Here is a 65129-nt window from a genome sequence, read left to right as displayed (position 1 = left end):
GATTAGTGCTGGACCCAAGGCATAGTGTTGCAATCAGGGGCGGCTCTATGTTTTTTGCTACCCCAAGCACAGTAGTCAGGCAGCCTTTGGCGGCATACCTTTGGGCGGTCCGCAGTCACGCGGCTTCAGCGGCGTTTCTGCTGGTGATCTGCCCGGTTCCGCAGCTTCGGCGTACCTGCCGGCGAAACAGCGGGACCGACGGACCTCCCGCAGCCACGCCGCTGAAGGCCGCCTAACTGCCGCCCCCTGCGGCTTGCCACCCCAGGCATGCGCTTGCTGTGCTGGTGCCTGGAGCCGTCCCTGGCTGCAATGAAACACGAGGGCCATGAAAGCAATGAGAGCTGGTTACATTCGTACCCTTGGCAAGGATAGCACGCAATGCATTGAGCCATGGTATTTGCTCCTTTCTCTCAGCACCCCACCTGTGCATCTGTACTCTCCGCCTTTCCTTCAAAAAGGTGCCGTCTTCTCTACTCAGTCCTGTTGGGTGGGTAGCACCTTCCAGTCTCTCACATATATCACAGACCAGTGGTTCTTAACCTGGGGTTCCTCCCCCCGGGGTGTGAGACATGCCAGATTTGTTTAGAAGGTAAATCATCGAAAACACAAATTTAGCACAGACACGCAAGTACAGTTACTTTGTTTAATCAAACCTATGTATTTATTAACATTATACTTTTTTTAAACAATTACTGTAGTATACAAACAAAAAATATATCTAGGTTTAAGGGGTGCAAGAACATATTTTGAGAACCAAAGGGATGCAGGCTGCAGTAAAGGTTAAGAACCACTGCCATAGAACTACTGCAGAGACTAGCCCTAAGGGTCGTGGAGCATCCACTGCTCACAACTGAGCAGAGACAGAACAAGCTTGAGCCCCACTCTTTGGGAGAGGGATTCCAGGACAAGGCACCCATGCCCCTGTAAGAAACAATACCCCAAGCTGCCTAACCTCTCCCCCCTCTTACTCCCTCTTGAAGGCATGAGGGCTGCACCATGAGAAGGTTGGCCCCCTCCCCCTCAGCACTGAAGATGGAGAGACTAATTTAAGTTTTCCTCACATCTCTCAGCAAAGTTAACTTTTCATAGGTTTGTTAGACACAGACTAATAATACCAAGAACACTAAGTTCATCTGCCATGTTGCTAGGTGACTGTTAAAGCAGTTTTTAGAAGTAAGCAGAAGATGTATTTAAAGATGAGCCGATTACGCTCCCATCAAATGCTCTGTGGCAACCTCTTTTAGCTTAAGTAGTTGAATCCTCTATGTGTGGTCAGTGGAGGAGGATCCAGTTCCATCCTCTCCTTTTAAACTTACGGTCATGTTAACTAGCATGGATTTAATCTCCCATCTCTTCCCTTTTACCGATTCCTCAGCTAGGAGGAAGATGGTAGGTAGAAGTTTGGGAGGTCAAGGCCACGGTATCCATAGGGGCAACACCAGATCATCACTCACAATGCCACGGTTAGATGGAAGAGAGCTCTCGCTCCCTTAGACCAGGCCCTGATTCTTCATATCTATGCGTCTTGTACAGCCATTTCCACCCACGCAAAATGGATGTTACATGCCATCGTATCGATTTGGCAGCACTTTTCAATTACTTTGGGCAGGTGTCAAGGAACGTCCAGGGAGCCAGGCCCTGGAGCATAGGACTGTACAGCAGCGACTCCCAAACTTTATTGCTTGACGATACTTTATGGTACATTGCGAAGTGAATGGATGGAACATGGAGCTCACATATACAGTTGGCAAAGCCCTGCTCTAGAGATCTTTGGCCATTGTGGCAGAAACAGCACTACACCTATTTCTTCAGGAGCAGAGCCGCTAGATCTGTTTTCATCGGAACTGTTTTTGTCCATGGCATTTTGATTAAACTGAAATTGTTCACAAATTTGTATCAATCAACAATATTTTGTTCATTAAAAAAAAACAAAATTTCAAAATTTTCAAAGTGTCCCATGTTGGTGTTTCAGAACAAAAAGTTCTGATTGAGTAAAAAAAAAAAAAAATTAATTAAAAAGATCAAAATCAAAACCAAAAAAATTGGATTGACCCAAAATGAAGATTTTGCACTTTCTATTGGGATGAAAAAAATTGCAAGCCTCAACATTTTTTGTGGGATGGAAAACATCACTCCAGACACCGTCCTACCCACTTTTACTCCGACATTGAGGGCAGCCTTGTGCATCCGAGGTGGTTAATGTGGCAGAAATGTTATGCAGCGAACCCAAGTCACCATCAGAGCCACATTTTGGCCATCATTAATTAGGCCAGAATTGCTTGAAGCGTGGGGCGTCAGATCAGAGGCTCAGGAGATGCCATGCGGTGAAGCTGAAGTGAAGGGGGCACAATCGGGGCTTGTCTACACGTGGAAGTTTACTGAAATAGCTATTCTGGAATTGTTTTGGTATAAGCCCTGTGTGAACACTGAACGGAGTTTTCCCTGAGACTTGTTAAGACAGGAATTAACTCAGGGAAGTCCTGGGGCTTGTGTAACACAGGTCAGGCTAGATGACAATAGTCCCTTTTTGGTTGTAATCTATGAATACCAAAACTAGAGGGTTCATGCTACAAATAACTACTCCAGATAATTTATATTATCGTAGCACCTAGCAGCCCTACTCACGGACCAGAAACCCCTTGTGCTAGGGGCTGTATACATACAGAACATTCATTCTGGAGTAGTTATTCTGATAATTTTCCAAGTGTAGACAAGCCCTTGGTTTTATTGTCCTGACAGTGGACTTGGCTTCCCTAAACATGGTAAACTCTGAAGCAGAGACAGTCTCAAGATTGCACATGTGGGCAGAGTGGGAGGAGGGCTTCATTCGCAATGGATCCCAGACACCACGGTGCTCTCTGCAAGCCAGCTCAGTGAAAATAACATTTCCACTTCAATTCTCACCACCTGACCAGTGTGCCAAAGAGTTGCGCACCCAAAATGCACAGCACTAACAGCAACATGCTTCAGATGAATCTTCATATGGCTCTCCTCTGAGCTAGCCTCGGACTTCTGTGGCTAACGTATGGAATGGACATGTGCAATCACTTCTAGTTGAAGCATAAGAACAGCCATATTGGGTCAGACCAAAGATCCATCTAGCCCAGTATCCTGTCTTCTGACAGTGGCCAACGGCAGGAGCCCCAAAGGGAATGAACAGAACAGATATCATCAAGTGATTCATCCCATCGCCCAGTCCCAGCTTCTGTCAGAGGCTAGGGACACCATCCCTGTCCATCCTGGCTAATAGCCATTGATGGACCTATTCTCCATGAACTTATCTAGTTCTTTTTTGAATCGTTATAGTCTTGGCCTTCACAACATCCTCTGGCAGAGTTCCACAGGTTGACTGTGCGTCGTGTGAAGAAATACTTCCTTTTGTTTGTTTTAAACCTGCTGCCTATTAAGTTCATTTGGTGACCCCTAGTTCTTGTGTTATGAGTAAATAACACTTCCTTATTTACTTTCTCCATACTAGTCATGATGTTATAGACCTCTATCATATCCCTCTTAGTTGTCTCTTTTCCAGGTTGAAAAGTCCCAGTCTTATTAATCTCTCCTCAGAGGAGCCATTCCAAACCAGCAGAGATTCCCAGAAAGGCTGGGGGGTTAGGTTTATTTTGTTTTTTATTTAAGCACAAAAGTGACTTGACATATACATTTTTACACAAAAAGATTAAAGGGGGAAATACATCAGAAATGGGGGATTTTAAAGTCTAATTTTTCCATCATCATGTACATTCAAAAGAGTGAGAGGCTAGAGGAAACCTCACCAGGTGCACTGGATCAGCTCAAACAGACCTGGTCTGCCATTACGCTGGAAGGGGGGTGGTTAACGACAACCCAGTCACTTTTTCCATATAACACATACTGTGGTAACTAACCCCTCCTTTGTTCACATGAAGGTATCAAGCACTTTGCTCCTCCCAGTTTTTCCCCTGCCCTTCATCTTCCTCAGAGCCCACAAACCAAACAGACTGGGCCCTAATCGGATAGGGATTAACTATGTTTTGATTGGTTAACCAGATCAAATATGGATGTAAGCAAACCCCCAAGGGTCCCAATTCCACAGTAGAATCCCCCCCTCTGCCCCAACTCCACTCAATCCCTCTGCAGAAAGGGCAAAATTCTCAACAGACCGGGTGTCACGGACACCAATGACAGCGACAGAAGGGAGCAAACATTTCAGGGTGCTGGAGGCTGGCGTTTTTCTCCTTTCTAGACCGACTGAATAATTACTTTGAACACACTTCAGACTAGGAGCTGCCAGATGCACTCAGCAAGCCCTGAAGAGTTTCTGTAGCCTCTAAAGAGAGCGGCATCAAGGCTGAGTCTGGGGGAGGAGTTTCCGCATTGCACAGCCACACCAATGCTGCCATCATCAATTATAAGCATTTTGCAAATAATCACACCATTATTTTCAGGGCGTGTCCCCCGTCCTTCCCAGAGATCCTGGATTTCTTCAGTGCACAGGAGCGCTCCTGCTTTCCCCCTCCTAATCCCTTTTCAGCCTGCTGGTGAAGTGACTCTCCCCACTTTTTCCTGTTAGAAAACGGGCTTGTGAGACCGGGATACTAAAGATTCAACACCCAACAAGAGGGGGGAGAGAAAGCAGCTGGTGAAGAGCGGGTACTTTCTTCACTGTGAAAGTCACAAATCTAAAGAAAGTGCAGACACCGCCCCGCGGGCCCCCTCCCCCCCCCCCAGGCTCTCAGGAGTGCCCCTCAGGAACCTACCAGTTGCTCAAGGTCAAACACAGCAAACTGTCACCAAAAAACCAGACAAATGGACTCAAAATCCAGCCACACACGATCCCCAGCAAAACAGATGTGTGATCTTAAGTGAGGCAGAGTAGGGGGGTGGTTATCTCCTGAGCAGAGGCATGCAGTCCAGATAAAGTGGCACGTGCTTCCAGCAACACCCCCGAGAGGGCTTTGCGCAGGCACTGCTTTCAAAAAAGGAACATGCTGCAACCAAGACTCCTCTCTCTCGAGAAACCTATGAATTCCCCCTGGAGACAGTCCACGCACCCCCTGGAATCGCAAGCTCCGTAGGATGATCCTCTCAAATGTGGAGAGCAAGCTGGCAGGGAACAGGAAGGGCCAGCTGCAGGCATATGTAGTGTTCTGAACCCGGCACCCCACTCACCAGGGGCTGAGCAAGCTGTATAAAGTCTAGAGCACTTCCTCTCAAAACTGGTTTGCTGGCTCAATTCCACCCCCCCCCCCATCCTAAACCTATGGGACACATACCCAACTCTGCGGAGTCCCCCATGAAGCCGCTGGTCTCTCAAATGCTGCTACAGTGGCTGGTGAGGTACAGAGATGATCCCCTCCCCCCCCCCCCCCCCCCAAGATTTAAGGCTATGGTGAAGGCTGCACTCCATTAATTAACCCTCCATGCAGCTCCTGGGGGCTACAGGAGTAAGACTCCATAATACAATCTTGGGTAGGACCCTCACCCCAAGGTGAGAAAAAACAAGCAGGAGAGAGATTTGCACCATGATGGGATGGCAAAGAGCAGTTTCCCAACAGCCCCCTTTATGCCACATGTTAACCCGACCCCACGGGAGCCAGGCAGTAAGAGGTCAAGAACTAATTAGAATAAATGTTGCAAACAAAGGGCAGCTTCCGCCCTTATTATTAACACCCACCTCATGTAAGTTACAAAATAAATCCTTCAGAGCAAAGCCCAGTGGAAGAGTTGCTAAAAAGTGACGAGATTCCTCTCTCTATCACAGGAGCACGGGCAAGCAGGAGAGGTAGTAAAAGAAACGTCAAACCTGTCCTGGATAAGGAGAGCTATATTTGATTTAAGAGAATATTTCCCTACCTAGCCCCCCACCCCAAAGCAAGGAAAGAAGAACTAGTCGCCAGAAATGCAGATGAGCTGAAGCTACGGAGACCTCTTCTCATCTCCGCAGCCGGCGTCGTGGAGTTAGCATGGTGCCGTGGAAAGTGCATCTTAAGATCAGGTTGTGATGAAAAAGGAAGGGGAAGGGAGCACGGTGGTGGCGCCCATGGGAAGGGCTAGTTTCCCCGGAAAGCGCCCTGTGCAGCTGAAGAAGCGGCCCCGGCAGCTGCGTTCTGGAAGTTCCTGTTGGTGAGGATGCCATGGGAGAACTCTTCCTGGGCCCTTTGGAAACTGGCTCCTGTCCGGCGATACAAAGAGTGCACCTGAGAAAGGAGAGAGAATCAGTCAGCCAAAGGACTCTCCCTTTCGCCCCAACACCACCTCTCTACGGGATTCTCCAGGACCTTCGGCCAGCACACAGGAAGCTAGCAAATCCCTCTCCCCCTAGTTCCATAGCTAGCTAGCCTCGCAGGCATGAAGGGATGCCAGCAGCAAAAAAAGGGGCTGGCAGCCAAATCACATCCAGCACGAGCTGTGGAAGATTGAGGAGGAGGAGATCCTCACACGTTACATGTTAGAGCACTCAACTCAGCGGAGGATGAATAACCAGGGACCTCCATGCAACTGAAGGATGGTGTGTAAGCCTGACCCCTGAACACTGCGTCACACAAGAGACCTGGGTATGCTGGTACTTGGTGTCACAGAGGCAGACATCATCCCAGGAGTCATTTAGGACTCAAGGAGGAGGCGACTACGGAATTCACTCGCACCCCACCCCCCCACCCCAGCTCCAAGATGCCCCAGTTGCCTTTGATATCTGGCAAACTTTCATCCAGACACTGCAGGAGGAAGGCAGGTGGGACATGTTTGGAACAAAGTTGGGACAGCAGGAGGGAACTGGTTCGTGGCTGCAGGGGACAGACCATGGTATAGTTTAAATGGGCACCATGTGGTAGTGATGGTTTTGAAGTATTTGGCAGAAGAAAGTAAGAATTACTTTCCCAGGTCAGCCCAGTGTCCCATTTCCAAAACTGGCCAGGACCAGATGCTTCAGGGGAAGGTCCAAGAAGCTTCTTGATGGGTAGTTATAGAATAACATGCCCATAACTGATGAGCTAGGAAGAAGCTAACAAGTGGCGCATTCCCCGAAGTGGGAACATTCACAGCCCTTATATATTTTAGCCTATCTAGTGTAACTGTGGCTGTTCTCATGATCCATGTAAGCGTTTGATCTTTTCTGAAATTCTACTTAGCTCTTGGCCTCATTGAGATCTTGGGACAGTGAACAGGTCAATTATGCACTGGATAAAAGTGTGATCAGAGAGAGATGAGATTTCTGTTCTCTAGCCCATTCATTGTTTTGTCTACCTCTACCACATCCCCTCTTTAGACTAACCAGTCTGTCTTTTCACTGACTCTTGGTATGGAAGTCTCTTGAACAGCTGTAATCTTTTCCACCCCCTGCTGTACCAAGCCAAGCACAGTACTGCAGGCCAGGCTGGACCATTTACCTCATTCACAGAGTGGAAGGATCCTGCCGATGTTCTTTTCTTTCTTATGCTTTATGCATCAGGGCATTGTTTGCTTTTTTGACTGAGTAAAGGCCTTCAGTGACCCATCCCCAATGAAGCCCAAGCTTTCCCAAGCGGTTACAATTAATCTAGAACCCAACAATGTCTAAGACCAGTTCATGCGATTCCTGGCAGTTTCACTTCCCTGCATTTGTCAATGCTGAATTTCATCTGTCCTCATGGTACCCAGTCTCCTACTGTGTCTGGGTCCCTTTGGACTTCCTGACAATCTGTTCTAGTCTCAATTCACCTAAATGGCATCTGCAAATCTTGCCACCTCACTGCTTTCCCCTGCTTTTCTAGATATTATATGCTGGTCTTGTGGGGGCCTCCCCTCCCTGATAACCTTTTGCCATATAGAAAACAGACCACCTATTCTGTTTTCAGTCTCTTATCTAGTTTCCCATCCACATGATTACTTATGTTTCCATCACAGCTTCTTGCGAGGGACTTTGTACAAATCCAGGAGGAGGAACAGGAAAACATGCTTTCCAAAAGCTCTTGACAAACTTGCTACTTTCATCCTTCCTTCGATACTAAGCTGGTTACGAACCACAAAACTCTAGAAGAGACTATGATTCAATACCTGGAAATACTTTGCTACTGGTGGTGAACTGCCCTAGGATGCAGGATCTAAGTTGGAGCTGCTCTTGTCTTTCAGTAACTTACCCGCTTTAGGAGGAAGAGTGAGAGGACAGCACACAGCGTGAAGAATGCGGCCACCACCATCATGACTATAGACACAGCCCAGTTATTTCGTGTCTCGTCCAGAGCTGCAATCCAACCACTGCAAGAAAGAGGGCTCATCACATGAAGAGTACCAGGTATACACAGGGACAAGAGAATAGACAAGACTCTGGGAGAGCCCTAGGTTACTCGGGTTATTTGATGACAAGAGGACTGAAGGACCATAGAGGACATGCAGCCAAGTGGAGCTGCTGCAGGAATATCAGATCACAGGAAAAATTCCTTACTGAATTTAGTCTCATGCAGGAAGTTACCCATTCCAGATGCTAGACTAGCTTTGAAAAGGATCACTGAGGTGCCTTCCCATTCCCTTGTGCGGTTCCCTTCTCACAGTGCAGTATGGGTATGTCTATACAGTAATGTAAGCCTAGGGTTAGTGGGACTCGAGTCAGCTGACCTGTGTCAGGGAACCATGGGCTTCGGTGTCTACACTGCATTTTCACCCTAGGTTAAGGATTTTCAGACCCATGCTCAAACCTAGGGCTCTGGCATCCACACTGCAGTGTACGGACCCGAGTCAAAGTAACCCTACCCCAGGGTGCCTAGCTCCCACCCCCTATGTCGACATTCTAGCCCTAGAAAGGTGGTGCATTGTGGGAACTCTACTGCCCACCCTGTTTCCTAATTGTGGTGTTGCTATTGATGGGACTCAGTTGCCCATAAGGAGCACAAGCACATCAGCTCATAATTAGCTCCTCTCAGTAGAATGACTGCAGTGTGAGAAGGCTTTATACTGAACTACCATCGAATCTGAGAAGTGGGCTCTAGGCTGAGTCACAGTGGCAGAAAAATCCCCAGGTGCCACTGTTCTGAGGATAATTAGGACATCAGGTTCCAGGGCTGTCAAACTATTAAACTGAAACTTTGCAATTCTTAACTTTTAAAATGGGCTGTTCAATGAAGGTGTCTTTGACTGGTTGGTTTTATTTGTTTTGAAGTTTGACATAAAGTGTAGGTTTCAGAGGAAAAACATGCCCTGCTCCCGGCTGCTGCTGGCTGCGGAGCAGTGAAGTGCATCCCTCGGGCTTGGAGTGCAATGTGCCAGTTCAGGGCTGCACTGCACACACAGTAAGTCATGCTTACCTGTCCCCCCAGCCAGGAATGCCGACTGCCTGGACGATGTAGATTGCAATTTGGCAGAAAAAGACGAAGAAGAACACAAAGAAGCTGAAGGAGCTGTCAGACCTGCAAGGTGAGAGATGGGGTGAGTGAAACCCAGGACAGACGCATGATACAAATCACAAAAGCATTTTGTAAATAAATGGGCAACAATTGCAACGAACCCTTCTCCAGCTGAAGATTGCATGAGGGGTAGGGATTGCGGCACCAAGAGGAAGCCGTGCAGCAAGAGAATGATCAACCACAGTGGCTGCAATATGCACTCACTCATTCCGTATGGTATGTAGGATGGTAAAGCCCACTTCCTCAATACTTGTTATATAACCAGTCTGCTTTACTGGGCTACTACTGTCAAGAATTTTCTGAACATGAATAGTAACTAGGACCAAATAATCAGCTGGGGTTTGGACACTGGATCTATGTTAATGTCTCATTGACAGGCATTTCCCAGTTACGTTAGGTTTCTACTGTATCTAATATGGTACATTTAGCCGCAGTCAGATGATCTTTCACTACATCCATCTCGATAGGTTGTAGATTTTAAGGTGAGAAGGGACCATTAAGATTATCCAGTCTAAGTTCATCAGAGTGAGTAAAAGATCAATCTCTTTTCCACACCACCAGCACATACCCCCAACATCCAGTCTGTAAGGGAGATTTTGGTCTATCTAGTGTACTGAAGACTTGAAAAATCCCCCAGGCAAACACATTATGATCAGATTAAACAGCATGTCCTCCCAGTAACAGCTGTATCCCTGTTAAACTGAAAAATGGTACTTGCCTGAAAGCCTTGTAGATGGGTCGATACCAACAGAGGAAAGCACAAGGGGTGAACAAAATAAACCACAGAATTGAGAGACCAAAGTCTACTCCTCTCTGTGGTCTGTCGGTGAACCATGCCAGGCAAGCAAGCAGGTTTAGAAGCAGGGTAACTGAGTGAACTGTTCAGGATGGGAGAAAGAAAGGAAACAGATTAGCAATCTCTCAGAAAATCCACAAAGTGCCAAAGCATCACTGCCCTCTCATGGACCACAATGCACAACATTGTCTATAGAAACTAGGTAGCACGTGAGCCATAGTTTCAGCATTTCCCTTCCCTGTTGAGGGCCATCTGCATGGAAAGGTGGATCTTACTGTAAGGGTCCCATCTGATACTGCTCCTTATTGCTCCAGCCTAAAGTCTTAATTCTTCTTAACTGGCTGCTGGGGATGTGATTACAACATCCCACATGATTACTACTTTAGGTGGACAGACTGATAAACACCAAGAGGGGAGCATAGCTTGGGTTACCTGATGCATTATAGTTAAACACATCCACCATCCTTTCAGATTCATAGATTTTATAGTCCAGAAGGGACCATTATGATTATTTAGTCCTACATAACACAGGCCATAGAATTTCATCTAGAAATATCTGCATTAAGCCCAATAATTTGGGGTTAAACTAGAGTCTTTTTTTAGATAGGTCTTTAAAAAACAGAGGACCAGGATTTTACAGCCACAAAGGACACCTACAGATGACTTCAGCATCAATAGCTACTATGGAAAAGTCAGCATTTGATAGAAAGCCTCCTGAGAAAGAACCATTCCAAATTTTCCTTCCAGCCCAACACTATTTCCCCAATTGTGCCAGTTATAGGTGCTTACTCACACATCCACAAGTAATACAGCATCTTGCATATTCGCTGGTAATCAGCTGGGATGTCTGCAGAGAAGTCCTGATAGAAACACGGTTTGATTGGACACTTCTTAGGAAAGGGTGGCCAATTGTTCTGTCTCGCTATAAAAGAGGAAACAAGGAGAGATCTTTCAAGAGATTTCCCTGGTTCAACAGACTCACTAAAGCACGATAATTCACAAGCAAACAGACTAATAATCAGTATATATTAAGACTGGACCCTTGGAAGATGATGTAGCAACCAGATCATGGCAACAAATTTCATTTGAATAGTCATCCTTAGAAGTGAACCTGCATCAGGGGCCTCACTCATGGATGTATAAGCACTGCTAGGAACCAGCAAGTTGAAATGGGTCAAGTGTTGTTTTAGAGGCCTTGATACAATGGGGGTTCAACCGAGACTGTGGAACAAACCCCCACAGGGACAAAGGACCATCACAAACCTCACCATCTTCCGCTCCAAGTGCGGAGCACACTTCTTGGAACTGCCTTCAACACACACAGCAGGGAGTACACGCAAAACCCCCCTACCAGAATCTAAACACTACGGTACACTACACACACAATTCTCATCCTTAGCCACACGTGACAGATGTCACCCACTTTGCTTAGTGTGCTACTGGAAGGTACTCATGTGAGACTATATCAAATTACATTAAAAAACTCCAATAAAAGAACATTAAGGCTGCAAAGTCAAACATCCAAGTTAGGAATTGTCAGAATTAAGGTTACCTGTGCAACCTTAATTTGGCATTCCTGTGTGTATGCATTACAATAGTCTTTAATTACATGATCACATACTATTTTTCCCCCTGCCTTGTTCAGTGAATGGGTATTCAATATTACTTTGTATTGTCCTCATTCAATGTGTGGCTGTCACATTAATTTATCTGCACAACACCCCTGTGAGAAAAGGTGGTGGCATTATTTCCATTTTACAGTTTGGAAAATGAGGCAGAGAGATTAAGGTCAAAGTTGTCAAAAGTGTCTAATAATTTAAGGTGCCTAATGTGAGACACCTAGGGCCTGATTTCCCAGAGTACTTAGCATTAGGGCCGTCATGCGATTAGAAAGATTAATCGCACTGTTAAACAATAACAGAATATCATTTATTTAAATATTTTTGGATGTTTTCTACATTTTCAAATACATTGATTTCAATTACAACATAGAATACAAAGTGTACAGTGCTCACTTTATATTTTATTTTTAATTACAAATATTTGCACTGTAAAAAAAGTATTTCAATTCACCTAATAAGTACTGTAGTGCAATCTCTATCATGAAAGGTGAACTTACAAATATAGAATTATGCACAAAAAATAACTACATTCAAAAATAAAACAATGTAAACTTTAGAACCTACAAGTCCACTCAGTCCTACTTCAGCCAATCGCTCAGACAAACTAGTTTGGTTTCATTTGCAGGAGATAATGCTGCTCACGTCTTGTTTACGAGGTCACCTGAAAGAGAGAACAGGTGTTCGCATGGCACTGTTGTAGCCGGCATTGCAAGATATTTATGTGCCAGATGCGCTAAAGATTCATATGTCCTTTCATGCTTCAACCATATTTCCAGAATATGTGTGTCCATGTGGATGATGGGTTCTGTTCGATAACAATCCAAAGCAGAGCAGACCGATGCATGTTCATTTTCATCATCTGAGTCAGATGCCACCAGCAGAAGGTTGATTTTCTTTTTTGGTGGTTCGAGTTCTGTAGTTTCCACATTGGAGTGTTGCGCTTTTAAGACATCTGAAAGCATGCTCCACACCTCAGCCCTCTCAGATTTTGGAAGGCACTTCAGATTCTTAAACCTTGGGTTGAGTGCTTTATCTATCATTAGAAATCTCACATTGGTACCTTCTTTGTGTTTTGTCAAATCTGCTGTGAAAGCATTCTTAAAATGAACACGTGCTGGGTCATCATCTGAGACTGCTATAACATGAAATATATGGCAGAATGCAGGTAAAACAGAACAGGAGACATACTCCCCCCACAAGGAGTTCAGTCAAATTTAATTAACACATTTTTTTTTAACGAGCATCATCAGCATGAAAGCATGTCTTCTGAAATGGTGGCCAAAGCATGAAGGGAGATACAAATGTTTAGTATATCTGGCACGTAAATACCTTGCAACGCCAGTTACAAAAGTGCCATGCGAACACCTGTTCTCACTTTCAGGTGACAATGTAAATAACAAGTGGGCAGCATTATATCCCATAAATGTAAACAAACTTGTTTGTCTTAGCAATTGGCTGAACAAGAAGTAGGACTCAGTGGTCTTGTAGGCTCTAAAGTTTTACATAACTGGACACAAAAACAAATCAATGTAACAAAAAAAAAATCTACATTTGAAGTTACACTTTCACAACAAAGATTGCACTACAGTACTTGTATGAGGTGAATTGAAAAATACTATTTCTTTTACCATTTTTACAGTGCAAATATTTGTAATAAAAAATAATATAATAAAGTAAGCACTGTACACTTTGTATTCTGTTCCAGGTTTCTTCTTCAGGGTGGTTTTTTTTTTGGCCAAAAATATTCACCAAATTTGCAAATAGTTTTGGTGCCCCAAAAAATGCATTTTTCAAGGAATTTACTGCTCACCACAAACATTTCATTCCAGCTGGTTTCAGTTGCAGTGGTGTGCTCTCAGCACTTCTGTAAATCTGGCTCTAGGTGTCTCATGTTGTGCATCCAGAAAGTTGAGGAACACACAATTAGTGGGCAACTGTGAAAAGCTTGTTTTAAGTGACTTGACTAGCATCACACAGAAAATCTGTGGCAGAGGCAGGGATAGAATATCACCATGGAAAAATGGATTGTATTTCCTTATCAACAGGACCACCTCTCTTCTCCTGCAATCCTCTGCCTCATTCACTATATGTACACAGTGTAGTTGTAGTCATGTTGGTCCCAGGATATGAGAGACAAAAGGGGGGTGAGGTAATCTCTTTTACTGTACCAACTTCTGTTGGCGAGAGAGAGAGCTATGTAGCTCAAAAGCTTGTCTATCTCACCAACAGAAGTTGGTCCAATAAAAGATATTACCTCACCCACCTTGTCTCTCTCATTCACTACACACATTCCAACCTCTACAACAAATAAGGCAAGTGTCCCACAGACAACCGTCTCCTTCATTACACACAACCCTACTGCATTCCCAGGGCACCATCAATCATAGAATATCAGGGTTGGAAGGGACCTCAAGAGGTCATCTAGTCCAACCCCCTGCTCAAAGCAGGACCAATTCCCAACTAAATCATCCCAGCCAGGGCTTTGTCAAGCCGGGCCTTAAAAACCTCCAAGGAAGGAGACTCCACCACCTCCCTAGGTAACGCATTCCAGTGCTTCACCACCCTCCTAGTGAAATAGTGTTTCCTAATATCCAACCTGGACCTCCCCCACTGCAACTTGAGACCATTGCTCCCTGTTCTGTCATCTGCCACCACTGAGAACAGCCGAGATCCATCCTCTTTGGAACCCCCCTTCAGGTAGTTGAAGGCTGCTATCAAATCCCCCCTCATTCTTCTCTTCTGGAGACTAAACAATCCCAGTTCCCTCAGCCTCTCCTCATAAGTCATGTGCTCCAGACCCCTAATCATTTTTGTTGCCCTCCGCTGGACTCTTTCCAATTTTTCCACATCCTTCTTGTAGTGTGGGGCCCAAAACTGGACACAGTATTCCAGATGAGGCCTCACCAATGTCAAATAAAGGGGAATGATCACGTTCCTCGATCTGCTGGCAATGCCCCTACTTATACAGCCCAAAATGCCTTTAGCCTTCTTGGCAACAAGAGCACACTGTTGACTCATATCCAGCTTCTCGTCCACTGTGACACCTAGGTCCTTTTCTGCAGAACTGCTATCTAGCCATTTGGTTCCTAGTCTGTAGCAGTGCATGGGATTCTTCCGTCCTAAGTGCAGGACTCTGCACTTGTCCTTGTTGAACCTCATCAGGTTTTTTTTGGCCCAATCCTCTAATTTGTCTAGGTCCCTCTGTATCCGATCCTTACCCTCTAGTGTATCTACCACGCCTCCTAGTTTAGTGTCATCTGCAAACTTGCCAAGAATGCAGTGCACACCATCCTCCAGATCATTAATAAAGATATTAAACAAAACCGGCCCCAGGACCGACCCTTGGGGCACTCCGCTTGAAACCGGCTGCCAACTAGACATGGAGCCATCGATCACTACCCGTTGAGCCCAACGATCTAGCCAGCTGTCTATCCACCTTACAGTCCATTCATCCAGCCCATACTTCTTTAACTTGGCGGCAAGAATACTGTGGGAGACCGTATCAAAAACTTTGCTAAAGTCAAGGAATAACACATCCACTGCGTCCCCCTCATCCACAGAGCCAGTTATCTCATCATAGAAGGCAATTAGGTTAGTTAGGCATGACTTCCCCTTGGTGAATCCATGCTGATTGTTCCTGATCACTTTCCTCTCCTCTAAGTGTTTCATAATTGATTCCTTGAGGACCTGCTCCATGATTTTTCCAGGGACTGAGGTGAGGCTGACTGGCCTGTAGTTCCCCGGATCCTCCTCCTTCCCTTTTTTAAAGATGGGCACTACATTAGCCTTTTTCCAGTCATCTGGGACCTCCCCCGATCGCCATGAGTTTTCAAAAATAATGGCTAATGGCTCTGCAATCTCATCCGCCAATTCCTTTAGCACCCTCGGATGCAGTGCATCCAGCCCCATGGACTTGTGCACATCCAGTTTTTCTAAATAGTCCCGAACCACTTCTTTCTCCACAGAGGGCTGGTCACCTTCTCCCCATATTGTGCTGCCCAGTGCAGCAGTCTGGGAGCTGACCTTGTTCGTGAAGACAGAGGCAAAAAAAGCATTGAGTACATTAGCTTTTTCCACATCCTCGGTCACTTTTTCCACATGCCTCCCTCATTCAGTAAGGGGCCCACACTTCCCTTGACTTTCTTCTTGTTGCTAACATACCTGAAGAAACCTTTCTTGTTACTCTTAACATCTCTTGCTAGCTGCAACTCCAAGTGTGATTTGGTCTTCCTGATTTCACTCCTGCATGCCTGAGCAATATTTTTATACTCCTCCCGGGTCATTTGTCCAATCTTCCACTTCTTGTAAGCTTCTTTTTTGCGTTTAAGATCAGCAAGGATTTCACTATTTAGCCAAGCTGGTCGCCTGCCATATTTACTATTCTTTCTACACATCGGGATGGTTTGTTCCTGCAACCGCAATAAGGATTCTTTAAAATACAGCCAGCTCTCCTGGACCCCTTTGCCCTTCATGTTATTCTCCCAGGGAGTCAAAGTCTGCTTTTCTGAAGTCCAGGGTCCGTATTCTGCTGCTCTCCTTTCTTCCTTGTGTCAGGATCCTGAACTCGACCATCTCATGGTCACTGCCTCCCAGGTTCCCATCCACTTTTGCTTTCCCTACTAATTCTTCCCTGTTTGTGACCAGCAGGTCAAGAAAAGCTCTGCCCCTAGTTGGTTCCTCCAGCACTTGCACCAGGAAATTGTCCCCTACACTTTCCAAAAACGCCCTGGATTGTCTGTGCACCGCTGTATTGCTCTCCCAGCAGATATCAGGGTGATTAAAGTCTCCCATGAGAACCAGGGCCTGCGATTTAGCAACTTCTGCTAGTTGCCAGAAGAAAGCCTCGTTCATCCTATACAGTGAAAGGGGCAGAGGTCCCATAGAAAAACTAGTACGTGATTATGTAATTAAAGACTATCAGAGGGAATGCACAAGGGGGCTGAAATACAGTTACACAGGCAACCTTAATTCTGGCATTTCCTAATCTGAGTGCTTGACTCTGTATTTAAAAAAAATTGTTAAAAGATTAAGGCTACAATCTCCTAATTTTTCAAAAACCTGAAAAAAATCCCATTATGCGGAACCATACTGACCACCAGCTTGAGTCATCAGCAGGCTTCAAACCTTTAGATCTGCAGAAGGGACCTCTACCACTTGAGCTAACAGTGTAACTGGAAGTAGTAGCAGGCTGTTATCCTCTGTGCGGACCAGCTACTAGAAGGGAATGAGACAGAGACTTTGCCAGTGAGTTGTGCAGTTCTTTGCTGACAGCAGAAGAACAGAAACTCAGGGCTCCTGGATGTGAAGTCTAGTGGTTATAGACCCTTCTTTCCTTGTGCCCTCTGGCTGCCTTCCTCCTACGCCCTCTCTCTCTGTGGGATGCAGTATGCTCAGTACAGACTCTTCTGAGAATTTTGCTGCCAAACTAACAAGGCTCTATTGAACATGTGCCAACAGTTTTTTCAGAGGCTCAAAATTGGCCAAATTTTAGTGAATGTTAACTATCCTGCTAAAGCATGGAGCAACAGAGCTTCCTAACAAGACAGTTGCAATAATATTTTAACATGGGTAAAACAAGGAATTTTTCCTGAACCTCGTTCTCAGAAGTCACTGAATCATTTTAGCTAAAACTTTCCAAAAAAATTTAGCCTGAGGCACACACCCAGCACGGACAATTTTAGCCTGAACAGTAAAAGTTTGGCAAAGTTATAAGCAACTGAAAACAGGATCTTATAATGCAAAGTGTCAGGCAACCTTAGCTATGGATGGTACCACAAACTCCACCTATAATAAAACAGCCACTTATAGGTGAGTGCCTGAGAACATCAGCATATGTATGAGACAAATGGGTAAGAGGTGTCACATGCTCTAACGGAGATAGGTAGCAGTACCTCCCCCACACCCCACAGACACACACCCCATTACAGGAAAAATGAAACACAAAGTCCAATTGGATCAAAGTTACACACAGCTGGTCTCCTGAATCCCAGCCTTTAGCTTTTATCACTCTCCCCCTTGTGGGATGCCTCAGAATTGCATTAAAACAGTGTGTGCAAGTTTCCATTGCTGTGACACTTCGACTCAGCCCCAGCACAATATAATGGGGTCCGACACCCTGCAGAATGCACAGGACAGGGGAACTCTTGTACTCTCGGGCTTAGACAGGTGTGACGCACAGAATGGATTCTTAGACAGGGAAAGAAACACTACTCACGGTTAAAGGCTGCTGCATTATTCTGCAACTCTCGCTCCTTCCTCTCCAGCTCCGCTGCTTTCCTCTCCAGCTCCTCCTGCTGCTGAAGGAGTCCAGCCTGGGCTGCTGAGGCTACAGCCTGCATGGAGAGTCACCGAAAAGCAATCAGAACCAAAGAGCCATTCAGTGGGGAGAGGGTCCCTTCCTAAGGGAAAAGGGGATGCACACACACTAATGAGCGTTCCAGCAACATTCAGAAGGCTGAGGACATCAGAGAAGCAGAACATTCATGGTTGGTCTGAGATCTCCTTCAGCTTTCTGCCTGCTTCATGGTAGGATGTTAGTAATAGATTTCTACAGAATCCACCAGCAGTTCCCTTCTCATTTCCCAACTCTTCCATGAGGGTGACTGACAAAGTGGGAATCTTCTGGAATATTTTTATGAAGCCTGTGTGTGCCTCAGTTTCTCTCTCCACTTTGCATGACTACCCAATGGGGGAAAAAGGGTTAACAATACTGCTGGAACTGCATAGGGGAGACAGGTGTATGTGCCATCTCGCTTCTCTGGGAGGAATGGAGTCGGTAAGGAACTATTTGAAATCGACTCAGATTAACAAGGGGTCCAGAGAGACAGTTCAAGCTTCAATGACTCATGCATGGCCCTGCCTGAAGAACAAAGACTGGGAGATGACCAGCACAGAATACAGCATGGGCTTCTGGTTCTGGCTGCTCTCCTGGGACTGACTATGGAGGTCAGGGAGAGAGAGAGAGAGCGCGAGAGAGCCTGAAATGGAGCTCACTACAGCTTGGCTATGAATTGGGCTGGCTTGGCCAGAACGGTTTCAGCTTTAACCTTCATTTCTCTATGCTAACCTAGGGACTTCCAGTGCTGTGTCCCAGCTGACTGAAAAATCCTAGACTGTTCTGAAAATGCTGCTTGGGTGTCACTGCAAATACTGGCTTGGGTGCATTAGTCCCTGAAGAGTGGACAAGTCTCTACGCAGTCTACTTCAGTTGGACTCGCTGGGCAGAGCTCATGGTGTGAAACAGGAGGGCTGGAGCCCAGACACTCAGTCTAGGAGATGGCAAGGCTGCATGACCAAGCCTCAAGGAAGGAGTGGGATCCCTTGGGGTTCTGCCACACTAAAGGGGCTCCTCCAAGAGACAGTTTAAAAGCTGGGCACAGAACAGATCCTGTGGCTCTGAGACTCCACAGCTTCTCTGGCAAATTATTCTACTTTTCCTCTTCATTTGAGGCCATTACTTTTTGCTGTCCTCACATTAACTACTGAAAATCCCAGCATGCCCAGAGGCTTGTGTGTTAATACCTTGGCAGGTGTTTCTGGGCCAATATCCTTTTGCTGCTTTAGTTTAGCTGTTATGCTTTCCTCCTGGGTCTCCTAGAGGCTTTCAGCTCTAGGTTTTGGTTAAATTCAGCCCAGACCAGCTATGACTGAATCACTTTCCCCTGAAATCCATTCTGTGGTCACTGAAATGTGTTGCTGGTCAACGAGGGACTGAAGGAAGACAAACACCCACACCACGACCCCCTTCCCCAGTTGACACTCAGCAGAGAGGGCAAAGGCTGAATGAACCATGAAGACAGTCTCTCCCTTAAAAGGGCATATTGGTGGGGAAAGCTTGCACTGCTGCCCTGCCCCCCCCGGCCATGGATAACTAGAGGGCTTCAGAGTTGCTAATCTGGGACCTTTCACCAGCACTAAGATAATTTAAACAAAACAAAGAAGATAAAAACTCCCTCTTCCCAAGAGTCTCGCTCATTACCCGTTTTGGATCCTTTCCAAATTAGCACCAATTTGTTTCAAGAGCCAGGAGCCCAAGTCTGCTCAGGCGGTGAGGGGTAAAGGCAAAGCTAAGAGGTCCTTACAATGAAGGGGAATAGAGAGTGGGCTCCTAGGGTTTACGGAGTATGGCGATAGCACTCAGATTCTAAAGAGAGGGAACCTCCCAACCTGGGATAGGGGATTTTGGAGGTCCAAGAAAAAGGCAGTGAAGCCCCCTCTCTTCTCTGTACTTTGCCTACCTCCCCCTGGATCTCTTTTACCTTGTTGCTATTCTGAGAACTGAAATCTTCTAGCAGCCTCTGTCTCTCTGAATTCCTGCTCGCTGAGATGAACCTGGGCGGCAGGTACTTGCTGGTCTGTCTAAGCAGCAGCTGCAACACACAACTGCACTGTGTCCACACTCACAGAGCAGAGTGTGGCTGTTCACTCCCTGAAACTAAGCTAACATCGTTAACAAGTTATCGGTGGCACTGTGCAAGAAGGCCAAGCAGAATGGGACAAAAACCAGAGTCAGGTTCTGTAGCAGAGGGAAAGACATGGGGGCTTTACGTTGTCTACTTCTCTGAATTATTTGCAAGGCTATTAAATATTCCCCATTACAATGCCAATCAATGTAATAAATACAAATGAGGGCAGAGTTGGTCAGCTGCAGCCTCCCATACCCCACCCAAATGAATCCAATCCCTATAGAAAAGTCTTGTTGATGGCCTGTAAGACGCATAGAGGCTCATTTGTATTCCAACAGTTTTGCTTAGCAGAAGCCACAGTGTGAGCTCTCCAGACATTCAGCAGAACGGAGGTGGCTGGGTATACTACCTGTGGAGTGGGTTCCACAGATGGCTGTAGGACAGCGGGTTGCGAAGGGCCAGCAGGCTGCGTCGCTGGAACTGTCTGAGCTCCATTTGTCTAGACAAAGAGAGTGACACAGCAAATGAGCATTACACACATTGCTTCAATTAGCTCTGGGAACCGCTGAACACCAAGTGCCTTCAAGTAGGTGTGTGCCAAATTGGAAGGCAGGCCTGGAGTCCCAGGAACACCAGGCACCATCCTGCATAAGCATCTTTATTTTTTGTTTCTGAACCATCTGTCAGAACCTCTTTCAAAAGTTTACAACTGAACATTGACTTAATGCAGCTTTGAAACTTTACTACGCAGAAGAAAAATGTTGCTTCCCCCGCCCCTTTTTTTTTTTAGTAGTTTACTTTTACCACAGCACTGTACTGTATTTGCTCTTTTGTCTCTGCTGCTCCCTGATTGCGTACTTCTGGTTCCAAATGAGGTGTGTGGTTCACTGGTCAGTTTGTAACTCTGGTGTTCATAACTCTGAGGTTTTACTTTATGGAGACTGATGCCTCCCAAGTATTATGGGTAACATCACATGCCAGAGAAGAGACCAATGGCACTTTGATCTACTGTTTAAACAGTGATTATTGGTTTTCTCCAGCGTCCCTGCTTGCTACTCCACACCCCATACCCATAAGAGTACTGGAGCTGGTCACTGCTGCGCCGAACCACCCAGCTGCCACTGATATCACAGCAGTAATCCCTCTCCCAGCAGAGAAACTGATCTTGACTCTTATGTCTAGGGCCCTACCAAATTCATGGCTGTGAAAAATGTGTCAATGACTGTGAAATCTGGCTAGTGTAGAGGAGGGGCCGGGCCCTCTTACTGTGCACTGGATACTAGTCCCGGCCAGGCCGGGGAAGGATGGGACTTCCTCTTCCCCTATAGGGGTCGCTCCCAGGGCCAGGTCAGACCTATCTCTGGGAACCTCCCCCAGCTGCAGGTAGCTCTGCGGCTGCTGGCTAGGAGCCCAGCTCTGAAGGCAGAGCTGCTGCCAGCAGCAGTGCAGAAGTAAGGGTGGCAATACCACAAGCCCCCTACAATAGTCTTGCTCTCTATGGCCCCCTTTTGGATCAGAATCCCCACAGGTACAACACTGCGAAGTTTCAGACTTAAATATCTGAAGCCATGAAATTTACAATTTTAAAAATCCCAAGACCATGAAATTGACCAAAATGGACTGCGAATTTGGTATGGCCCTAATTATGTCCCTTGGCATGAGACTGGTTCTGTTTCACACTTTGGGATTGCTTTGGTCGTGAGAATTCCTGCAGGTAGATCACCAGTGCTCTGCTCTTGGGGGGTCTTATGAGAAGTGTATTGTGCATGTAACACGGTCACTGTCCAGTAGGGACAGATCTAGGAATGCCTCATTCATCTTATAGTCCCCTCTATCAAGGGACCCAGCTGCCTGATACAACAGGTATGTAGATATTGGTGCAATCACATGAGACACATACCAGCCGGGAGTTCTCAGAGAAGGGATTGAATTCATCCAAGCCACCTTGGTTAGCATGTGTCAGCTGTGTCACTGAGGGATCCTGAAAGAGAAAGGGGAAAGGCGCTTAAGACAAAGGTAGGAGTTAAAGGGAAAAAAAGGCACAACCAGTTCCACATGTTCCTTACATTTGTCAAGCTAAACAAAAACCAGTGACTGATCAGAGCTTCCGAAAATAATACCATGTCGCAAACACTTAGTGAAATTGAGGCAGAGAGAGATTAAATTTGCCCGAGATCAGTCTTCAGCACAGTTGCAACTAGGACCCAGATTTCCTCTCATCCCTGAACTTTACCCACTACACTACAGCTACCCTGAAGTCTTTTGTAAAGCTGAAGAAACTGGTAGTCCGTGCTGAGATGACGCTGCAGTCTGCCTTCACATAAGGCTCCAGTGTCCTCAGGATGACAGAGTCTCAATCAAGTGCAGCAGAACAGGTTTTCAGGTAGAAAGGTATGCTAGGTGACAGACATCAGCTACCACAAACTGCTTTCATACAGCCCTCTTCTGGACTACCAAACTATCTCCCAAAGCAGCCATTCTGACAAGGCAAAAAAAGCTATGAAGAGTGAGGCTACGATTTCAGGTTAACTGAACGCACTATCATACTCGTAGGTTCAAACCCTGATTTCTGTTGGAGAGTCAGTTTCTTCTTCCTCCACTCAGTACCAGTCCCCTTTTGGTCCCTTCTCATAACCTTACTGCTATGCAAAACCTCCCTGTATCTCTTCTGAAGACAACTTTCTTCCTCCCTCGAGTGGAAAATTTTTTAACCCAAGTCTCGTGTGATGCAGTTTGTATGAAAGCAGGTATATAAAGCAAGGCTGTGCTTTGCTAAAGGTTCTCCCTTTAGTAGCCAGACACTGACTGCTGCTGACCCTGAAGCATTCTTTCTCCCAAAGGTAGAATGAGGTACAGTTGCTTCTCTGTAGAAGCCTTGCTCACAAATGGAACAGCCATGTAATTTTATCTCTGGAGTTCTGCTTAAGCAAGGTGCTTTCTCCTCTCCAGAAAACAACCTATCCGCACAAGCCATTTTATTTTTGTTGTTATGGGGCAAAAAGTAATTGCTAGGCTGGGCAGGGGAGGAGGAAGAGCGGATTCAGATATGTGAAGGTTGGTCAAGTTTCCTGTTGGGTAAGCTCCATAACGTCAGAGCTGTAAACCCTGGGAAAGCCAGTTGACTTGTCTCAAACATACTGTAGATAGAGGTCTCTTGCCTTCCAGTACAGCTTTCTGATCAAATGTGTATAAAAAGCTCCGTTTAATGAGTAACTTTAGACATCCCTAGAGATTAGACACTCCCTGCCTAACTGGTTACACAAGTTTATGAATCACTCCAGGATGAAGTCTCAGAAACAGGTACAGGTTCTTAGATGCTGAATTGCATTCACCAGGCAGAATAGGGTTGCAGAAACATTCCAGGGAATCTATATACGTCAGCAATTCTGCAGGCAGGGGATTCTCAGAACAAAGGGTGCATGTTCTAGTCATGATCCATAGGGTGAAGCACATGTGGAAGAAAAGCACCAGTTTAACCAAGTGTGCTGACAATCCACCTTCACTGGATTTAACCACAAATGCCCTGGAGAGCTGGAGGGGTTGGGGGAAGGAAGGAGCCTAAGCCATCAATTTCTGCAGCATTTAGCCTTTTTTAAAATCGAAGTTTCAATTCCTATTCCTTTGTAATCCTAAGAAAACCTTCCACAGGTGAACTCTGACAGTGCTGTCTTCCTGAGTGCATGGACAGGTAGTCCTACCCTCTCTGCATCTGTTCATGGCTTTCCCAAGTAGCAAAGTGAAGCTAACAAGAATCTGGTCAGCTTCTACCTGGAGAAGGAAAAAGAAAGGTTTCTGACTTGTCTTTCCTTTCCAGACGACATAGATTCTTGTCTAGACTAGGACTTAGGTGTGACATGGGGATGTGTTAGCTCCCCCCACACTTTAACTTGACCAGTTTTACACACCTGGTAAGTGTACATTCAAATTTAGGCAGTATGCCTTGTCTACACTAGACTTTTAAAACATGTTAGTTAGCACATGGTAGCTGCCATGTTCTAACAGCTAACACAAACTAACTATAAGGTCCAACAGATGGCTACCACATCAGGAACAAAGTTTTTAGGAGCATGGGAAGGTAAGACTGTTCAAAGAACCTGAGCTATCCAGCTGGAGAAGGTAAGACTGTTCAAAGAACCTGAGCTATCCAGCTGGAAAAAGCTTCCTATACCTCAGAATCCCTATCTGGGCAGTAAAAAGTGTTGGGTTTCCTGTCACCCACCCAAGGCTGATGGGGCTGTAGTGCTGCAAAGAGAACTGAGCTGCCTCAGGATAGATTCGGAGTTGCAGTAAAAAGCTACAATTTTGATCACTTGCTGCTGCAAAACAGTTTGAGTCGATTTTGAGAGAGAGAGAGAGAGAGAGAGAGAGAGAGATGACTTAATATTATTTTATAGCCTTTAAAAAGTGCATACTTGGTTGTGGTTCCCAGGGCCAGGCAGTTTAATTTGCAGATCAGAGTTGTTTAACAACTATAGATGTGAAGACTTGGCTGATTTAAAATAAACTGCAATGTGTTTGGGCTTTAGGGGGAAAAAACTCTCAGGCAGAGGATACTACTGAGGGCTCTGGCTCCTATAAGCCTAAAGCACATGGCAGAGTGGAGCATTGTTAAAACCTGTTAGAAGTATGAGATATTTACACCAGCGGTTCCCAAACTTGGGTATCTGAGTTTGATGTTCCATCAATTCACCTGACAATTATTTAAGGTGGTATGTGAACCAATAAAGTTTGGGAGCTGCTGATTTAGCAAACACTTTCTAGAAGTCATTGTAAGCGATCCCTAGGTTTCACATCTGAAAGATGAAATTCTTGGTAGTTCCCAGAAAGTACAAGAAGAATTTGATAATGTCAGTCCGTTGAAGCGAGAGTACAAGTTTTTCATTCCCCACATGCTGCTCATGTGAAATGCGTGGAAGCAAATGGTGTCACTTTGTTCACAAGAAGCATATTACTAGATTGCTCTGAGAGATGCACGGAGGAGACTCAGATTTACTTGTTTAGCTTTCCATATATAGTCAATAAAAAGGGATTTTAGTTCTTTACATTACACTGCAGTTTGCAAGCCCCAAATGGCCTTGATCTTGGACCAAACTCTACTAACACAGATTAAAAAGCTTTTAGAGACTCAGTTGCAAAGACTGTGTATTTGTTTTAAAGGCAAGCCTCACAAATACATACAAAAAGCTAGTTTTATTACTGTGCTAGCTGATGGATCCAAAAACTTCTGTGGCTGAGCAAAAATTAGAGTACATCAGGTTTGTGCAGGACAGGAAACTTGTACTCTCTTCTGGTAAGACCTGGAATCTGGGTCAGCTGATTTATTAGCTTTGTGATTCTGACAGCTTTAGGAGTTGTGGAGATCAAGGCGGAAGAGCTCACATCTCAACTGGCTGGCTTGAATGTAGAGGTGTTCACGTAGACCAGGGGTCGGCAACCTTTCAGAAGTGGTGTGCCGAGTCTTCATTTATTCACTCTAATTTAAGGTTTTGCGTGCCAGTCATACATTTTAACGTTTTTAGAAGGTCTCTTTCTAGAAGTCTATAATATATAACTAAACTATTGTTGTATGTAAAGTAAATAAGGTTTTTAAAATGTTTAAGAAGCTTCATTTAAAATTAAATTAAAATGCAGAGCCCCCTGGACCGGTGGCCAGGACCCGGGCAGTGTGAGTGCCATTGAAAATCATGTCGCGTGCCATAGATTGCCTACCCCTGATGTAGACAGTGCGTAAGCTCAAGTAAAGGCAAAAGCCTCCTCATGCTGTTATTGACCGTGGCATCAGTCACAATCTTGCACTTGCTATTCTGTATCTCAAAAGATTATCCCACCCTCTTAAGAAATTTGAATTTATTTTGACTATAATTTTAAATGTTATTTTTTAGGTCCCGAAGGATGCTGGACTTCAAGCTCTTATCTACACCTTTGAGGCAAACATGCGCTACGCTGGAGCTATCTGCCATGTATACTGGGTTGCCAGAACAATTAGCAAAAGTCATTTGGCTGTCATTTACGTGGCATATACCACAGAAAGAGTCAGATTTCAGGAGATCAAATCAGGCACATCTCTGAGTGTACAGTGCATTTCACGACTGACCTCAGTACTATGAATTAAATCTCCTACTTATCAAGGAAAAGATACCTTGTTGTTTGAGGGTTTGTAAGAGCTAGGAAGTGCTGTGAAGAAACCAGAGCAAAGACAGTCCTGAACCTGACTCCTGAGGCCCAAAATGTATCCTTCGGCATGACAAACCCAAAGGGTAAATAGACTGCTGGGGCTTCAGGGGCAAAGCTGCAGAAAATTCAGGACTACGTGTCCGAAGCTGCTATTGGGCAACCACCACCATCATATATCTGGTTTCAATTATTTGAATCCACATACTGGCTAAGGGATTAAAAGTATGATAAAGAATTGGCCCATTAACGCAATATGTGAATTGTCAAAATGCCAAACTGGACTAGTGCTATTCTGCATAACCATGATCTAGATTTCAAATCAGATGGACAACGTCTATAGCTATTTGCAGTGTTGTGGTAGCGGTGTTGGCCCCAGGACATTAGACAAATAAGGTGGGTGAGGTAATAACTTCCACTGGACCAACTTCTATTGGTGAAAGAGACAAGCTTTCAAGTTACACAGATCTCTCTTCAGATCTGCGCTCTGTGTAACTCCAAAGCTTGTCTCTTTCACCAACAGAAGCTGATGCAATAAAAGATATTACCTCACGCACCTTGTCTCTCTAATGTCTATAGAGTTATTTAGCCATTAGAGTTTTTACTTGAAATTGAAATAAATTACATAGGCTCTCTTCTGAGTCCATCAGACGGCTGGTGGCAGTGGCATTTTCATCTATATTAAAGCAACACAAAACTGAACAAACTCAAGTGAGAATCACTCACTTTAGAAAACAGAGAACATGAATGAGAAACCCTGACCCAACAGTCCAAAATAGAACATGCAGAATGCAAAGAAATGTCCTTAGACAACTACAGCAACAACTGTGAAGATATCTGTACCCTTGCTTTGAATCTGTAATAGGAAATCAGGTTGGATGAGGGCCGGGGAAAGTTGTAGGCAGAAGTTACAGACAAGCTTAAATGATAATGCTATTTTTCTAATTTCAATAAAGCTCTTTGTTCAGTGTTAGTAAAAAGTGACTTAATTCTTTGCCACAGTCACACTATAATATTTTGTTCTAGTTTACTTAATCATACCAGACTTAAAATTAGGATGAGCACATTTTCTTGTCAGACAACCAAATGTGAAGCCTCAGCCGCCCGTGGACAAGTGATCAGAATCTTTCCCCCCAGCTTGCTCGCTACATTAGACACAGCATGTCCAGAAAAGTTTATATTATACTAGTCACATGAGACAGAAACCCCCCCACCCCCAAAGACCCCCCACAGTGGATGAATAAGAACCCCACTGGAAAAAACAGACAATTGAAGCTAATTTTGACTGCAGGGAGAGAAGGAATGTAAGAAACTGAAGTTATTCATCAGGAATGGAAAGCATTCCTTTGGCAGAAACCCAGCACACATACACACCTCTGACTTCCTCTCTCACCTGCTTTACGTGGATTAGAAGACTGCCATCCTAGAGTCACCTGGCTCTAGATTATATCTATCTTATTGTTTGAACAATGGGCTAAACTCAAGCACAGCCCGGTCTGGTCAATGATTCTGTGGCAGCATGATGATGCACAAACCAAGAGAGTATTTACGTGTCCCGAGTATGCAAATGGACAATATCCATATTTCCAAGCCACTAAATTTCCCCAATAAAGGTGATAAAAAAAAAAAATCACGAGCCACTTCTAGTTCTCAAACACACCCCAGCAAATATTTCTGTTTTCACTTGGGTATGCACAAGATTATTTCTGCTTCCTACTCCCCTTGGCTTTATAATGAAATCAAAATCTTTTGTTATTAAGATTTTAATTACTGCTGGCTCACCAGATTTCAATACCATAAAAGCTGTACATAAAATAAGAGGATATGCACCGAGATACAGCTTCCTGTTATGCCTTGATACTTTTCCGTCATGTAATAAAGGTAAAGAACTTTTTTTAGATTTCTGAAATGTGAAGTGTTAACATCCATCGTCACATCTACAGCCATGTTACTCAGGGTCAACAGACTGTTTTTGGAGCCCCCACCAACTCCCTAGGTAAATAAATGCAGGTCGTAAGACAGCGCACACAGACATCAACTCAGCATAGAAAGAATCCAGCCAACAAGAGTGTGTGCAGGATCCCAAAGCACCTCAGAAAGAAGTCCTTTCTCTTAGGCTGCCAAGGCTAAACCTCTGTTAGAGTATGCATTTAACTCTGTATGCTAAGCAGTATTGCCAGAGGAGAAGGACCCCTCTAGAGCATATGGACATAACATTGCACAAGTCAACACAGAATGTGAAACAAACCAACAGTTGTTATGCCACAGTACAGCAATGCAACTATCTGAGAGGAATATTTAACACATCTACAACTCTGTCCTGACATTTGCAATCCAGTGTTGCTAGAGCTTCCTGTACCACAGTAACTGACACCATGTCACGTACACCCAGAGAGATTTTAATGTCTCATTCACTCCTTAGAATAAGTTCTGCAGAAAGAAAATGTGCGCTCTTTGAACCAAGAGCATGGTATGTACATTTACCACAAGAATATGCACGTAGCTCAGGCAACGCTGGTACACTATGAGCCTCGATACTACGTCCTAATGCTGTCCCACGACTGACTCCCATTCACTTGCACATACTCATTCAATGGGCCTGATTCTCCTCTCACTCACACTGCTGTGTACGCTCCAACGTAGAACTGGTTACAGTAAGTGGAGAATGTGGCACAAGGTATCCACGACACAGCTTGGCCAGTTACAAACCTTATTTTCACCATATGGTGGGTGACTTCCAGCATAACTGAATGGGAGACAGCAGGCACTGGCTGATACAGCCAACATATTAACCTAATAAGTGGAAATAGCTGCTCAAAAAGATTGGGAACCACTAGCCCTTGAAATACAAAGAGACAGTGATCATTCCTAAAAGGGGCCACAGGACACAGCTGCATTTGAAATACAGTGTCTGTTCTTAATAAAGACTATTTCCCAAGATAAGCTTCAAGAAAGTAAAAGAGGAAGGACAATCCTGTGTTTAATACATGGGACCTGAGTTCGGTTCTTCCCACAGACTTCCTGCATAACCCTGGGCAAGTTGCTTAACTCTCTGTAAAGCAGGAGTGATACAACTACTTTTCTCCCACACATTGTCTGTCTGGTCTATTTAGATTGTAAACTCTTTGGAACAGAGAACATCTCTTACGTGTATGTAATACCAGAAAGCACAAAGGAGGCTCTCCTCTCAGCAGGGGCCGTAATACAAATAATGCGTTATCAGATTAATTTAGATCAGTGGTTCTCAAATGTTTTGCCTAGCTGTACTTGTGTATGACAACTAAGGCCTAATCCTGCCATGGTTGCAACGTCCAGAAAAGCCAATGGGAGCTGCACCTGGAACCACTAGCAAAACCAGGAGCCTGTCACTGTCCCAGCCAGTGCCTACTTCTCCCAACCCACCGGGCATGCCCTAACCCAGGACTGCGACTTGGAGCAGTGTCCTGCTGGGATGGGGGTGCAAGAAGGGGGCTTCTGAGTGGCATGGCAGGTGAGATGCATGGCACTGCTGGGCGGGTGAACTAGGCCCCGCAGACTGTACAGACTAGAGAGGGGAGCGCACAAGCAGCACGCACCAGGCAGACTGTGGCGCTAGGGGAGGGTGGAGCACGGGCCAAGTGGCTCCCGAGGGGGGAGTGGGAGGAATGGAGTCTGGAGAGCAGATGGGGCAGACCCGGGGCACTGGGAGGGGGGTGCTCTGTCCCCCCCCCGACTTATTGTGGGGCCCCGCCTCCCCCGATACGCGTCGCAGACGTGGGGCTCCCAACGGGCTGGCACAGCCCCACAGGATCGGGCCTCCCCTACGCCCCCATCAGTCCTGCCCTCTCGCTCCTGATTGGGCGGCGTGGGTCAAACGGCCCCACCATTGGCAGGCGGCCCCTCACTCAGCGCCACGTCCCGGCTGTGGGGTACGGGACGGGGAGCCTTGCGGCCCGGACGCGCTCTCCTACCTGGAAGGGATTCACATCCACCGGGTCGGCGAACGGATTGGTGTCGTAGGCCGACATGGCAGGGTCCGACTCCGTGCCTGCGCCGCCCTCCCCGCTACTCGCTTCCTGCTCCCTGGGAACGGGACACTTCCGGGAGCGAGACTGCGCGTGCGCCCGGCTCACAGTCCAGGAGGGGCGTCGACTAGTTTCTGTCACGTGATAAACAGAGTTTGTGACCTCACGGGCTGGATAAATCCTGACGCATACGGCGCGAGGGGGAACAGACGCGACTAGGCTCGCGGCCGGTTGTAACGTCTGTCTGACGCCGCGCCGCAGTGTGCGGGTGCCCCCAGTGCCTGAGGGGGGGCGGGTTGCGCGCGTGGGGGGAGGCACACGGACGTCTAGGGGCGGAGCCTGGCGTTAAATGAGAGGCGGGTGTGGTAGGGCGGGAGGTTGTTATGGGAAGGGCCGGTACGCCTGGGTGGTTGTGTACACCCGGGGAAGGAGGTTGCACACGTGGGGCTGCACACACAATAGGTTACCAATAGTGGGGAAAGGGTTGGGCAGGTCGGGGATTGCACACAGGGGACGGGTTGATATGGTGCGAAAAGGGGCTGTGCGCACTGGGGGGTTGCATATCCTCCGGCGGAGCGGAATGTGCACAAACGGGTTTGCACACAGACTCCATAGAGTGGGGAAAGGGCTGCACACGTATGGGGGGGGGATACACGTGCTGGTGTATACAGTGGGGAAGGGGACTGCACACGAGGGTTGCACACATGCTGGTGTATATAGGGGGGGCTGTGCACACGGGGTTGCATACATGGGGATGTGTATAGTGGGGGAGGGGATTGCATATGTGGGGAGAAGGGCTGTGCACAGAGGGGGGTTGCACACCTGCTTGTATATATAGTGGGGAAGGGGGCTGTGCACACCGATTGCTCACATAGAGGTGTATATAATGGGGAGGGGGGCTGTGCACACATGGGGGGTGTATAGTGAGCAAGGGGATTGCATATGTGGGGAAAGGGGCTGTGCACAGAGGGGGTTGCACACGGGGGAGGGGTATAGTAAGGAAGGGGATTGCATAGGTGGGGAGAGGGGCTGCGCGTACAGGGGGTTGCCCCATGCTAGGGCAGGACGTATCTGGGGGAAGGGTTGCCCCCGTAGGAGTCTGCATGCACAGAGCAGGCTGTTCCCAGGTCCTCACGAGGGCCCTGCCCAGGCTGGGTGAACAATGGGTCCTGGCGCCACGCCTCCAACTCGAACCCTGACTGGGGGCCGCGTGGACCGACGACACCGGGCTCCACCCCCTCCTCCTCCCGGCGCTGCTGGGCTTCAGGCAGGGAACTACCTTTCCCAGCGTGCCCGGGCCGGGAGGGGGCGTGCCCGCCGCTCTATCCCGGATCCCTTCTCGTTCGGCCGGCGGGGCGGTGCAGGCTGGGGAAGTGGGCACCAGGCGGAGCTATGGCGGAGCTGAGAGGTGAGCGGCGGCCGGGGCCGAGCCGGCTCCGGCGCGGATGCCGGTCCCATGGCATTGGGGAAGGGGCTGCAGGGGGAGCTGGGCTAGAACCTGGACCAGCTGCTCAGACACTCCCCGCCACGGGGATGCGCCTTCCTCGCGGCAGCGGGCGGCTCCCCGCAGAATGAGGCACATGGCACCTCCTACGCCGGCAGGGAATCCGCCAGCACAGGCACAGCCAGACTCCGAGGCCAGGCGTCCCTGGGGCTGGGGCAGGACCGCCCTGGGTTCTGTAGGGGCGGGGCTGGGGCAGGACGCCTGGGTTCTATTCCTGGGTCTAGCATGGAAGGTTTATTGATGGGGGAAGGGCTGAGAGGCAGGTCTCCTGGATTCTCTTGGTGAGTGGGAAGGGAAGGGAGAGGGCCTCCTGGGTTCTATTCCTGTCTCTGGAAAGGGAGTGGGGTCTGTTGGTTTGTGGGGAGGGGCTGGGGGTCTGGACTCTTGGGTTCTATTCCTGAGTGCTGCTGATTTCCACATGTGGTGTTGGTCCAGCATGTCCTCTGTACTTCTGTTTGTATATGGAAAATGGGTATAATGGTCCTTGCCCACACCTCTGCCAGCCACAAAACTACCAAGCGAGAGACAAACTGTAGCTTGCTGGTTCAGGCACCCCACTGGAAGGTGAGAGGTCCTGAGTTCAGGCCCCCTGCTCCAATCACTCTTTAATTATTTATCCACAGTGGAACAGCTTGAACAGGAGAGACTGAGGGAGCTCCTCTATCTATCTATCTCTCTATCTATCTATATGGGGTATATCAGAATATCCCATAGCTCAGTGCTCATAACTCCAACAGGTGGGAGATGCCTGTTCGCATCATTTCTTGTCAGCATCTCCCATTGATAGTTGTAGGCGGCCTCTCACCTAGTATGTCGGCTTTTGTGGATCGCATTCTAAGGCGCCTACCTCCACTCGTTGTATAGGAGCCTAGTGGCCCAACAGCTTTGTGGATCACAGTGTCGTTCCTGTGATTTTCTAGGTGCCATGATGATCAGCTTGTCTAAGTTCCTTTGTCGCGCCCACCCTCTTTGTCTATCCAGGCTCTCATGTGGTCCCTATCATTGTAGCATCTGAGGGTTAAAGAAGCGTGTGTTTGTTTGACGAAAGCTTAAATTCTGCAGGAATCAATGGCTTTGCTTACTCCACCCTCCTCTTCCTTATCCCTTTCCACTTGTTAGGGAAAGTTTCCTGCTTAGCACTGGCAAGTATAGTTTTCAAGGCCTACCAGGGATGCCATGCCCTGCATGAGCACTTGATGAGAATGCAGGTTCAGCTAAGCCTGCAAAGTCTGCTTAGGACCCTGAAGATTAAAGATTCTGCCATCAACAACATGGTGCATGAGGTGGAGTGGAAGCCAGCTCACTTTCTCATAACAGTATGGGCTGTGCAAATGACAGTAAACACACATTTTTGTCTGGCTCAGCAGGCGTGACTCAAAGACGAGTAGGGGGCAGATCTGGGGTGTGAGGATGCCGTATTTACCCAGGGACACTTTAAACCACATTGGGGAGGAGGTTTGGCCAGTTTTGGAGCTGGAGGCTCTTGGAGTAGTTGAATGTCTTACGCTGGGGCACAGATTTTTCACTGTCATTTGTTGCTCTGTCTAAACTGAAATCGTCTTGTAGTGAAACATACTGGACTTTAGGTAGTAGACATGTGTGGAACTGGACTGTGTGGTGCAAGACCAGAGCATGTAGGTTTGGACTGGAGGGTATTGAGGTAAAATCATGAATGGTGTGGAGAAAATGAATAGGGAAGTGTTATTTACCCCTTCATTTACTACGAACCAAGGTCATCCAGTAAAATTAATAGGCAGCAGGTTTAAAACAAACAGAAGGAAACTTCTTCATACAACACACAGTCACCTTGTAGAACTCGTTGCCAAGGCACGTTATGAAGGCCAAAAGTATAACTGGGTTCAAAAAAGAATTAGATAAGTTTGTGGAGGATTGGTCCACCAATAGCTATTAGCCAAGATGGGCAGGGATGCAATCCCAAACTCTGGCATCCCTAAACCTCTGATTGCTGGTACTGGATGACAGTGGGTGAATTGCTCTATAACAATTCTGTTCATTCATTCTCTCTGAAGCATCTGCTACTGGCCACTTTGGAAGACAGGATACTGGGCTAGATGGATCAGTACAGCCGTTCTTATGATCTGACTTGGAGGAGCTGTAGAACCATGCTATTAGCATGTGCTCGATGCTGTGCAAAATGCATCACTGCTCCAAGAATCGTGTGCTCTAAATTAGAGATGCAGGAGTGTTCAGACATATGGCAATGGTCTCTCCCGGGCCCCTAGGGGCTACTGTAATACAACTAATCCTGATAATCCATCATTTTCTCTGGTGGATGTTGTTTAAAAGTCTTAATGGAAGAAGTGAGTTTTCAGGAGGGGAAAGTGGTTGGGTGTATGGGAGAGGAAGACTGTTTTGAGTGTGAGGAACTGCATGGGAGGAAGCACGAGGATGAGCGTGGGAAAAGGACACAGAGGGCAGTTAGGGGTCAGGATAAGTTGTGCAGAGACCTAGAGATGATGAGCTTGAATTTGATGGAGGCCCTGAAAGAGGAATGGGGATGGGGATGGGATGGTGCATTGATCTGAGCAGCAGCATTTTGGAGGGGGCAGCTTCCCAGAGGGGAGAAGGTTGCAGCAGTGGAGGCAAGAGGGAGCGGGTGTCAAAGTATGGACAGGAATTTTAGCAGGGGTGGCCGGGAGTTGGCAATGTCAGGCCATTTTGTGAGACGGTGATTTTTGCCTGTTATGTCCTTGGATAACCCTTTGTTTTTGTGTGTTTGCTTAGTGTTTCCCCTTTCCTGCGTTGTGCAGAAATATGCCTGGGGGAAGATCGGCTTGGACAGCGAAGTGGCCAAGCTGCTGGCTAGCAGTGATCCACTGGCACAGATCGATCCAGACAAGCCATATGCTGAGGTAAGCCCCCAGCTCCCTCCCTCTGCCAGTCTTCTGTGGCGCAGGTTTTGCTGAGATCCCAGAGTCAGTCACTTTCCCTCTCCTATCTCCACCCTCATGACTGAGGCCAAAAGTTGGCTTCTTCCTTTGGAACATTGCAGCTATTACGCACATGAATAGCATCTACAGTGGCAGTGGCAAGTATGCTCTTGATCCTCATGCTTCAGGGCATAAGCAGATCACCAGCTGGGGTCAGGCAGGAATTGGAATCCCTTTTCCTTGCACTTCACTGCAGTGCAATACTGACAGAATCTGCAAAGGGGTGGGTGGGGATGGGGGGACTTCAGCTTTGTTTGAAGCATTGCATAGCTGGATTGAGCACCACTATGTCAATTCTTGTGTTTCAAAAGGTACTGAGGAGAAGATCAAGATCAAGCCTGGCAGATTGGACCTCTGTATACTTTGACGTAGCTGGGAGATGAGGAAATAATTATAGGTGGGTGGATGGGAGAGATGCGCTTAGAAGCTAAGGGGGATGCTGATATTCAATCTGAACTGTAGCAGGAAGTGAGAGCTGAGAACTCAAGTACAGACAATCCTACCTCCTTTTACCCTCTCCTTGAACCTGCCTATTTGGCCTGTCTTCTAAGCCTGTCAAGAGCCATGCTGGAGATGTTAATGGCTTTGTCCTGTCCCTTTTTTCCCACCCCACAAATGCCTGTTCCAGCTCTGGATGGGAACCCACCCTAGGGGCGACGCTGTTATTCTGGATAATCGAATTCCCCAGAAGACTTTAGGACAGTGGATAGCAGATAATCCTGGATGCCTGGGATCCAAGGTCAAGGAGACCTTCCAGGGCCAGTTGCCTTTCCTATTCAAAGTGCTGTCGGTTAACACAGCCCTGTCCATCCAGGCCCATCCCAACAAGGTAAGAAGCTGTTCTGAACCCCCTCCAAGTGCACTGCTGGGTCCTTGCAGGCAGCCTCTCTGCAGATGTCACTGATATAAGCTTTGCTGCTGAGTCGGGCCTGCTCTCGTGGCATGACACTCATGAGTGCACCACATTCATGGTCCCCTACCCACTGAGTTCTGGAATGGTTGCCATGGCCCCCTACCCACTGAGTTCTGGAATGGTTGCAGATGCTGCCAGCACCTGGCTGTTGCACTCCATGCCCAGAGGCTGCTAAGTACCTGACAGAGCATAGCTAAAGCCAGACCTTGCTCCAAAACCAGTGCAGATACAAAAACAAAACCCCCTTCATCTTGCACTCATCCAACCCCACTGGGACGAGACGCACCTTGCGTCTCACCCAGATGGGTGCCACAAACATGCTGTGGTGGCTGGAGGGGAAGAATACGGTACGGCCTCTAGGTCTTGAGAAGGGGCCCTGCCGTGTTGCCGTCAGATCATATTGTATTTTGACCCCATTGATTTCAATGGCTGTGACAGAGCATGGAGCACATGGCAGAGTAGCTCTATTTTAGAACAGGTCATTCAGTAAAACGCTTTCACTGCTTTTCCCAAGTTGCCTCCCTCAGTATAGGGACACGCACAGCGCTATGGACAGAAATAAAAATAATGGGAAGATTATTGTCTTCTGCCCTGTCTAGAGTCTACACAACAGGCTGCAGTTGAAATAGAGCCCATTCAGGTGTAATGTGGGGCCTAGGTGTCTACTTCAGCATCAGTCTTCTTTGAGCTTACAACCTTCCCAGTGAGGCCACCTGAGCATCTAGTGCCAGTCTGGCATGTAGAGCAGTAAGTCTGATCTGGCTCTGGCAGTGCTCCTATGTACGCTGCTGCTTTGTATGACTCTGAATTGTAATAGCTTAATGCAGATCAGCCAGTGGAAGTTGTGTACAAGGGGCTTTAAACATAAGGCAACAGTTCTGTTGATCATAACCTTTTGTTAAGCTCTTTGTACAAAATCTAAATGTTGGGCTTGAATCAGCCACTGGGTGTCATGGCCAGATCTGATTGCTTGGTTGAGGAGCTGTTTTATTTTGCTCCGTAACAAGAAGAGGGCATTAGGGCAATAAAATGTTCCTTTTTGCGTCATAAGGCTCAGCCCTGAGATGTTTGTTCTCCACCCATTTCCTGGGGAGAAAATAACTCTGACTGAAGCATAGGAGAACTCGTCTTGGGCAGAATATGGGCCTGGAGCTTTCACTGAGGGGTGTTAAGTGCTCTGATCTCAGCAACTGGTTCCCATCTGATACCAAAAAGCAGCTTTAAATTAGAAACACAGAAAGACTCATTGGACAGGAAGCCGTCCGCTCAGCAGCAAGTGCCACTGCCTACTGCTGAGACCCCTCTGTTCATCCTGGTGAGATGTGCACAGTGGAATAAACCCAGGGGACATAAGCCCAGCCTTTGCTAGCATGTGCTTGTATCCCAGATCTCCTTGGTGCTGCAGTGTTGCCATGTCTGCTGGCTGCACTTGCATTTCCTCAGCATCCTGTGTTTTTAAATGTGCAGTCGCTGTGCTGAAGTGTCCTGGTTGGGACCGCAGCAGTGGGCAGAGAAGGGAGGTAGATGGGGGGGATGTTTAGCTAGTTGGGCATTCAGGCTGAAGCCTGGCACGTAGCTAGCCGTAGCCCCTCTCTGGGAAGCCAGGAGGATGGTGCAGTGAGGGAGCCCAGGGAGTGAGAATTCTGACAGGGGTGAGTCACTCTGACCCCCTAGGAGGACTGACTTTCCTTATTGAATCCATTTGGTGGGATCTCTTCCCCAGGATGCAGCCTCCCAGCGCGTGAGCTGGTGCCGAGGGACCTGGCTGTTGAGGGGGCATTGCCCGGACTCTGACTCTTTTTGTCCTCGTCTCCCCTCTCTAGGAGCTGGCGGGGAAGCTTCATGCCCAGTTTCCCGAGCACTATCCAGATGCCAATCACAAGCCAGAGATGGCCATTGCGCTGACCCCCTTCCAGGGCATGTGCGGCTTCCGGCCCGTGGAGGAAATTGTGGCTTTTCTCCAGAGTAAGCACCAGGTGGCGCTGCTGGCTGGGGATGTGCTGGGCAGGGCAGGAGAGGGAGGATAAAGAGATCCCAAGCTTGGGGCTGTCGGCTTGAGTGACAACATTCTTGAGTGACAACATTCGAGTCAGAGGAAAAAGGAAGGGTCAGATGCTATGGGGCCGGGGGAGGGAGGGCTGAGCACTTGTAAGGGTTAATAAGATCCCCTTCAGTGTATCCCTGCAGGTGGGCTGGGCATATCCTCCTCCAGCCCCTGGCGGTGTCGCTCCAAGCAGAGCCCTGCAGGGAGGAGAAATGCCAACGCATAAGGCCTGGTGCAGTGGTCCCAGAAGCTGAGCTCCGGGCCCCAGGCTTGCACTCCCCTCTCGCTGGGCCTGCCTGCGGTGGGCTGATCACTCTGACTGACCAGCCGCGATTATGGGGGCTGCTCCATTGCTGAGCCCCTCGCCCCCAGGGGAAGCTGCCCTCTGCTGGATGTAACGAGCAGCTTCGTAATGCAGATCAGCACCTGGGAAAGGCTCAGCGGAGCAGCTCGGAGACACTAAGCCAGACAAGACCTGGGGCTAGCACGTCCGTGTTGGCAGTTACTTTATCCCTTCTCCAGGCTTTTCAAACACAGGTGCCCAAAACAGAGACTGAAATGCCTAAGTGTGCACCAGAGTGCAAAGCTGGGCCCAGGGAATGCAGTGATGGGGCAGGGGCTCCTGGCTTCTATGGCCTGCTCTGCTGCTACCATGCTCTGTGACCATAAGCCAAATGCTTTGCAGAAGGGGGCGTGGTGTTAGCAGCCCATCCCTGGTGGGTAGCTGAGTGGGTGGGTTTGCTCCTGCTATCCTACCCCAGCCCAGGCTCCTGACAGGCATCTGCTCTTTGCAGAAGTCCCCGAGTTCCGGGCGCTGATTGGCAATGTGGCAGCGGAGCAGCTGGAGCGCAGTGTGTGCAACGACCCCCGAGGCGTGTCTGCTGCGCTGCGGGTCTGCTTCACCAGGATGATGAAGAGCGAAAAGAAGGTCTTTGTGGACCAGCTGAACATGCTGGTGAAGAGAATTTCCCAGGAAGGTTTGTTCTGTGTCTGTCTGTGACGTGGAGAGTCCTGCGTTCCCGGGGGGGTCGGGGATGCGGCTGTCTCCTCTTCCTGTCGGTCCAGGAGAAGGAATGTCCCTTGGAGCTGGGACAGCTCAGAGGCTGCCTGCATGGATCCTTGCCCCACGCTGGCCCTGGCAGTTCCTGGATTAGTGAATGGGATGGAGCTGCCATGGATCTTTGGGAGCAAGCAGGCATCTTGGAGTGGGTTAGAGGGGGCAGCATCTTTGTAGCCACTGACCGGCTCGCACTTGTCAGGGCTTTTAACACCACCCTGCTAGGTGGGACCAGCTGCCCTGGCTGGGTGGGTGATGGTATTGGATGTAATGACTGGGTTCCCTAGGGGGATGCTGCAGGTGGAGCGGGCGTGACACACGGGACAGAGTGCACGTTTCACTGCTAGCTCCTCCCCAGCTCCATCCTCCCACAGTGCAGTCACCTAACCTCACTCCAGAATAACCGAGGGCTGTGCCCTTTGCTTCCTGCTGATTGGTCTTGTGAGTGCTAGCTGAGGCTGTTACATTGTCAGTTGCCTCCCTGCAGGAACAGCACCTGGCGCCATCTCCCCCTGCCGTTCCAATCAAGGCAGAGCGCTTTGGGGAAAACCTGTTCGCCTTCAGAGGCAGGAAACATCCCCTGAAGTGCACACAACTCCCAGCTCTACACTGCTCTGTTCATGTAGGAGAGAGTAGCTGTCTGCTGCTTGGCCAGTGATAGTCTGTGAAATGGGGAGTTGCTACAGAATGTGCCTGTCCTGTATTGCCCCCTGCTGGCCAAACGTGGCCCTGCTGGCATTCCCTGCCTCAGTTTCCCCTCACCAGGGTTTCCTGTCTGTTCTGGAGATTCATGGATTAATCCTCTGTCTGGGTCACTCTGAGTTCAATCCCCTTCTGGGGTAACAAAAGTCCAAACAAAGTTCTTTCACCTCACTTGGGCTCCTCTTCAGCCCGCCTTCTGGACTCCCTTTATCCCCGAGTTGAGAGACCCAAAGTGCTGACTCCCAGGCTACTTCCCTGGTGTCCTTCCAGCCCTATGTCAGGACTTGCTACCTAGAGTTCCTTCACCAAACTAAATTCTCTGCCCCTTTGTGAGGCCCAGGTGCTTATCACGCTGCCACCTGACCCCCAGTAGTCCTGAGAGGGCGGATCAGCTGAGCACACCGTGCGAGGTGTGGTCCCTCACTGCTTGGGGGCGTTAAAGATCCTAAGTCACTTGTGAGAAGCATGTATAGCCCTGGCGTCCTGGCTGCTATCAGTCTTGGGTAACTAGGCTCCACCCTGTGATTTTTAGCTGGATCTGACACCTCTTCACTGCCTGCCCTGGGAAGCTTTGCTGGTGTTCACAGGCCTGAAGTGGCTGCAGTTCAACCCCTCACCCTGTATTTGAACAGGAGCCGTGTAAGTTGCCCTGGAGCGATACCGCCAGGAAAGGCCTGTGTGAGTTCAGCACTGAACACGAGTAACGTTATGGCCTGGGGACAAAGCCAGAGCTTCAGATCCCACCCTGTGTATAGTTTACCCAGTAAAAATAAACTGAGTGGAACAGCCAGGTGGGCCTGGAGGGCACATGTGTATTTATACCGAAGAGTAACAAGCGTGGAGAGGATTTTGCCTCCTGCCCTCCCTGCTCCAGCAGGGCAAAGCTCTGAGCACTCTTGGCTGGAGCTCGTTATATCCCAGCATGGTCTTTCCCGTCAAGACTGATCTGCTCCTCGAACCAACCCAGCGAGTGTTCGCCCAACAAGCAGTAGGAGAGGAGCGTCTGTCTTTCCGGCATGGCCCACGACCGTGAGTGAGGGCAGACTGTCAAGAAGCAGGGCACAAATCCCGAATTAGCTGAGTTCTATACTTAGATTTCACCAACCACCTAACAAATCTGAACTCGTAAATCCCTAAAACAGCCTTAACATGGAGTCTCAGACAGTCCCCTGGGGCACTCCGGTTTATCTTGCAAGCCTGCCTTATGCCAAAATTCCCAACAATATCCAGGTTACTCCCAGTCCTAAAGGACCAGTCACTTATCCCAGGTCAATTGTACCCTAGATCTCTTACCAGAGGCAATGCTTGTAGCCATCCTGTGATAAACTAACCAAAGATTTATTAAATAGGAAAAAGAAATGAGTTATTTACAAGGTTAAAGCAGGTAAGCAAAGACACACAAATGAATTACAGTTTTAGATTTCAAATGGTAACAGATGCGTGCTGTAATATGCAAGCTCTATATGTCCTTTAGGGCTAACCCAAGCTGAGCATAGCTTGCTTATGCTTAGAAATATTACCCTCTGAATTCCAGGCAGCATAGTGATGATTCTTCCTTGGCAGGGATTTTTATGCTCTTCCCCCAGTTTTGAAGCTGTGATGGGATGAGGGCTTGTAAACATCCCCTCTTCACGGGCGTGGGAAGAGCAATCAACAAAATCTTTTGTCGCCTGATGTTGCACAGTGGCTTATCTGGTGTCTAGAGGCCAGGTTGGGGAGAGATGACACCTCTTGTGGTAAACTAGCACTTCACGCTTGGTGATGCATCTCTCCTGACTGGGTTTTTTTACACTTACTTACCCATTACCTTATGGGGGGGTGGGGTAGAGATACTACAAGTAGGATTAATGCAGGCAGCAGCCTACAAGCATGCCATACAATCTAAACCAGGGGTCCCCAATGCAGTGCCCGCAGGCACCAGGGCGCCCGCTGGGGCATCTAAGTGCGCCCGCATACTGGCAGCGGACGAGCATCTGCCGAAATGCCACTGAAAAACGGCATTTCGGCGACAATGCCTCTGGATGATGGCGCTTCTCAGCAAGCGGCGTTGCCGCTTGTCAGCGGCATTTCGGCAGATGCTCGTCCGCCGCCAAGGTCCTCTGTGGCTCGTCGTCTGGTGCCCGCCAGACGAAAAAGGTTGGGGACCACTGATCTAAACACTAACCTCATTCTTAGACTCTAGGATTTGTTTTAACTATCGTAACCCACAGGGGAGCCAGACTGGCTTCCAGCTCTGCATTTGTCAGTGTGCAATGAAGCCTGGGCCTTGGCATGAGTTGGCCCCCAAGCTTATGCCAGATCTTCAGCAGTCTCTCTTTCCTCGGGTTGCTGGGGCTCTGTCGGGGACGCTCCCATAGTGGAAATACAAAGGAGCCCTTTTATTCCAATGGAGGGGAAGCGTGAGCCAAGCCAAAGAGGCCTCCTTTCTAATGAAGGAGTTTCAGGTCAAGTGAGGCTGCCCCAGGCTCTGCTCCAGCAGGAGGGGGGAAGAAGGAGGATCAGCTCCAAAAGGATACCCCCTCCCCCACCCCTCAAACGGCCATTCTTGGGTGGGGGAGAATGCCCCTTCTGACCTGCTCCCCACTGGAAGAGGAGGGAGGGGCTGAAGTAGAAAATGGGGGGTGGAATATGGAGATGAGTATCTGTCCCTGGAAGCCCCCCTTCCTCCTCTCCTTCCCATGTCCCAGTCCTCCCAGGGAAGGAAAGGATGGACCTGTTGGATGCTGAGGAGAGTGCCTGGGGAGACCTGGGCGTAAGACAGGGAGAGGAGTGGCGGTGGCATGTGTGTGGAATGGGCAGGTGGGCGGAGGGTTTTGGAAGTGGAATGAAGGGGTGGGTCCAGGTGTATGGTGATGTATCGTAGCTGGCAGGGTTTGTGTCTGGGGGGGTGAGGAGTAAGCATTTCTGCTATCCAGGAGATGCCCTTGTGGGAGAGAACAGGCCACTGGCAGTCTCTCTCGACTGCAATCGATAGTTGGGTTTAGTGAGACAGCGTGGAGTGGGTGGCCTGTGATGTACTGGAGGTCAGGCTAGGTGATCAGTTCCTTCTGACCTTATACTCTGACTGTATGATCCTGGTGTCCCAGGCAGTGGCATGGGAAAAACCAGCCATCCCACCCATCCCTCCCCTAGAGCAGAGCCTGGGGACATTAGACCCTGTGTCTCTGGAAGTGGACGGATCTGGGTGAGTCTCATGTGGCTAATGAGGTCTGACTCGTAACCACACCCAGGCAGGTTGGATCCTTCGTTGGCCACCTGTCCTCACTCGTCCCATCTCTGGGGATCTAGAGGGACTCGGATGTGCAGCTGGACCTGCCTAGGCCTGCTCTGGCCTCCTGATGAGGAGGGTTTGGGGGAACCCCAAAGCCGCTGGCGGCACTGGGCGCCCCACTGGAGGGCTGTAAGCAAAGCAGTGGCTCTTGCCAAAGGGACTAAGTTGTGGGGCTGCTGCTAACCTGGTTTTGCTCTTGTCCCCCACAGTTGCTGCGGGGAAGGACACCTCGGGGAGCAGCGGGAAGCTGCTGCTGCAGCTGCACTCGCAGTTCCCAGGAGACATCGGCTGCTTTGCCATTTACTTCCTGAACCTGGTGATGCTGCAGCCAGGAGAGTCCATGTTCCTAGGAGCCAACGAGCCTCATGCCTACCTCTATGGAGGTGAGATTGAGTGGTGGCTGGGCAGGTGGGGCGGCTGCTGTGTTCCTGTGCTAAGCCAATGCTATTGAGACCGTTCCGAATAATAGCATTTGTGGTTCCACTAATTCAGGGGTTGGCAACCTACGGCACGCGAGCCGATTCCGAGTAGCACGCTGCTGCCCACTGAGAGGAGGAGGGGCGGAGGGGCCGGAATGCACCACGCTGTGGGAAGAAGTGGGAGGGGGAAGCTTGGCTGCCGCAGGGTCAAGTTTATGTCTCCTGCCCCCACAGGGGAGAGCGGTGGGGAGGGGGTCCCGGCCTCGCCCCACTCAGCCCCCCCGCCCACCGCTCTCCCCTGCGGGGGTAGAAGGCAGAAGCTTGGTCCTGCGGCAGCCACGCTTCCCCCCCCCCCCCCCCGTTTCTTTCCACAACGTGGTGCATTCCGGCCCCTCCTCCTCCCAGAGGGGCAGAGCCGAGCACAGCCTGCTCGTCCGTAGAGCAGGCAGAGAGAGGTATGGACGGGCCTGGGGGAAGGGGGTGGAACAGGTCATATCCCTCCCAGCCCCCTGCCATGAGCCACTCAGGGCAGGGGGCTGGGAGCACCCCCACGAGCCGAGCACCCCAGCCTTCTGCCCTGCACCTCCCCACCCCAACACACACCCATCCCTCTGCCCTGCACCCCCCCCACACACACCCCAGCCCTCTGCTCTGACCTCGAGTCCCTCCCCCAACAGCCAGCCTTCTGCCCTGCACGTGCACACACCCCAGCCCTCTGCCCTGACCTTGAGTCCCCCCAACCCTCTGCCCTGAACCCCCCCACACCCAGCCTTGTGCCCTGCACCTCCACACACCCCAGCCCTCTGCACTGAACCCCCCACCCAGTGGGCTGAGCTAGCTGGCTGGCGTAAGATCAGCATTTTAATTTAATTTTAAATGAAGCTTCTTAAACATTTTGAAAACCTTGTTTACTTTACATACAACAATAGTTTAGTTATATAATATACACTTAAAGAGAGACCCCTTTTAAAAAAAGTTAAAATGTATTTCCGGCACGCGAAACCTTAAATTAAAGTCAATAAATGAAGACTCGGCACACTACTTCTGAAAGGTTGCCGACCCCTGCACTAATTGGTGGATATTGACTCCTATAATGGAATGGGCACTCTTCTAACCCTGGCTATGGTAAGACCGCCACTTCCAATCATCATGATCCATGACTTATGTTGATCTCCAGGTTACATCTTATCTCAAGGACCCTGCCTTGGCCATTGTGGGACCTGGGATACCAAACTAGGTGGCTCGTTGGCCTTTTCGAGCATGGTCACCACTAAGTGTCTCCATGGAGGATGGAGTGAAAGGCCGCCGCTTGGATCGTGCTTTCTCGGATCGATGCATTGTGGAGGGAGGTGTTTCAGGCTTAAGATTGCCACCTACTCCCTTACCCCGTAGGTGCCCAGCCTGGTGTTGACTGCAGCTGTTTGTGGGGAGGAAGTGTTAGCTGTGTTAGTTTTGTATCAGCAAAAACGAGGAGTCCTTGTGGCACCTTGGAGACTAACAAATTTATTTGGGAATAAGCTTTCATGGGCTAGAACCCACTTCATCAGATGCATGGAGTGAAAAATACAGGAGCAGGTATAAATATATGAAAGGATGGTGGTTGCTTTACCAAGTGTGAGGTCAGTCTAATGAGATAAACCAATTAACAGCAGGATACCAAGGGAGGAAAAATCTCTTTTGAAGTGGTAAGAGAGTGGCCCATTACAGACAGTTGACAAGAAGGTGTGAGTAACAGTAGGGAGAAATTAGTATTGGGGAAATTAAGTTTAGGTTTTGTAATGACCCAACTACTCCCAGTCTTTACTCAGGCCTAATGTGATGGTGTCCAGTTTGCAAATTAATTCCAGTTCTGCAGTTTCCCATTGGAGTCTGTTTTTGAAGTTTTTTTTGAAGAATTGCCACTTTTAGGTCTGTTATCGAGTGACCAGAGAGATTGAAGTGTTCTCCTACTGGTTTTTGAATGTTATGATTCCTGATGTCAGATTTGTGTGAATAGATATGTGGACAGAGTTGGCACCGGGGTTTGTAGCAGGGTTTGGTTCCTGGGTTGGTGTTTTTGTTGTGTGGTGTGTAGTTGCTGGCCAGTCCTCGCCCACAGACAGCCCCCCAACCTGAAGCAAATACTCACCAGCAACTACACACCACACAACAAAAACATCAACCCAGGAACCAAATCCTGCTACAAACCCCGGTGCCAACTCTGCCCACATACCTATTCAAGGGACACCACCATAGGACCTAACCACATCAGCCACACCATCCTGGGCTCGTTCACCTGCACATCTACCAATGTGATATATGCCATCATGTGCCAGCAATGCCCCTGTGCCATGTACATTGGCCAAACCGGACAGTCTCTACGGAAAAGAATAAATGGACACAAATCTGACATCAGGAATCATAACATTCAAAAACCAGTAGGAGAACACTTCAATCTCTCTGGTCACTCGATAACAGACCTAAAAGTGGCAATTCTTCAACAAAAAAACTTCAAAAACAGATTCCAATGTGAAGCTGCAGAACTGGAATTAATTTGCAAACTGGACACCATCAGATTAGGCCTGAATAAAGACTGGAAGTGGTTGGGTCATTACAAAACCTAAACTTAATTTATCTCGTTAGACTGACCTCACACTCGGTAAAGCAATCCCCATCCTTTCATGTATTTATACCTGCTCCTGTATTTTTCACTTTATGCATCTGATGAAGTGGGTTCTAGCCCATGAAAGCTTATGCCCAATAAATTTGTTAGTCTCTAAGGTGCCACAAGGACTCTTCATTGTTTTTTCTCTTACTCAGTGTCTCTGACATGATGGGATGGCATGTTTCCCTGAGCCAGGCATCCCTAGTCTTTCCCGCAGTGGAGGGACGGAGGCTTTTCCTCCTGCCTGAAGCCTGCTGGAGCTGAGTTTAGACACCTGGCTTCCCAGGAGATGCTCTCTGATCGGGAGGGTCCCACCTTTTGCACTGACACTGAGCTTCCTTGCTCCCCAGACTGCATCGAGTGCATGGCATGCTCCGACAACACTGTGCGAGCTGGCCTGACGCCCAAATTCATTGACGTGCTCACCCTGTGTGAAATGCTGAACTACACCCCAGCACCCAGCAGCTCCAAGGTCTTTGCCCCCACGCAGAGCCGCTTGGATCCCTGTGTCTACCTCTATGACCCGCCTGTGCCAGACTTCACTGTCATGAAAATAGAGGTGAGTGGGGACCCTGGCTCAGCAAATGAACGGGGGGGAGAGGAGCCTAGTAGCAGTATCAGACCTCTCCTCCGACGGGAGCAAACAGAGACAGCATCCTTGCCTTTGGATCTCTCTAGCAACTTCTCCATTCCTGTCAACAAGCAGCAGTAATTGGCTTTGCAAAGAGCTAGAACTAAACCTAAGCCTTCCTTGCCAAAGGCCATGTCACTGTGATGTGGGGTGGGAGGGAAGAGACTTCCCAGTCAAGGAGGGGAAAAAAGCACATCCATCAGTTGGGCTGCCCATTAACATCCGACTCTTATCCCCTTCCCTCCAATGCTGTGACCTGAGATGAGATCACTGCATCCCCTCCCCAGCCTATTGGGGTTCCCCCTTCCCTCCCACCACCTGTACTAGAGGTAGCATCACGGGGTAAGCTGAACCTGGGACAAGCCACGCCGTGACTTTGAGACCATAAGGCAATGGGATTAGGGGAGCAATGATACTCAGACCTCAGTGGTTCAGGACCCACATTAGCGACCAACATTACCGAAAAGAGCCATAGTAGTATCTGGCTATAATACTCTATAGTCCTATTTAAACAGTATGATGGGAAATATTTAGGTTTTTTATATATAATATTCTCACAGCAAATAAGTTGTTAATTTAGTGCAAGTTGATAACTGAATTGGTTAATAACATAGTAAAAGCATCCTGATTGGTTAATAACTTAGACTGGCTAATAATTAAATCAGTGTTTTAATATCAGGCTCTGCAAAGAGCCCCAGGAGACATGTGAAAGCCACTTGTGGCTCCCGAGTATCACTGGACTCAGCTAGCCGGCTCTGGGACAGGTGCCGGAGTGTGTCTGCCCAGACTGCCCCCTGAAGCCAGAGTGTCCCATGTCCTCCAGTGAGCTTTGCCTCTGGATCCTGCTCCGTTTCCCCCTCCCCCGGCCTGCTGCTGCAGCTGGGGTTGGCAAGTTTCGCTTTGCTTTGAATGCAGAGCTGGGGGAGATATGCCCACCTCTTTCCTGGGTCACGTTATCCACTCGTCTGCCCGGGCCTGAAAGCTGCAGCCAGAGTGGGAAGCCAAGCCCCAGTCTGAGCAGCGCTAGGATGTGCTAAACAAAGCAAGCATCTCTCTTTGCTCAGTGCTTGGCATGGGGTAGGAGCTAGAATGCCACGCAGAGCTGAGACCTGGGGGTGTTTAGCTAGGCCCTGTGCTCTCAGTTGAGGGAGGTGATGAGAGGCAGCACTGCTGTTGGTTTTTCCCTCTTCCTGCTGTGTTCTACCATTCACTTGTCTCCCTCCCTCTCCCGGTGCTCTCTCAGCTGCACAGGCATCGCTGCACCATCGTTGGCTGCTCACCTCTCCACAGGGTGGTGGTGAAGGAGCTAGAGACTGACTCCAACAGCTGGAGCTTGGCTGCTCTGAGTTATGCTGTGATCTCCCAGGTCTCATGGGGCTTGGGCTGCTGTGAGCAGCGGCAGGCTCCAGCGTTAAGACACTGTGCCATGGGTCGTCTGAGATACAAGTGCCTCCTGCGTCCTTGAGGAGGCAGAAACTTGCATAGGAATTTGAGCCAGACTTTGTTTCCATGGCAAATGTGTTTCCATTGCAGATTCCCTCCTCTATTAAGCTGTACCTCATCTCAGCCATCGACTCTGCCAGTATCCTGCTGGTGATCCAAGGCACGGCCGTGGGCACCTCCACCGCTGCCATTTCTGAAATGACCCTGCGCCGGGGCTCAGTGCTCTTCATCTCTGCCAATGAGAGCGTCTCCCTGCACCTGTCCTCCCTGGATGGAATGCTACTCTTTCGAGCCTGCTGCCTCCTCTAGCCTGGGACACTTGGCACCTACCCTGCTGTGACTCCATTTAGAATAGATAGAAACTGGCCTCTGCAAACTAGACTTGAGCATGACGGGTTAGCTTGAAACTTGCCCACAAACTACTGTGTCTAAACCTAAAGCAGCAGGGTCCCAATCTGTAGAAACAGCAACTCCAACTCCCATCCCCTGACTTGCCTCTCTTCAGCTCCCAGCATTAAATGAAGTGCTGGGAGGAAGAGTCCATTATCTTCCCCCCCTCCCATTATGTAATACTGTAGAGGCAGCTGCTCTCATGTCTGCTCCAAGTGGATATGGAGAGTAATAGGTGAGTTTCCCTAACATAGTGCATCCTGTAGTGCCAGCAGAGCATTACCTGCACTGTGACATCTGTTCCTTTTGGTCTCAAGTGGGCCATGGAGTTGTAGCTGGAAGGGGGTGGGGGGGACGTGATTGGGATTTGTATGGGGGTAAGATGCATGTATACTATTAAGATAGGAGTCCCTTTTGGAGCTACCACAACTGGAAAGCACAGTACTGCAAGGGAACGCTGGTGAGTTCCTCCTCAAGGGATGCTGTGCCAACCTGTCCGGGGGGAAGCTATAGAATAAGATTGTTTGGTTGTTGCAGGAAACTCTCAGTGCTTTTTCTCCTAGCTCGTCAATTTCCATCCCTAGTGATGCAGTTTCAAGCCCTGTGATCCACTGTTCGCAGTGGAGCCCTTACCCTATTAGCTGGGAGTAGCTTATTCCCCAGCCATAAGCAGATCCCAGTGCTGTGCAGGGGAGAGATGAGATGGAACCTTTCAACAGAGTTCATTTGAGCAAGTGGCCTTGATCATCTTGCTGTCCCTTACGGACACATTGTATTTGAAATAGGTGCTGGGTATAATGGAGAACTCATGTGGCTCTCACCCCAATCTGTCCAAAGCAGGTCCTGCAGAAGATAGGCTGACAATTGGGATTGAATCTGTGGCTTGTCAAAGTTTCCTCTGTGCCTGCCACATGCTAGCATTGACTCATTTTCATGAACAGCAAGTGCATCCGTAAACCCATCAGCCAGCAAAACACCCCCTCTCCCATGTGCCCACTTTACTGAGTCCCCTGATCTTTGGCCTAAAGCCCTAGTTTGGAGATGGGTATTAGACACTCTGCAGCTGCTCTTCCAAAGGCTGCTGCTCCTGCCCCATCCAGTTGTTTCTGGGAATGATAGTTAGTCCATGGTGTGTATGTGCAAATTAGACATTTCTCCTATGGGTAGAGGGTGGAGGAGAGTCAGGGATGGAGTAAGGCTGATAGAGAGCCTGAAGTGACCAAATGTGTTTTTGGCAATTAAAGGGGAAAGGGGTGCAATCCTGAGCTGTAGTGGATCAGCCAGACTCCATTTGTGCCTTCCTCCACCACTGACAACAGAATTGCCTTGGGCTTAAACTTCCTATCTTCAGAACAACAAAAGGAGAGGGGGCTGTGAGACTCCTCCCCTCCAAATTCTGCCACAGCAAGGCAAATTCCTTAAAGCAAGACAGCAGAGGGAGTGAACTGTGCACTTTTAAGACGGGAAAGGGCCTATCCTGCTCTGAAGCAGGCATCTCCGAGACTAGATGAATGCAGAGGCTGTGGTGGCTAGGAATTAGAGCAGTGGTCAGCATCAGAGCTCCTGAGTTTTATTCCTGCTTCTACCTCCCTGTAGGATTGTCAGCAAGTCACTTAACTTCTGTACCTCCAGTCCCTGCCCTGCGAAATGAGAATAACTGATCTACCTCACAGGGGCGTTGAGGCTGCATGGATGAATGCTTGAAGTGCTTGGAGCTCCTTGGCTGAAATGTGCTATATGAATAAAGGATTATCCTTGCCCTTCATTGCGTCACGGGGAAACAGTCTTCGCTGTCCCCCTCTTCTCAGCCAGACTAATCCCCCCTAGCTCTGCTACACTGGAATGGTGTTTAGATTGCTGAAGGGGGAAGCTAGAAGGGTGGTTAGTTCAGTTTGCTGGACCTAACAGCTTGCTCTTGTTAGATTTCATTCTGTTGGTTAGCCATGACTCCCATGTTCACAGGTTAGTGCTATCTGTTATACAGGGCCAGGCTTTCTACAGCCCCATACTCTGCCCTAGCAAGACTGTGACACTACCTAAGCCTGGTGCTATTTCAGTGTGCCTACAGCTATAGATATAGACTGACACACAGTCTAACAGGAGAGGTCATTCCTACAGGGGTAGTTGGTTGCTATGGCATAGCTGGCTTAAGCTTGCAGGTGCTGGCATTTTTGGTGGGAAGCAACCTGGTTGCATCATTCCACAAGCGAAGAGATGTGCACCCACTCTTGGTGCTAATGCTAAGAGTAGCTTAGGCTTGATTTGTTCACATCTTAATGGCAGTTCTAATGTGTAGCCCTTGAACTGTCTTTGCCCCCAGGGTGGTGACTAGGTCAGGCAGCGGCACAGTGACATCAGTATTAAAGAATTCACTTTTGTTTTCCAACCCCAGAATGATCTGCTGGGAACATACAGGCTGCAGCAGCCAGGCTCATGGGGTGATGCATTGGTGGAGTTAATCCTTGTTCTTTCACCTGCCTGTTGCTCATTTCAATCTTTTAACCATGGAGACTCAGCCAGGGCTCTGTCCCTCTTCAGTTCCTTGTTCTGGGGTGGGGGGAGGGGATCTATCACTGAACCTAGATTAATCTGATAAGTACTTCCTCAGGACCCAGTCAGAATTACACAGCATCAAACTCTGCTCCAGTGGAATAATCCCCCCCTTTGTTTGGCTTTAAAGAAAAACTTCTATTTTGATGTAATATTTTAGGTAATTCCTCGGTGGAGAGGGGAACACAGTGTTTGTTGTACAATGAAGCTGAGCTCTTAATTAACTGGAGTCATTCTGGAGCCCCAAGGGGTCAATAGGCTCTGCTGGGGTGGGGAAGGAAAGCTGCAGCAAGAACTGAACCCAAGGAGGAGCTAGCCTTAGGTATAGAACCTGGATTTATGAACTAGGGATGAGTGAGACTTTTCTCCCAACACACCTGGCGGTGCTGGTTTGACTTGTGCACCATATGCTGCTCTACCAAGAGCTATAAATCCATTTAGCAGGGTGGCGCAGCAGTGACAAAGAACCTTGCAGCATGGTATGTCAACAGCTAGGGTATATTCATGGACTGGAATGTTGTAACAAAGAGGAATAAATAAAGAGTCACTGCAGAAGACAAGCCCTGGGCATTGTCTGCACTTTATTTCAAAATGGGTATTAAGAAGATAACCAGAATGTGCCTGTGAGCCCTGGGGGGAGGAGGAGGGTATTCTGTCACCCAGGATCAAAGCTCTGAGCAGTCCCCCACCCACTCCTTGCTTGTAGTACTTCATGCCAGTCATAAATAGCTTCCAAGAGACCTAAGCCTGGCTGAATTCTGCCCAGTTATCTATTAAGTCAATCAGGAACTCTCAGTTGCACCAAGCACTGAATGCGATTGCTCCCACCTACAGTAAAACACACTGCTTGTGTAACACAAGATCAAGTTTATTATAAACAAACTTCCCTTGACCAGAAATATAAAACTTTGTCATAGTTCTCTGTAGCAATACTTAAAACGTCAGATTTCTTTAGAAGCTGGTTGTCCTCTGCATATCACAGCAAGACTGATTTAAGGCGGCTTTTTAACTTCATGTCAGATAGAGCCCCCCTTGTCTTCTGTCCTTGCCCCAAACACATAATGATCTGCTCACTACTTAACCTAGAGGTTCTGGACTAAAGACTACTTCATAGCCACAACTCTCTTGTATTGTCTTGGTAGTTGAACAAGCACCATTAAAGAACGTTAGACTAGAACAGAGATTAACTTTGAGCTAAAACAGCTCCCTGGAATTGACTGGGAGAGTATTTTCCACAGCAAAAGGATCTGTAATTCAGGCCCTGAGATTTAGCAGGAAAGGGCACAGCATCATATTCCAACTCCCTGTTTTAACAAGTGAAAGGCAAGTAGGAAGTTAAGCACAGAACCAAGCACCCAAACCTTTCAGGCCACTACTAATGTGAGTGCACCTGTGCTGATGGGGAAGTAAACCCTCCATAACCTCCTCACTGCTGCCAATCAAACATGGACTTGGTTGCAACATATAGCCCTAAGTAAGGCAGCACACTTGGTGTGGTCCACAGCTTTAGAGGTGCCATGAAATCCAAGCTCATTTATTCAACTGCTGGGATCAGGAAAGTGCCACTGAAAGCAGCCAGAGTCAGCCAACTTCTAGGCCCAGCCCGTACAGGTACTTACAGAACAACCCTCTCCTCAAGGAGAAGATGTAAACAGAATGGGCTCAAGTGCACTGGTCTGGGACCATCCAGCTGAGAAAAGGTCACAAGGGGAGGGAACTCAAGCCACTTCATATATAAATTTAATCCGCTTCAGCCAGCAGAGACAGGAGCCTCAACAGTTGGTGACATGTGCCATCCAAGATTTTAGCATCAAGACATTCTGTCCTTGAGGCCTCTATTACATCCAGGAATCATTCTGGCACCCCTCTAGGCTGCAGCATTAGTGTCAGACTATGCTCAGTCCCCAAGATCTACAGAATGACCAAAAGGCAACAGTAACGTGGAAACTGCTCCCTCCTCTGGCCATGACACCACATTCTGGACAAGAATGCTCAATCACAGCACACAGCTGAATACTAATGAAGACACAGTATAAAGGACAGGGCTAGGACAGCGGTGGTAGAGAGACTACACTCCAGAGCTCAAAGCTTCACTGCCAGTCAATGAACATCTGACTAGCAGAAAAAAATAAATAACATTTAAATATAAACCAAACAGCCCTTCAAGTGCTTCCATAGCATCATAATCTCTACATAAAACAATCCACTACAAAAAATTACTGTTCGTGTGCACAGTAAGCCAATGGCAGGGAAATCACAGTATTGGTTGCTACTCCTGTTCTGAAGGGCAAAGAATTAATAATGGAATTGAAACTAACTAATGCTGAGCATCATGGAAGGAGGCTCAGAATCCTCAAGCCACTTTGATGCAGGTTGGTTTTTTAAAAGAATTAAATTTCCTTAATTTTTAGGATGAAGACCAAATCCATCTTTATGAATTTTGCCCTTTTAGAGGAAGTCAGTTCATTGTATCATAATGCTCTAGGAGATCACATCAGCACAATGGATACATTTCAGGACTGTTTCAACAGCCCACCATATTTGGGATTGGCTCACCAAAAAAAAAAAAAAAAAAAAAAAGCATGAAGGAAAGCAATCCTGACGGTATGCCGCGATGCAGAGATTCATAGTTGACAGGATGAGTAAGAACAGCACAAGACTCTGTTCTGATTTTGTATTTTTGTAACTAAAAGGTTATCAGCCAAATTCACACTAAAACTTCTCACTCCTAAATTCAGACCTTGCATGGCAGAGTAAAACTATTATGACCTAGTCAGAAGCCCCTAAAACTCACTAATAAACAGAAATTGACATGTCCTACAAGAGATGTTAGCAGTGTTTCTATATAATACAGCGTGCTACTGGTCCAGTCAGACAACTATAAACCAGCCACCTGATTAATCACATCAGATGCATGGAATGTAGAGCGCTCTCAGTAGGCAACATGGAATCTTTAGCAGACAGCCTCTCAACTAAAGCAGCTCAAGATCCTGCCCACACCTGCCATGACCCTCATCTCAACCACACCCAGTCACCTCACGGTGCCTGCCTCAGTACTCAAAAGGAGCAGCAGGCTTTGGTTTTGATCATTACGTATAGATTTAGTTCAAAGCAAACCCAGAGCAATTATAGAGGCCATTACATCCATTAATCTAACTAGACACTTATTAGGCAGCCCTCCTCCTCCACTAACCTCTGCTGTTTCTCAAAGGAATTCCATCTCAGCTGGCCTACCTCAACCTCTCTGTCCCAGCGGGGGCCCCGCTGACTTCAAGCCAGGACTAGTGAATACACCAAAGAAAATAAATAAATAAATGCAGACAGTTTGTTAGGTCACCTCTACAGAAGTGGGGATTAAAGGCCAGGGCCTGAAGTTGCTTACGAGATACACTCAGAAACTGTAGTGCTGTGGCAGTAATGTTACCATCCAGGATCGCACAGCAGCTCTAATCACCTTGAAAGCCCCTGGACAAAGATTTTTTGTTGTTGTGTTTTGTTTTGTTTTTTAAATAAAGGACAGTCAATGCTTTAGTTATATCATAAAAACAACCAGTTAATGAGATGAACCCCAAAGAACGAAAGCAAATCATTTGAAATCCCACAGGATTAACAAACCGTGTGAGCAAACTGGATCAGAGTATTCAAGAGCCTTTCAAGTAGCTTGTTTCAACATGGGGGAAATAAAAGTTCCTTCCTTTTCTGCTTACCTGCTAGATCCTGAGTTCAGAGTCTATAAGGACATGGCAACCACCCAAGGCAGCACCAGATCCCGAACCCCAGCCCTGGCAGATGAGGAAAAGGAATGACTGTTTGCAGACACTCAAGTGCCTTCATTTGCATTTCTCCAGCTTGTTAGGTTACTGACTTGAGACCTTTGCTGTTCCCCTTTACAAACAGCTTTGGAGTTCTCCTTTAAGAGTGAGAGTACCCACATGTTCTCTCTTCTCCCTCTTCCCCCAGCCAGCATGAAGCATCTTTCCACACTCCAACACTGCATGAGGTGACCAGTCGCATCCAGGCAACCTGAATAGCTACACATAATATCTATATATTATATCACTGTATGTAACAAAAAGTAGCTTTGGGATAATCAACTGTTGCTGCTCAACTTGAGCAGGTGCCAATAACTGCAGCAGTGGCAGTGTCCCGTTCTTCAGTCACTGAGCCCATTTCAGTTTCTGCCAATGTTCAGTGCTGAATGTAGTTGCCTCTATCAGGCATGCTAATGTCCTAAGAAACAAGGTAGAAAGTGCTGGCCCTTGACTTGTAGTGTGCAGCCCCGGTTGAGCAGTGCCTACTGGATTGTGCAGGAGAGAGACTCCCCAAAGCAACAGGGACAAGGTGATGAGGCAACAGGTTTTGGGGGAATGAGATCTAGGTCCTCATCGTCCGGGATCTCATCTAGGTGGTACCCATCCTGCAGAAGCTGACGGCTCAGATCTTGGTTCACCTGCTGAGTGGGCGACAGAAGAGATAAGAACTCCTGAAGCATGTCAGTCAGTTGGGAACACTGAAGCCCTCCACTGCTCCAGCTCCAACGAAAAGATGTTCCCTGTACTATGTGATGTCTATCATACCCTCTCATGGTTGGGGTTGTAGTTTGCAAGTTAATTTCATTTGCATTCTTATTACACGCACACCCCCTCAGGAGCCAAGCAATCAAGGTGGGCTGGTTAGAGGGGTGAGAGGAGGAGAGGGTTGATTTAAACTGAAAGGAACTTTTAAAACTAGGATCAAGTCTTAGCAAAAAAATACTGATTTAAACTCAAAGAGTTCCAAGTTTCCTGTGTTGCTCCTGATCCCCAGCTCCCAGCCAGCAGCTTCTCACAGAGGAAGCAACACCAGCTGAGCAGAGAAAGTGCACAATGGAGGAAAGAGCTTTAACTCTTGGACTGTAGACACTGATGAACACTACACAGATCAGTGTTAGGGTTGCCGCTCAAAGTCCTTTACAAAGCTAAGCTTGGGACAAACTGCTTCAGGGTCTGGAAAGAGACAGGGTTTACATACCTGAATAGGAAATGGATAGGAATTTTTAGCCGTATCAAAACTGTGGTTGATTTGTTTTGCGGTTGGGGATGGAGAATTAAGTATCCCCTTGCAGTTTTTGGCACCAGAACAGCATTATGCTATGGCAGGAGAATCGAAAATTTGAAACTGACCAGTCTAGTTAACTGTCCAAGCTCAGCAAAGTCCACAAACAGCTTTAGAGGAGTAAAGTAAATTACATTCCACATACTGAACTCTTTGCCATCAAGTACATGGCAACTGGACAAAGGGGATCGTTAGGGGTGGGGCAGAATGAGACTGGATCCATGTGAATCATACGGGGGCGTGAGAAATAATAAAACAAAACACTCTGGACTTGCCTCTGCAGAGGAGTAACCGGAGGAACATCTTGACTCCAGCTCCCCATCACTAAGAGAAGAATGCAACAGTCAGGTAAGCAAGAGAATGTGTGAAGCGCATCAACTGCTGCATCAGCTCTCAGTCAGTGGGGTGTATACGACCTCCTCCCCTTCCCAGCAAGCAGATAAGGGGATCTTTGAAGTGAAGGAGTGAAGAATGGCTCTTTACCTTTGCACTGCTAATGAGTGTTTCAGCAGGGACCTCAATATCAGCACTGTCCTGCTGAAACACTCATTAGCAGTGCAAATGTAAAGAGGGTCCTGCATCACCCTCTCCAACAGGTGCCCACATGAGCCTGGATTACAGGTCAGCAATGCATCAGTCTCACAAAGATGGGAATAGAATTTGCAACTCAGGTTGTTAACATGTCCAGCTCCCTCAGGGTTGTACTGCTGGGGGCAAGCAGACTGGTCACAAAGGTGGCAAGTCAGCCACTTCCCTTTACGTTACAGCCCCAGGTCAGCTCCCTTAATGTAAGTGGACTTCTCTCCCTTCAAAAAGGAATCTCCATATAAATAGAGGCTGGCATAGCTTAGTCAGTTAGTAACTTTGTGTCTTGAACAAAGTGTTGCTATGCAGGGGCTCAGATCCACCAAGTAGGCATCACTCAGTACCCGAGTACACCTACCTCAAAGCACCAAGCCACTGACACACACAAAGCTCTCACCTGTCTGAATCAAGGGACACCAGGTTCTCATCCGCTGTCTGGCTGAGAGCAGCATAGCCCTTGTTAAACTTCACTGACCTAGAGAGAGGTGCACAAATGAGCCTGCAACAGACATCTAGATGGGGAAGTGTGATCACAGATCTGACCGTCTGCCAGGCTAAGAACACAGGATAGGAGGCACGGCAGTGGACACTAGAGATGTCCTCTCACTTTACTGCCTAGGTCAGGGGTAGTCAATAGGTGGATCATGGGCCAAATCTGGATCACCCGATGCTTTTGATCAGACCCCGAAATCTTTTTATTTACTTATTATCATTATTATTATTTATTATTTTCTCTGGAGTCTGGACCTTGACCAAGAAATTTGAACCTGGACAAAAAATAATTGACTAACCCTGGCCTAAGTATTGCTAATCTCGACTCTCTCAGCCACTATAGGCCATAGCAGCTGGAAATTAACTCCACCTCCAACTCCAGGTGCTGCAATAAATTTAGCTGCTTAATTCCTCAAAGCCAGACTATCCCCCAGACTGAGAGGAGAAATACGTATCTTGTTGAAAGGATTTAATGTTTGTGAATGTGCTGGATTGACAGCTCTAGGGCAGCATTTCCCAACTGTTGGCAACTCCTCATTCAAAGTCAACAATTTTCATAGCCTGCTTTTTTACTCTTCCTTTTACAATACATGTGTCAATGCTAACAATTATAAGCCTATATAATTTGTGTGTTGTGTTTTAAGAGGCTAACAGGAAGGATAAAGGTGTGCAGGGAGTGGGAGAAGTGACATTTTCTTTGCTTAAGATTGTAATCAAGTTTTCAATACTGTGTGACCCCTCTGATTGATTTTTGTGATCCTATGGGGGTTGCAACCCACCAGTTGAGTTGTTCTAGAGAGTGATGTCCTCTGTTTAGCCACAGAACAGTTACACCATAGGCAGCAGCATCACAAGCTTCCTTAAGCTGCCCCTTGCCAATGAGCCTCATGCCTGACCAGGAGGGACCTCCTCTAGGAACATTAAGGCAGTTCAGGCAGTCATTTGCCTCTTAGCTGAGGCTGTCAACAAGGGGGTAGGGAGAGGAAGAGGGCAGCACACAATTAATGTGAACGGTGATCACTGGTTTGTGATGTGAACACACACTGGGAACTGACCGGAGACACTAAACTCATTTCACGTATAATGCTGACCTATCAGTCACTACACACCTGAGCTGAATTAGAAGGAGTGACCTAGAGGTCAAAGGCCCCATATCCTGCTCCTAATCCTCTGAGCTATCCGGTCTCTCAAATATGAATTTGAAAATACGGCTTGTCAACAGTGAAAAGAAATGGGCTCAAACCTCTTTGCTGCTGGCTTTGGTTGCTGTTGAACGGTTGCCCCCAGGATGCCTTTCCTCCGCAGCACCGCCTTCGCCATTTCTCGATGCTTCTCTGAAACCCAAACAAGGATACTTACAACCCTGAACCCAACTGACCCGTACTCCTGGGGCAAGTTGTCATAAGTCATCGCTAACAAGAGCGCAGCTGCTTTACAATGCCTTTCACATGCAGTATATGGTACAGAAACAATTCCAACATGTCAATTCTTATCACTGATTGAAAGAGGCAGTTGATTTTGTTATCCATGTAGTCAGACGCACATGGCGGTGTCTTCCATTTGTTTAATTTAAAAGCCCCCTTTCCCCTGCCAGTCACATATGCTTTGGTGCCGAACAATATTAAACACATGACTTGCTGACTAATGCCAACATTAGACGTATCAACTGCCATTAATCTACATGTTGCCCTCAAAAATACCCCCCACCTCTACAAAAGCCTGGGGAAACAGATTTGCCTTCAGAGCTTAATATAAAGCTTGAGAAAACATCAGACCGGGGTGGGTGAGTGGTGGTGAAGCAAGTTCCAAAGTCAAGAGCCCTCCACCAAGCATTCCCCCATCTCCAGTCCCCACATGTTCAAATCTAGGGACGTCAGCAAAAGCACCTCAGCTGACTTCTGTTGCCTGGGCAGTAGACAGGCTCAGCTAGCCAGGACCCAACCAGCGTAAGGTTTTGGCAATCAAAGACAATACCTTGAATTGCAGGCAAAAAAGCAAGCAAGGAGAAGAGTCTGGAGAATTAGCGCAATGAGCTCCCTGCAACTCAAGCTGCCGAGCAATCAGGCATTTACATTCTCCACCATCTATAACTCCTCGGTGCACATGGCAGTTACCTAGCTTGGAAGATACAAAGGACAACCGTAGCAAGATCCACATCAGAGAAATGGTGGCAGTCACTTAGCCAGATGAACACGAAAGGCACTTTTGGCCACAGATGTTTCTGAATTTTTAGATAGCAATTGGGTTCAAAGCCCCCAGATTTGAAAGCCTTACGGACAAATGGTGGATGAAACTATCAGTCATGGGGCCTAGGCAATCACCATAAGAGTTTCAAAATGCTTCCCCTATATTAAGGGCAGTCAGCTTTGATTTTAGTTTATGTGGAAGTCTTGAGCTATTCTGTCCCATTCAAATTATGACCCCTTCGTTAGTAATCCAATGGCAATATTCTATAGGCAGTCACGACAGAATTATGCAATACTACTTGCCTAGAGCAATCCAAGTTGATCATGATAAAAGATAGAAGTTTTTTTTTTTTTTTTTTTTAGTACAAATGGTTTAATTTGACCAAAACTTCCAGCACTAAACAGAAGATCTAGTTGACCAGTTATTCTAATTAAAGGGAAAGATCTAGGCTTTAACTTCTGATTTAAGGAGAACATTCCTCAGATGGAAAAAATTATTACCAAGCAGTGCAATGCATAACTTGAACTCCCTCAGTGCAAGGTTTACAATGCGAGGGACCCATCAGTCTCTGCAGTGGGCTACTCATGTGCTTCTCTTTTAAGCCATATTTTGAGCTGGCATTGGGATTGGGAAAGAACTCGACTGAAAGGCCTGGAGACAGAAGGCTTTATTCACAAAACAGGCATGGGACAGGCAGTGCTAGCTTCTGCCATGCAGTCCACCAATGGACTGTCACCCATCCCTAGCACAATCACCTCCAAGGGAGGCAGGCTCCATGACCCATTCAATCCCTGGCCTCTCCGCTGAAACTGTCAATAACCATAGCAACTGCAGTGATAGAAAACCACAAAATGTTTACTAAACCTGGATTAATTTTCAATTCAACTCATTTCACACAGATGGTACAATTTACAGTCACTACTGACCTGGGCTGAGCTGAACCATTAACCTGGAGGTGAAATGTTTCATTACCCTCCCCTGACCCTCAGATGGGAACTTGCTAGGGAGATAGGGACTCTGTGGCAGCCCAGTCCATTACTTACGCAGTTTGGCATGAATGGAGGAAGCTTTGGTCATGATGTATGGGCCCCTTTTTTCCACTGCATCACTCTCCCTGTTTATCCTCTTGTTCTCCATCTGGGCCTGCTGGAGAGAAAACAAGCAAGAGCAGAGCAGATCAGCCAGCATCACTAAGATACAAGGACAGACAGATGCTGTTCAAGGTGTCTGCAGTTACTTTCAGTATTTCTAGGGAACCCATCGCTGTAATAACATACTCTAGGACAACAGCAACCTCTCGCCACAGCAATTCAAGAGAGCTGAAAGGGGTAAACCTTACTCTCTTCCAGGCCCTGTGCCTTCTGTGAAACTGGAAAGATGGCAGAAGTGTGGGAACAGAGAGAAAGATGGTCCATCAATAAATGAGATTTTTGGGAGGGGACTGGAGATGTTAAATAAAGACAACTCATATGGCTGTGATAATAAGCTTCCTTGTAAATCTGTCTTCAACAAAAAATATGGAAAAAGGGATTTCACAATTGCACTGTAGCCAACCCAACCATTCAAAAATCATGAGATTTTTAAAATCTCATGATTTTTAAAGCCGGTTTGGGGTTTTTTAGTCTTTTCAAGCTTATCCCCACCCGGATAAGAAAGCTAAGTTTGTAGATCATTTAAAAAGCAAAAGTGAGATCTCATGTAATCATACGACTCCAAGACCAGGGCCTTAAGGAAAAATGCCAAATATTGAGAGATTTGTGACAAAAATCGTAAGAGTTCGCAATAAAAAGAAAACTTTGCAAAAAATAACTTAATAAAAAGCAAGTAGAGAAACACTTGGAAAATGTGACACTTATAAATCAGCCAATCCAGATGATACATATCCTAGCATATTAAAGGACCCAGTAGGGCCGTTCTTATGAACTGACTAATGCAGGGGTTCTCAACCTTTTTCTCTTTGAGGAACCCCTCGACATGCTATAAAAACTCCAGGGCCCAGTGCGGGCAGAGGGGCCTTGGGCATAGGTATAGTTTGACTTCTATTTTGGGTGAGCAGGGGCCAGCGGGGCTCAAGCCACCTCCACATGGCAGGGTCCAGGGAGGCAGCACCACCTCCACCCCCTGACTCACCTCAGCAGGCCACCCAGCCTGTCTGGGTTGGGGGGAGGGAGGCACAGAACCCTAAAATTACAACTCAAAAGTGGGGGCTTAGCTCAAAAAGTTTGAAAACAGCTTAGGGTGCAGGGAGGGGTAGCTAGGGGCTGTATGCAGAAAAAGGGTAGCTCAAGGTGCAGAGAGGGGGTAGCTGGGGCTATGTGAACACAGAGGGTGGCTGTGGGTGCAGGGAGGCGGGTGGCTAGGGGCTGTGTGCGGGCATTGGAGGTAGCTCAGGGTACAGAGAGGGGGGTAGCTGGGGCTGTGTGCAGGCAGGAGGGTAGCTCAGGGTGCAGGGAGGGGGGTGGCTAGGGGCTGTGTGCAGGGAGTGGGTAGCTCAGGGGACAGGGAGAGGAGTACTAGGGGCTGCGTGTGGGCAGGGGATAGTTCAGGGAGTGTGTAGGTCAGGGTGTACAGAGAGGAGTATTAGGGGCTATATACTGAGAGGACTCCCTGGCAGTCCCTGTTCTTGGAAGGGTCTGCCAGCCACAGAGTCAGGTCTCCCCATCCAGTGAACCTGCTGCCTCTGTGGAAGCAAAGGGGGCTGGGAGCTGAGGAGCAGCTTGAACCCGGGAGACCAGCAGAAGAGGAGGGAACGCTGCCTGCTCCATGGCACCAGCCAGAGCAGCAGCTGCCCCGCACTGCCTGGCTCCAGCTTCCCACCTCTGACCTGACCAGACCAGGGGCAAGGAGAGGAGATGGTGGGGAGCTGCCTCCAGGACTGCCATGCTCTTGCGCTGCAGTTCTTTTTTGGGGGGAAATGCCCTCCATGTCCCGAACTCTGCCCATGGGCTCAGGGGTTTTGCACCACAGGAAACACCTCCCAGCTTTAGCCCCGCAGGGGGTGCTGGGAATCGGGGCTTCAACCCTACAGCTCCCAGCTTCAGCCCCTCAGGGGGCACCAGGAATCGGGGCTTCAGCCCTGCGCCTCCCAGCTTCAGCCCTGCAGGGGGCACCGTGAATCGGGGCATTAGCTCCATGCCTCCCAGCTTCATCCTGCAGGGGATGCCGGTAATCGGGGCTTCAGCCCATGGGGGATGCCAGTAATTGGGGCTTCAGCCCCACGCCTTCCAGGTTCGGACCCACAGGGGGCACCAGGAGTCGGGGCTTCAGCCTGGGGCCCCACAGTCCCTTGAAAGGGCTCACAGTTCCCAGGTTGAGGACCGCTGGACTAATGAATAAAAACATACAGTAACTATGAATTTTGGAATTTTAACACTAATTCTTGATGTAACTGTAGTTTTTGATGCTAGCTCTGCAAACACATGTGAATATCTTTATGCATGTGAACAGGTTGGGAGAAACTGATTTTTTAAAATAAATTTTGATGGATAATATTGATAGTTATTTTAAAGCATTCCCCCCCCCCACCAATTTTCCATCTGTTTAAATTTTCACTATTGTTGGAAATTATTGGGGGAGGTCACACAATTATTATTTAATGACAGTAGAGAATGAGATAAAAAAAATCAAAGCTTTATAACAAAAAACATACAACACAAATATTCTTAAGCCAAGCTCTTGTTCTCGAGCTGTGTTTTCTCTACTTTGCCTATGGGTAAGTTTCGTTATTGACTGAAGTATCTGTAAGTGAATTTGACGTTCACGGACAAAAGGCTAATCTCTCTAGGCCTACGCAGAGACAGAGCCCGCTGAGCTAATGGCACTAGTGCTAGCACAAATAAGCCACGTTCGATCGGGAGTAGCCGAATTCCCCGGAGCGGGCAGACACCCCGCACGCGGGGACTCGCCGGGATCAGACGCGCTGGCCGAGCCGGGCGGACCCCGCTCCCAAGGGGAGACGCGAACCCGTGACGCTCACGAGTGACCCGCGCGGCCTCGGCTCTGCTCGCAGCCGCGGCGCCTCGGGTCAGCGGGGGAGGAAAGCGGGGCCACGGGGAGGGGCCGCCCCGTGAGGGCGGTGGTAGCGGAGCCCCCCGGGCGGACAGTCCCCTCAGCCCCCACCAGGGCCGCGGCTCCTCACCGTCCCGGCGCTGGATCCGGGCTGGGTCCCGGGAGGCCGGCTCGCGCCACCGCCGCCGCCAGCCCCCGTCGCCATGGTGGTCGCTGGCGGAGCCCCACCCCATCATTTGCATACTCGCGGGTCATGAATAATTAACCAGCCGCCGTCTCACCTGATCGTCCTTGACACACAGATCCGAAAGCGAGGCGGCCCATTCGCTTGCACGGCGGAGTCCCGCCCCCGCCCCCGCAAACCAATGTCTATTGGCTGCTGTGGGACAAACAAGCCAATCCCCGATGACCAATGTCTTTCACCCGGAAATAGAGAGGCAACGTCCTCATCACCCCTTCTGGAAAGCCGGGGGCAGGGAAAGACTACCCGACTATCTTCGTGGTGCGGCTGTCTCTGGGGTGTCCCCCACGCCTTTCCCGGGCTGGGACATGTGCGTTCCTCCTACGGGGCAGCAGGTGGCGCTGCGGGCCCTGCCTGTGGCTGGCTCCTCCCCACCCCTGCCTCGGGGCTGCACGTGGGGGAGGTGAGAAGGGGCGGGGCAGTTCGCACACGCGGGCGCTACAGGCTGGTTCCTGGCTGCTGCTTGGGGAGCATCTAACGCAGCCAGGGACTGTTGAGGACGGGTCGCCAGTGGGGTGCCCACCTGTGTGTGTGTGTGTGTGGGGGGGGTCATTCTGCACGAGGAACTGCCTCACCCCTTACTGTGTAGGGGGGTTAACAGGGCGTCGGGGTTCAAGTGGTGTAGGCACCGCAGAGAGGGACCAGCAGCCGGTGAACTGCCAGGCTCCTCCCTCTCAGCTTTTCCTGTCCTGTGCTGCTCTTCACTGCTTATCCAGCTGCCAGTGAGGGCAGGCTGGGACTTGAATTTCTAATGTAAACAACATGCAGAAAAGGTTCTTCTCTATACATGATTCAAATCTAGGGTTACCATATTTAAAAAATTAAAAAAAGAGGACCCTCCACGGGCCCTAGCCCCGCCCCTTTCCCTCCCCGGCCCCGGCCCCAACTCCGCCCTTTCCCCGCCCCTTCCCCAAAGTCCCCGCCCTAACTCCCCCTCCTCCCTCCCAGCCACGCGGAAAGGGCTGCCCAAGCGCTACTGGCTTCATGGTTTGCCGGGCAGCTTCCAGACCCTGTGCCCCCGGCCGGCGCTTCCCCAGCGCAGCTATAGCCCGGGAGGCAGGGCCGGCACCAGGCACCCAAGCACATGCTTGGGGCGGCACCTGGTAAGGGGGGGGGGGGGCGCTCCAGCGGCGCGGCGCTGGGGGGGCGGGCTCCGGTTGTGCAGGGCTCAGCAAGGGGGCGGTGCGGGCGTGGCGCTGGAGGGGGGTTCCGGTGCCGCTCAGCAGGGGTTGGGGGCGGGCTCTGGCGGCGCGGCGCTCGGCGGGGGGGGGCAGCGCAGGGCTCGGCGCTGGGGGAGGGGGTTTCCGGCGGCGCTCAGCGCATGGGGGGGCGGGCTCCGGCGCTTGGCGGGGGGGCTCAGGGGCGGCGCTTTTTTTTGCTGCTTGGGGCAGCAAAAAAGCTAGAGCCGGCCCTGCCGGGAGGGGAAACACCCAGCCGGGGGCGCGGGGTCTGTAGGCTGCCCGGCAAACCATGAAGCCGGTAGCACTCGGGCTTTGGGCAGCCCCTATGCCTCCGGACCCTGCGTCCCCGGCCAGGCACTTCTCCTCCCCGGCTCCAGCTGCTCTGCTCCTCCCAGGACTCAGACTTCGGCTCTGTTTAAGAGCCAAGCTGCCCGAGCCAGCGCTACCGGCTTCGGGCAGCCCCCTTGACTC

General features: G+C 48.6%; 3 protein-coding genes across 5 annotated transcripts; 1 reads left to right on the top strand and 2 right to left on the bottom strand.

Annotated features, from left to right (window-relative positions):
• Positions 1-5785: 5785 nt before the first annotated feature.
• Positions 5786-30448, bottom strand: SCAMP2 (secretory carrier membrane protein 2). The gene is made up of 9 exons (XM_054043023.1): positions 30298-30448; positions 22077-22157; positions 20586-20675; positions 17986-18103; positions 10943-11071; positions 10072-10231; positions 9255-9356; positions 8094-8211; positions 5786-6176 (listed from the first exon to the last, which is right to left on the bottom strand). The coding sequence occupies exons 1-9, from the start codon at positions 30352-30354 to the stop codon at positions 6030-6032; spliced, it is 1002 nt and encodes a 333-aa protein (XP_053898998.1). The 5' UTR covers positions 30355-30448; the 3' UTR covers positions 5786-6029.
• A 1065-nt stretch (positions 30449-31513) lies between these two features.
• Positions 31514-51430, top strand: MPI (mannose phosphate isomerase). Its single transcript, XM_054042237.1, is given in 9 exon segments — positions 31514-31550; positions 31553-31759; positions 34601-34728; positions 35435-35635; positions 37543-37684; positions 38558-38740; positions 43003-43176; positions 46207-46415; positions 48021-51430. Coding segments are annotated over 9 exon segments (1500 nt in total). The 3' UTR covers positions 48240-51430.
• Positions 51431-51636: 206 nt separating this feature from the next.
• FAM219B (family with sequence similarity 219 member B) lies at positions 51637-63452 on the bottom strand. 3 transcript variants are annotated; one of them, XM_054041340.1, is made up of 6 exons: positions 63367-63452; positions 60272-60374; positions 58285-58375; positions 56947-57024; positions 56240-56288; positions 51637-55323 (listed from the first exon to the last, which is right to left on the bottom strand). In XM_054041340.1, exons 1-6 carry the CDS (start codon positions 63439-63441, stop codon positions 55165-55167), a joined length of 555 nt encoding a protein of 184 aa, XP_053897315.1. In that variant the 5' UTR covers positions 63442-63452; the 3' UTR covers positions 51637-55164. The 3 variants fall into 3 exon arrangements, with proteins under 3 accessions (XP_053897315.1, XP_053897316.1, XP_053897317.1); XM_054041341.1 differs by having other exon boundaries at positions 51637-55320; XM_054041342.1 differs by having other exon boundaries at positions 60272-60371.
• Between the last annotated feature and the right edge of the window lie 1677 nt (positions 63453-65129).

This window comes from Malaclemys terrapin, chromosome 10 (assembly GCF_027887155.1).
Source record: "Malaclemys terrapin pileata isolate rMalTer1 chromosome 10, rMalTer1.hap1, whole genome shotgun sequence".
Classification (NCBI taxonomy): domain Eukaryota; kingdom Metazoa; phylum Chordata; order Testudines; family Emydidae; genus Malaclemys; species Malaclemys terrapin.
This window is presented reverse-complemented; position numbering and strand designations above follow the sequence as displayed.

Bases quoted from the DNA above. Each gene is read 5' to 3' on its own strand.
- FAM219B (XM_054041340.1), bottom strand. From the start codon at position 63,441: ATGGCGACGGGGGCTGGCGGCGGCGGTGGCGCGAGCCGGCCTCCCGGG. The intron at 60,375-63,366 runs GTGAGGAGCCGC...TTTTCTCTCCAG, and splicing joins CCGGATCCAGCGCCGGGACG to CAGGCCCAGATGGAGAACAA. The intron at 55,324-56,239 runs GCAAGTCCAGAG...TCGCCCACTCAG, and splicing joins CCGGTTACTCCTCTGCAGAG to CAGGTGAACCAAGATCTGAG.
- SCAMP2 (XM_054043023.1), bottom strand. From the start codon at position 30,354: ATGTCGGCCTACGACACCAATCCGTTCGCCGACCCGGTGGATGTGAAT. The intron at 18,104-20,585 runs GTAGTATACCCA...CTCTCCATGCAG, and splicing joins CTGTGGAACCCACTCCACAG to GCTGTAGCCTCAGCAGCCCA. The intron at 6,177-8,093 runs GTAAGTTACTGA...CTCCTTTCTCAG, and splicing joins CACTCTTCCTCCTAAAGCGG to GTGCACTCTTTGTATCGCCG.